Here is a 72,089-nt window from a genome sequence, read left to right as displayed (position 1 = left end):
TGATGGCGGCTGGCGGTCATCCACCTCAGTTTGCTCCTCTTGGCCTTCTTCTCCAGGAGCAGCGGGAGCCAGGGGAGAGACGGCTGCTGGTTCTGTCACCTGTGGCAGGAGAAAAGAATGAGGCACACGCCATTAGCTATCATTTAGAACAAAATTTCTTTTCAGATCTACCACCACATCTTCTAAGGAGAAATCACAACATTTCCTAGCGACATAGGGATTCCAAGTCCCACCAACCAAATTATAATGGGCCACTACAACACAACTCTAGATGGATAGAAGCTTGATATTGCTCCCTGGCTGCTATCAGCAAGCAACGCTCTCTGAAACGGAGCTGTTAGTTCTTGAAAGCTCTGAAATGAAAAACGAGGAAAGAGACAGCAAGGCCTTTGCTACTGCTGCTGCAGACGTGGAAAACTCAACCTGCATCACAATCTCATCCAGTGCTGGAAAAGGACAGGAAACATTGTGCAGAAGTCTCTTTGCTTCCTGGAAAAGGAGAAAATTTACAGGGAAAAACTCTCTTTCACAACTAACAAGCCAAAAGGCCAACAAACCACAAGTTGGAAGTGTCACCCACTTCAGTGTCTAAAGCACTTGCATGCAGTGAGGGAGACGTTTGCTAAGGAAACAGCCCTTGTGCTGAGCACTGTCATGCAGGAATTGATGAAAGTCCGCCCGAAGGTCCCTCAAGAGCCTCCCATTGTCCAGGCTAAAGCTCCCTCAGCACCTCCTCACTGGCATTCTGCATCACCCCCTTACCCAGCTCCCATGGCCTTCTCTGCACACGCTCCAGCCCCTCAATTCCTTTCTGCGTCACAGGGCCCACAGCTGCACACAGCACTCCAGCCGTGGCCGCAGCGCTGCCCAGCACAAGGCGACGCTCACTGCCCTGCTCCTGCTGCCCCTCTGCTGCTGATACAGGCCACGATGCCCTTGGCCTGCTTGGCCACCTGGTCCCATGGCAGCTCTTGTTCAGCTGATCCTCTACGGCACCCCTGGCTCATTTTGACCCAAGCAGCTCCCCAGCCACACATTTGCCCCTTTGACTTCAAATACACCTTCCACCATTTCTAGATGGCCTTCCTCTTCTGAATAGCAACAGTCAAGGACTTGCAGCTTCACCCCACTCCAGGCTCCAAGGCACTTGCCAAAGCTGCAGACTTCAGCACAAAAAGCATCCACAGAAACTTGCCCCTTCTGCTGTTTGCCTTACAAGGAGGCTTCAGAGCTACTCACTTGGTTTCTTTGGCCGCGCCGGACAACAATGGCCCCTCACAGCTTCATGGACAACACAACCATCTCCTGGCAGCTTATCAAAAGCCAAAGACCCCTGGCCCAAAAAAGACTTTGTAGAACTGAAGAATTACTCAAGAAAACTACAGGCCACTTTCACAAGCCAAACACACCTTTCCAAAAAGGGACAACAAACAAACAAAGCCCTGTGACCGCCAGCACCACCATCTGTGCCCTTGGCCATCGCACTGCAGAAGCCAAGAGACAGAGTGTCCCTCAGCCCAGCAGCCAAGTGCTCAACTGCAGGCACCAGCCCTTAGGAGCTTATGCATGATAGCATAAAGGCCAAGTCCTGCCCTTGCTGCCTGGAGGAAATCCCACCGTCCTGGCAGGACTCCAGCACTCAGCATCCTCAGCCACTAACAGGAAGCGCTGCCTGCTCCCAGAATTGCAGCTCTGCCTTGAACCAAAGACAGCACCACACACAACGGGCACTTACAGGCTCAGGATATCCAGGCTCTGGGCTGACCACTGATGGCGGCTGGCGGTCATCCACCTCAGTTTGCTCCTCTTGGCCTTCTTCTCCAGGAGCAGCGGGAGCCAGGGGAGAGACGGCTGCTGGTTCTGTCATCTGTGGCAGGAGAAAAGAATGAGGCACACGCCATTAGCTATCATTTAGAACAAAATTTCTTTTCAGATCTACCACCACATCTTCTAAGGAGAAATCACAACATTTCCTAGCGACATAGGGATTCCAAGTCCCACCAACCAAATTATAATGGGCCACTACAACACAACTCTAGATGGATAGAAGCTTGATATTGCTCCCTGGCTGCTATCAGCAAGCAACGCTCTCTGAAACGGAGCTGTTAGTTCTTGAAAGCTCTGAAATGAAAAACGAGGAAAGAGACAGCAAGGCCTTTGCTACTGCTGCTGCAGACGTGGAAAACTCAACCTGCACCACAATCTCATCCAGTGCTGGAAAAGGACAGGAAACATTGTGCAGAAGTCTCTTTGCTTCCTGGAAAAGGAGAAAATTTACAGGGAAAAACTCTCTTTCACAACTAACAAGCCAAAAGGCCAACAAACCACAAGTTGGAAGTGTCACCCACTTCAGTGTCTAAAGCACTTGCATGCAGTGAGGGAGACGTTTGCTAAGGAAACAGCCCTTGTGCTGAGCGCTGTCATGCAGGAATTGATGGAAGTCTGCCTGAAGGTCCCTCAAGAGCCTCCCATTGTCCAGGCTAAAGCTCCCTCAGCACCTCCTCACTGGCATTCTGCATCACCCCCTTACCCAGCTCCCGTGCCCTTCTCTGCACACGCTCCAGCCCCTCAATTCCTTTCTGCGTCAAAGGGCCCAAAGCTGCACACAGCACTCCAGCCGTGGCCGCAGCGCTGCCCAGCACAGGGCGACGCTCACTGCCCTGCTCCTGCTGCCCCTCTGCTGCTGACACAGGCCACGATGCCCTTGGCCTGCTTGGCCACCTGGTCCCATGGCAGCTCTTGTTCAGCTGATCCTCTACAGCACCCCTGGCTCATTTTGACCCAAGCAGCTCCCCAGCCACACATTTGCCCCTTTGACTTCAAATACACCTTCCACCATTTCTAGATGCCCTTCCTCTTCTGAATAACAACAGTCAAGGACTTGCAGCTTCACCCCACTCCAGGCTCCAAGGCACTTGCCAAAGCTGCAGACTTCAGCACAAAAAGCATCCACAGAAACTTGCCCCTTCTGCTGTTTGCCTTACAAGGAGGCTTCAGAACTACTCACTTGGTTTCTTTGGCCGCGCCGGACAACAATGGCCCCTCACAGCTTCATGGACAACACAACCATCTCCCTGCAGCTTATCAAAAGTCAAAGACCCCTGGCCCAAAAAAGACTTTGTAGAACTGAAGAATTACTCAAGAAAACTACAGGCCACTTTCACAAGCCAAACACACCTTTCCAAAAAGGGACAACAAACAAACCAAGCCCTGTGACCGCCAGCACCACCATCTGTGCCCTTGGCCATCGCACTGCAGAAGCCAAGAGACAGAGTTTCCCTCAGCCCAGCAGCCAAGTGCTCAACTGCAGGCACCAGCCCTTAGGAGCTTATGCATGACAGCATAAAGGCCAAGTCCTGCTCTTGCTGCCTGGAGGAAATCTCACCGTCCTGGCAGGACTCCAGCACTCAGCATCCTCAGCCACTAACAGGAAGCGCTGCCTGCTCCCAGAATTGCAGCTCTGCCTTGAACCAAAGACAGCACCACACACAACGGGCACTTACAGGCTCAGGATATCCAGGCTCGGGGCTGACCACTGATGGCGGCTGGCGGTCATCCACCTCAGTTTGCTCCTCTTGGCCTTCTTCTCCAGGAGCAGCGGGAGCCAGGGGAGAGACGGCTGCTGGTTCTGTCATCTGTGGCAGGAGAAAAGAATGAGGCACACGCCATTAGCTATCATTTAGAACAAAATTTCTTTTCAGATCTACCACCACATCTTCTAAGGAGAAATCACAACATTTCCTAGCGACATAGGGATTCCAAGTCCCACCAACCAAATTATAATGGGCCACTACAACACAACTCTAGATGGATAGAAGCTTGATATTGCTCCCTGGCTGCTATCAGCAAGCAACGCTCTCTGAAACGGAGCTGTTAGTTCTTGAAAGCTCTGAAATGAAAAACGAGGAAAGAGACAGCAAGGCCTTTGCTACTGCTGCTGCAGACGTGGAAAACTCAACCTGCATCACAATCTCATCCAGTGCTGGAAAAGGACAGGAAACATTGTGCAGAAGTCTCTTTGCTTCCTGGAAAAGGAGAAAATTAACAGGGAAAAACTCTCTTTCACAACTAACAAGCCAAAAGGCCAACAAACCACAAGTTGGAAGTGTCACCCACTTCAGTGTCTAAAGCACTTGCATGCAGTGAGGGAGACGTCTGCTAAGGAAACAGCCCTTGTGCTATACGCTGTCATGCAGGAATTGATGGAAGTCTGCCTGAAGGTCCCTCAAGAGCCTCCCATTGTTCAGGCTAAAGCTCCCTCAGCACCTCCTCACTGGCATTCTGCATCACCCCCTTACCCAGCTCCCGTGCCCTTCTCTGCACACGCTCCAGCCCCTCAATTCCTTTCTGCGTCAAAGGGCCCAAAGCTGCACACAGCACTCCAGCCGTGGCCGCAGCGTTGCCCAGCACAAGGCGACGCTCACTGCCCTGCTCCTGCTGCCCCTCTGCTGCTGATACAGGCCACGATGCCCTTGGCCTGCTTGGCCACCTGGTCCCATGGCAGCTCTTGTTCAGCTGATCCTCTACAGCACCCCTGGCTCATTTTGACCCAAGCAGCTCCCCAGCCACACATTTGCCCCTTTGACTTCAAATACACCTTCCACCATTTCTAGATGCCCTTCCTCTTCTGAATAACAACAGTCAAGGACTTGCAGCTTCACCCCACTCCAGGCTCCAAGGCACTTGCCAAAGCTGCAGACTTCAGCACAAAAAGCATCCACAGAAACTTGCCCCTTCTGCTGTTTGCCTTACAAGGAGGCTTCAGAACTACTCACTTGGTTTCTTTGGCCGCGCCGGACAACAATGGCCCCTCACAGCTTCATGGACAACACAACCAACTCCCTGCAGCTTATCAAAAGCCAAAGACCCCTGGCCCAAAAAAGACTTTGTAGAACTGAAGAATTACTCAAGAAAACTACAGGCCACTTTCACAAGCCAAACACACCTTTCCAAAAAGGGACAACAAACAAACCAAGCCCTGTGACCGCCAGCACCACCACCTGTGCCCTTGGCCATCGCACTGCAGAAGCCAAGAGACAGAGTTTCCCTCAGCCCAGCAGCCAGGTGCTCAACTGCAGGCACCAGCCCTTAGGAGCTTATGCATGACAGCATAAAGGCCAAGTCCTGCCCTTGCTGCCTGGAGGAAATCCCACCGTCCTGGCAGGACTCCAGCACTCAGCATCCTCAGCCACTAACAGGAAGCGCTGCCTGCTCCCAGAATTGCAGCTCTGCCTTGAACCAAAGACAGCACCACACACAACGGGCACTTACAGGCTCAGGATATCCAGGCTCTGGGCTGACCACTGATGGGGGCTGGCAGTCATCCACCTCAGTTTGCTCCTCTTGGCCTTCTTCTCCAGGAGCAGCGGGAGCCAGGGGAGAGACGGCTGCTGGTTCTGTCATCTGTGGCAGGAGAAAAGAATGAGGCACACGCCATTAGCTATCATTTAGAACAAAATTTCTTTTCAGATCTACCACCACATCTTCTAAGGAGAAATCAGAACATTTCCTAGCGACATAGAGATTCCAAGTCCCACCAACCAAATTATAATGGGCCACTACAACATAATTCTAGATGGATAGTCGCTTGATATTGCTCCCTGGCTGCTTTCAGCAAGCAACGCTCTCTGAAACAGAGCTGTTAGTTCTTGAAAGCTCTGAAATGAAAAACGAGGAAAGAGACAGCAAGGCCTTTGCTACTGCTGCTGCAGACGTGGAAAACTCAACCTGCATCACAATCTCATCCAGTGCTGGAAAAGGACAGGAAACATTGTGCAGAAGTCTCTTTGCTTCCTGGAAAAGGAGAAAATTTACAGGGAAAAACTCTCTTTCACAACTAACAAGCCAAAAGGCCAACAAACCACAAGTTGGAAGTGTCACCCACTTCAGTGTCTAAAGCACTTGCATGCAGTGAGGGAGACGTTTGCTAAGGAAACAGCCCTTGTGCTGAGCACTGTCATGCAGGAATTGATGAAAGTCCGCCCGAAGGTCCCTCAAGAGCCTCCCATTGTCCAGGCTAAAGCTCCCTCAGCACCTCCTCACTGGCATTCTGCATCACCCCCTTACCCAGCTCCCGTGGCCTTCTCTGCACACGCTCCAGCCCCTCAATTCCTTTCTGCGTCACAGGGCCCACAGCTGCACACAGCACTCCAGCCGTGGCCGCAGCGCTGCCCAGCACAAGGCGACGCTCACTGCCCTGCTCCTGCTGCCCCTCTGCTGCTGATACAGGCCACGATGCCCTTGGCCTGCTTGGCCACCTGGTCCCATGGCAGCTCTTGTTCAGCTGATCCTCTACAGCACCCCTGGCTCATTTTGACCCAAGCAGCTCCCCAGCCACACATTTGCCCCTTTGACTTCAAATACACCTTCCACCATTTCTAGATGCCCTTCCTCTTCTGAATAACAACAGTCAAGGACTTGCAGCTTCACCCCACTCCAGGCTCCAAGGCACTTGCCAAAGCTGCAGACTTCAGCACAAAAAGCATCCACAGAAACTTGCCCCTTCTGCTGTTTGCCTTACAAGGAGGCTTCAGAACTACTCACTTGGTTTCTTTGGCCGCGCCGGACAACAATGGCCCCTCACAGCTTCATGGACAACACAACCAACTCCCTGCAGCTTATCAAAAGCCAAAGACCCCTGGCCCAAAAAAGACTTTGTAGAACTGAAGAATTACTCAAGAAAACTACAGGCCACTTTCACAAGCCAAACACACCTTTCCAAAAAGGGACAACAAACAAACCAAGCCCTGTGACCGCCAGCACCACCACCTGTGCCCTTGGCCATCGCACTGCAGAAGCCAAGAGACAGAGTTTCCCTCAGCCCAGCAGCCAGGTGCTCAACTGCAGGCACCAGCCCTTAGGAGCTTATGCATGACAGCATAAAGGCCAAGTCCTGCCCTTGCTGCCTGGAGGAAATCCCACCGTCCTGGCAGGACTCCAGCACTCAGCATCCTCAGCCACTAACAGGAAGCGCTGCCTGCTCCCAGAATTGCAGCTCTGCCTTGAACCAAAGACAGCACCACACACAACGGGCACTTACAGGCTCAGGATATCCAGGCTCTGGGCTGACCACTGATGGGGGCTGGCAGTCATCCACCTCAGTTTGCTCCTCTTGGCCTTCTTCTCCAGGAGCAGCGGGAGCCAGGGGAGAGACGGCTGCTGGTTCTGTCATCTGTGGCAGGAGAAAAGAATGAGGCACACGCCATTAGCTATCATTTAGAACAAAATTTCTTTTCAGATCTACCACCACATCTTCTAAGGAGAAATCAGAACATTTCCTAGCGACATAGAGATTCCAAGTCCCACCAACCAAATTATAATGGGCCACTACAACATAATTCTAGATGGATAGTCGCTTGATATTGCTCCCTGGCTGCTTTCAGCAAGCAACGCTCTCTGAAACAGAGCTGTTAGTTCTTGAAAGCTCTGAAATGAAAAACGAGGAAAGAGACAGCAAGGCCTTTGCTACTGCTGCTGCAGACGTGGAAAACTCAACCTGCATCACAATCTCATCCAGTGCTGGAAAAGGACAGGAAACATTGTGCAGAAGTCTCTTTGCTTCCTGGAAAAGGAGAAAATTTACAGGGAAAAACTCTCTTTCACAACTAACAAGCCAAAAGGCCAACAAACCACAAGTTGGAAGTGTCACCCACTTCAGTGTCTAAAGCACTTGCATGCAGTGAGGGAGACGTTTGCTAAGGAAACAGCCCTTGTGCTGAGCACTGTCATGCAGGAATTGATGAAAGTCCGCCCGAAGGTCCCTCAAGAGCCTCCCATTGTCCAGGCTAAAGCTCCCTCAGCACCTCCTCACTGGCATTCTGCATCACCCCCTTACCCAGCTCCCGTGGCCTTCTCTGCACACGCTCCAGCCCCTCAATTCCTTTCTGCGTCACAGGGCCCACAGCTGCACACAGCACTCCAGCCGTGGCCGCAGCGCTGCCCAGCACAAGGCGACGCTCACTGCCCTGCTCCTGCTGCCCCTCTGCTGCTGATACAGGCCACGATGCCCTTGGCCTGCTTGGCCACCTGGTCCCATGGCAGCTCTTGTTCAGCTGATCCTCTACAGCACCCCTGGCTCATTTTGACCCAAGCAGCTCCCCAGCCACACATTTGCCCCTTTGACTTCAAATACACCTTCCACCATTTCTAGATGCCCTTCCTCTTCTGAATAACAACAGTCAAGGACTTGCAGCTTCACCCCACTCCAGGCTCCAAGGCACTTGCCAAAGCTGCAGACTTCAGCACAAAAAGCATCCACAGAAACTTGCCCCTTCTGCTGTTTGCCTTACAAGGAGGCTTCAGAGCTACTCACTTGGTTTCTTTGGCCGCATGCCACAACAATGGCCCCTCACAGCTTCGTGGACAACACAACCATCTCCTGGCAGCTTATCAAAAGTCAAAGACCCCTGGCCCCAAAAAGACTTTGTAGAACTGAAGAATTACTCAAGAAAACTACAGGCCACTTTCACAAGCCAAACACACCTTTCCAAAAAGGGACAACAAACAAACAAAGCCCTGTGACCGCTAGCACCACCACCTGTGCCCTTGGCCATCGCACTGCAGAAGCCAAGAGACAGAGTGTCCCTCAGCCCAGCAGCCAAGTGCTCAACTGCAGGCACCAGCCCTTAGGAGCTTATGCATGACAGCATAAAGGCCAAGTCCTGCTCTTGCTGCCTGGAGGAAATCCCACCGTCCTGGCAGGACTCCAGCACTCAGCATCCTCAGCCACTAACAGGAAGCGCTGCCTGCTCCCAGAATTGCAGCTCTGCCTTGAACCAAAGACAGCACCACACACAACGGGCACTTACAGGCTCAGGATATCCAGGCTCTGGGCTGACCACTGATGGCGGCTGGCGGTCATCCACCTCAGTTTGCTCCTCTTGGCCTTCTTCTCCAGGAGCAGCGGGAGCCAGGGGAGAGACGGCTGCTGGTTCTGTCACCTGTGGCAGGAGAAAAGAATGAGGCACACGCCATTAGCTATCATTTAGAACAAAATTTCTTTTCAGATCTACCACCACATCTTCTAAGGAGAAATCACAACATTTCCTAGCGACATAGGGATTCCAAGTCCCACCAACCAAATTATAATGGGCCACTACAACACAACTCTAGATGGATAGAAGCTTGATATTGCTCCCTGGCTGCTATCAGCAAGCAACGCTCTCTGAAACGGAGCTGTTAGTTCTTGAAAGCTCTGAAATGAAAAACGAGGAAAGAGACAGCTGCTGCAGACGTGGAAAACTCAACCTGCACCACAATCTCATCCAGTGCTGGAAAAGGACAGGAAACATTGTGCAGAAGTCTCTTTGCTTCCTGGAAAAGGAGAAAATTAACAGGGAAAAACTCTCTTTCACAACTAACAAGCCAAAAGGCCAACAAACCACAAGTTGGAAGTGTCACCCACTTCAGTGTCTAAAGCACTTGCATGCAGTGAGGGAGACGTTTGCTAAGGAAACAGCCCTTGTGCTGAGCGCTGTCATGCAGGAATTGATGGAAGTCTGCCTGAAGGTCCCTCAAGAGCCTCCCATTGTCCAGGCTAAAGCTCCCTCAGCACCTCCTCACTGGCATTCTGCATCACCCCCTTACCCAGCTCCCGTGGCCTTCTCTGCACACGCTCCAGCCCCTCAATTCCTTTCTGCGTCACAGGGCCCACAGCTGCACACAGCACTCCAGCCGTGGCCGCAGCGCTGCCCAGCACAAGGCGACGCCCACTGCCCTGCTCCTGCTGCCCCTCTGCTGCTGATACAGGCCACGATGCCCTTGGCCTGCTTGGCCACCTGGTCCCATGGCAGCTCTTGTTCAGCTGATCCTCTACGGCACCCCTGGCTCATTTTGACCCAAGCAGCTCCCCAGCCACACATTTGCCCCTTTGACTTCAAATACACCTTCCACCATTTCTAGATGGCCTTCCTCTTCTGAATAGCAACAGTCAAGGACTTGCAGCTTCACCCCACTCCAGGCTCCAAGGCACTTGCCAAAGCTGCAGACTTCAGCACAAAAAGCATCCACAGAAACTTGCCCCTTCTGCTGTTTGCCTTACAAGGAGGCTTCAGAACTACTCACTTGGTTTCTTTGGCCGCGCCGGACAACAATGGCCCCTCACAGCTTCATGGACAACACAACCATCTCCTGGCAGCTTATCAAAAGCCAAAGACCCCTGGCCCAAAAAAGACTTTGTAGAACTGAAGAATTACTCAAGAAAACTACAGGCCACTTTCACAAGCCAAACACACCTTTCCAAAAAGGGACAACAAACAAACAAAGCCCTGTGACCGCCAGCACCACCATCTGTGCCCTTGGCCATCGCACTGCAGAAGCCAAGAGACAGAGTGTCCCTCAGCCCAGCAGCCAAGTGCTCAACTGCAGGCACCAGCCCTTAGGAGCTTATGCATGATAGCATAAAGGCCAAGTCCTGCCCTTGCTGCCTGGAGGAAATCCCACCGTCCTGGCAGGACTCCAGCACTCAGCATCCTCAGCCACTAACAGGAAGCGCTGCCTGCTCCCAGAATTGCAGCTCTGCCTTGAACCAAAGACAGCACCACACACAACGGGCACTTACAGGCTCAGGATATCCAGGCTCTGGGCTGACCACTGATGGCGGCTGGCGGTCATCCACCTCAGTTTGCTCCTCTTGGCCTTCTTCTCCAGGAGCAGCGGGAGCCAGGGGAGAGACGGCTGCTGGTTCTGTCATCTGTGGCAGGAGAAAAGAATGAGGCACACGCCATTAGCTATCATTTAGAACAAAATTTCTTTTCAGATCTACCACCACATCTTCTAAGGAGAAATCACAACATTTCCTAGCGACATAGGGATTCCAAGTCCCACCAACCAAATTATAATGGGCCACTACAACACAACTCTAGATGGATAGAAGCTTGATATTGCTCCCTGGCTGCTATCAGCAAGCAACGCTCTCTGAAACGGAGCTGTTAGTTCTTGAAAGCTCTGAAATGAAAAACGAGGAAAGAGACAGCTGCTGCAGACGTGGAAAACTCAACCTGCACCACAATCTCATCCAGTGCTGGAAAAGGACAGGAAACATTGTGCAGAAGTCTCTTTGCTTCCTGGAAAAGGAGAAAATTAACAGGGAAAAACTCTCTTTCACAACTAACAAGCCAAAAGGCCAACAAACCACAAGTTGGAAGTGTCACCCACTTCAGTGTCTAAAGCACTTGCATGCAGTGAGGGAGACGTTTGCTAAGGAAACAGCCCTTGTGCTGAGCGCTGTCATGCAGGAATTGATGGAAGTCTGCCTGAAGGTCCCTCAAGAGCCTCCCATTGTCCAGGCTAAAGCTCCCTCAGCACCTCCTCACTGGCATTCTGCATCACCCCCTTACCCAGCTCCCGTGGCCTTCTCTGCACACGCTCCAGCCCCTCAATTCCTTTCTGCGTCAAAGGGCCCAAAGCTGCACACAGCACTCCAGCCGTGGCCGCAGCGCTGCCCAGCACAGGGCGACGCTCACTGCCCTGCTCCTGCTGCCCCTCTGCTGCTGACACAGGCCACGATGCCCTTGGCCTGCTTGGCCACCTGGTCCCATGGCAGCTCTTGTTCAGCTGATCCTCTACAGCACCCCTGGCTCATTTTGACCCAAGCAGCTCCCCAGCCACACATTTACCCCTTTGACTTCAAATACACCTTCCACCATTTCTAGATGCCCTTCCTCTTCTGAATAACAACAGTCAAGGACTTGCAGCTTCACCCCACTCCAGGCTCCAAGGCACTTGCCAAAGCTGCAGACTTCAGCACAAAAAGCATCCACAGAAACTTGCCCCTTCTGCTGTTTGCCTTACAAGGAGGCTTCAGAACTACTCACTTGGTTTCTTTGGCCGCGCCGGACAACAATGGCCCCTCACAGCTTCATGGACAACACAACCAACTCCCTGCAGCTTATCAAAAGCCAAAGACCCCTGGCCCAAAAAAGACTTTGTAGAACTGAAGAATTACTCAAGAAAACTACAGGCCACTTTCACAAGCCAAACACACCTTTCCAAAAAGGGACAACAAACAAACCAAGCCCTGTGACCGCCAGCACCACCATCTGTGCCCTTGGCCATCGCACTGCAGAAGCCAAGAGACAGAGTTTCCCTCAGCCCAGCAGCCAAGTGCTCAACTGCAGGCACCAGCCCTTAGGAGCTTATGCATGACAGCATAAAGGCCAAGTCCTGCCCTTGCTGCCTGGAGGAAATCCCACCGTCCTGGCAGGACTCCAGCACTCAGCATCCTCAGCCACTAACAGGAAGCGCTGCCTGCTCCCAGAATTGCAGCTCTGCCTTGAACCAAAGACAGCACCACACACAACGGGCACTTACAGGCTCAGGATATCCAGGCTCTGGGCTGACCACTGATGGCGGCTGGCGGTCATCCACCTCAGTTTGCTCCTCTTGGCCTTCTTCTCCAGGAGCAGCGGGAGCCAGGGGAGAGACGGCTGCTGGTTCTGTCATCTGTGGCAGGAGAAAAGAATGAGGCACACGCCATTAGCTATCATTTAGAACAAAATTTCTTTTCAGATCTACCACCACATCTTCTAAGGAGAAATCACAACATTTCCTAGCGACATAGGGATTCCAAGTCCCACCAACCAAATTATAATGGGCCACTACAACACAACTCTAGATGGATAGAAGCTTGATATTGCTCCCTGGCTGCTATCAGCAAGCAACGCTCTCTGAAACGGAGCTGTTAGTTCTTGAAAGCTCTGAAATGAAAAACGAGGAAAGAGACAGCAAGGCCTTTGCTACTGCTGCTGCAGACGTGGAAAACTCAACCTGCACCACAATCTCATCCAGTGCTGGAAAAGGACAGGAAACATTGTGCAGAAGTCTCTTTGCTTCCTGGAAAAGGAGAAAATTTACAGGGAAAAACTCTCTTTCACAACTAACAAGCCAAAAGGCCAACAAACCACAAGTTGGAAGTGTCACCCACTTCAGTGTCTAAAGCACTTGCATGCAGTGAGGGAGACGTTTGCTAAGGAAACAGCCCTTGTGCTGAGCACTGTCATGCAGGAATTGATGGAAGTCTGCCTGAAGGTCCCTCAAGAGCCTCCCATTGTCCAGGCTAAAGCTCCCTCAGCACCTCCTCACTGGCATTCTGCATCACCCCCTTACCCAGCTCCCGTGCCCTTCTCTGCACACGCTCCAGCCCCTCAATTCCTTTCTGCGTCAAAGGGCCCAAAGCTGCACACAGCACTCCAGCCGTGGCCGCAGCGTTGCCCAGCACAAGGCGACGCTCACTGCCCTGCTCCTGCTGCCCCTCTGCTGCTGATACAGGCCACGATGCCCTTGGCCTGCTTGGCCACCTGGTCCCATGGCAGCTCTTGTTCAGCTGATCCTCTACAGCACCCCTGGCTCATTTTGACCCAAGCAGCTCCCCAGCCACACATTTGCCCCTTTGACTTCAAATACACCTTCCACCATTTCTAGATGCCCTTCCTCTTCTGAATAACAACAGTCAAGGACTTGCAGCTTCACCCCACTCCAGGCTCCAAGGCACTTGCCAAAGCTGCAGACTTCAGCACAAAAAGCATCCACAGAAACTTGCCCCTTCTGCTGTTTGCCTTACAAGGAGGCTTCAGAACTACTCACTTGGTTTCTTTGGCCGCGCCGGACAACAATGGCCCCTCACAGCTTCATGGACAACACAACCATCTCCTGGCAGCTTATCAAAAGCCAAAGACCCCTGGCCCAAAAAAGACTTTGTAGAACTGAAGAATTACTCAAGAAAACTACAGGCCACTTTCACAAGCCAAACACACCTTTCCAAAAAGGGACAACAAACAAACCAAGCCCTGTGACCGCCAGCACCACCACCTGTGCCCTTGGCCATCGCACTGCAGAAGCCAAGAGACAGAGTTTCCCTCAGCCCAGCAGCCAGGTGCTCAACTGCAGGCACCAGCCCTTAGGAGCTTATGCATGACAGCATAAAGGCCAAGTCCTGCCCTTGCTGCCTGGAGGAAATCCCACCGTCCTGGCAGGACTCCAGCACTCAGCATCCTCAGCCACTAACAGGAAGCGCTGCCTGCTCCCAGAATTGCAGCTCTGCCTTGAACCAAAGACAGCACCACACACAACGGGCACTTACAGGCTCAGGATATCCAGGCTCTGGGCTGACCACTGATGGGGGCTGGCAGTCATCCACCTCAGTTTGCTCCTCTTGGCCTTCTTCTCCAGGAGCAGCGGGAGCCAGGGGAGAGACGGCTGCTGGTTCTGTCATCTGTGGCAGGAGAAAAGAATGAGGCACACGCCATTAGCTATCATTTAGAACAAAATTTCTTTTCAGATCTACCACCACATCTTCTAAGGAGAAATCAGAACATTTCCTAGCGACATAGAGATTCCAAGTCCCACCAACCAAATTATAATGGGCCACTACAACATAATTCTAGATGGATAGTCGCTTGATATTGCTCCCTGGCTGCTTTCAGCAAGCAACGCTCTCTGAAACAGAGCTGTTAGTTCTTGAAAGCTCTGAAATGAAAAACGAGGAAAGAGACAGCAAGGCCTTTGCTACTGCTGCTGCAGACGTGGAAAACTCAACCTGCATCACAATCTCATCCAGTGCTGGAAAAGGACAGGAAACATTGTGCAGAAGTCTCTTTGCTTCCTGGAAAAGGAGAAAATTTACAGGGAAAAACTCTCTTTCACAACTAACAAGCCAAAAGGCCAACAAACCACAAGTTGGAAGTGTCACCCACTTCAGTGTCTAAAGCACTTGCATGCAGTGAGGGAGACGTTTGCTAAGGAAACAGCCCTTGTGCTGAGCACTGTCATGCAGGAATTGATGAAAGTCCGCCCGAAGGTCCCTCAAGAGCCTCCCATTGTCCAGGCTAAAGCTCCCTCAGCACCTCCTCACTGGCATTCTGCATCACCCCCTTACCCAGCTCCCGTGGCCTTCTCTGCACACGCTCCAGCCCCTCAATCCCTTTCTGCGTCAAAGGGCCCAAAGCTGCACACAGCACTCCAGCCGTGGCCGCAGCGCTGCCCAGCACAAGGCGACGCTCACTGCCCTGCTCCTGCTGCCCCTCTGCTGCTGATACAGGCCACGATGCCCTTGGCCTGCTTGGCCACCTGGTCCCATGGCAGCTCTTGTTCAGCTGATCCTCTACAGCACCCCTGGCTCATTTTGACCCAAGCAGCTCCCCAGCCACACATTTGCCCCTTTGACTTCAAATACACCTTCCACCATTTCTAGATGCCCTTCCTCTTCTGAATAACAACAGTCAAGGACTTGCAGCTTCACCCCACTCCAGGCTCCAAGGCACTTGCCAAAGCTGCAGACTTCAGCACAAAAAGCATCCACAGAAACTTGCCCCTTCTGCTGTTTGCCTTACAAGGAGGCTTCAGAGCTACTCACTTGGTTTCTTTGGCCGCATGCCACAACAATGGCCCCTCACAGCTTCGTGGACAACACAACCATCTCCTGGCAGCTTATCAAAAGTCAAAGACCCCTGGCCCAAAAAAGACTTTGTAGAACTGAAGAATTACTCAAGAAAACTACAGGCCACTTTCACAAGCCAAACACACCTTTCCAAAAAGGGACAACAAACAAACCAAGCCCTGTGACCGCCAGCACCACCACCTGTGCCCTTGGCCATCGCACTGCAGAAGCAAAGAGACAGAGTTTCCCTCAGCCCAGCAGCCAAGTGCTCAACTGCAGGCACCAGCCCTTAGGAGCTTATGCATGACAGCATAAAGGCCAAGTCCTGCTCTTGCTGCCTGGAGGAAATCCCACCGTCCTGGCAGGACTCCAGCACTCAGCATCCTCAGCCACTAACAGGAAGCGCTGCCTGCTCCCAGAATTGCAGCTCTGCCTTGAACCAAAGACAGCACCACACACAACGGGCACTTACAGGCTCAGGATATCCAGGCTCTGGGCTGACCACTGATGGCGGCTGGCGGTCATCCACCTCAGTTTGCTCCTCTTGGCCTTCTTCTCCAGGAGCAGCGGGAGCCAGGGGAGAGACGGCTGCTGGTTCTGTCATCTGTGGCAGGAGAAAAGAATGAGGCACACGCCATTAGCTATCATTTAGAACAAAATTTCTTTTCAGATCTACCACCACATCTTCTAAGGAGAAATCACAACATTTCCTAGCGACATAGGGATTCCAAGTCCCACCAACCAAATTATAATGGGCCACTACAACACAACTCTAGATGGATAGAAGCTTGATATTGCTCCCTGGCTGCTATCAGCAAGCAACGCTCTCTGAAACGGAGCTGTTAGTTCTTGAAAGCTCTGAAATGAAAAACGAGGAAAGAGACAGCAAGGCCTTTGCTACTGCTGCTGCAGACGTGGAAAACTCAACCTGCATCACAATCTCATCCAGTGCTGGAAAAGGACAGGAAACATTGTGCAGAAGTCTCTTTGCTTCCTGGAAAAGGAGAAAATTTACAGGGAAAAACTCTCTTTCACAACTAACAAGCCAAAAGGCCAACAAACCACAAGTTGGAAGTGTCACCCACTTCAGTGTCTAAAGCACTTGCATGCAGTGAGGGAGACGTTTGCTAAGGAAACAGCCCTTGTGCTGAGCGCTGTCATGCAGGAATTGATGGAAGTCTGCCTGAAGGTCCCTCAAGAGCCTCCCATTGTCCAGGCTAAAGCTCCCTCAGCACCTCCTCACTGGCATTCTGCATCACCCCCTTACCCAGCTCCCTTGCCCTTCTCTGCACACGCTCCAGCCCCTCAATTCCTTTCTGCGTCAAAGGGCCCAAAGCTGCACACAGCACTCCAGCCGTGGCCGCAGCGCTGCCCAGCACAGGGCGACGCTCACTGCCCTGCTCCTGCTGCCCCTCTGCTGCTGATACAGGCCACGATGCCCTCGGCCTGCTTGGCCACCTGGTCCCATGGCAGCTCTTGTTCAGCTGATCCTCTACAGCACCCCTGGCTCATTTTGACCCAAGCAGCTCCCCAGCCACACATTTGCCCCTTTGACTTCAAATACACCTTCCACCATTTCTAGATGGCCTTCCTCTTCTGAATAACAACAGTCAAGGACTTGCAGCTTCACCCCACTCCAGGCTCCAAGGCACTTGCCAAAGCTGCAGACTTCAGCACAAAAAGCATCCACAGAAACTTGCCCCTTCTGCTGTTTGCCTTACAAGGAGGCTTCAGAGCTACTCACTTGGTTTCTTTGGCCGCATGCCACAACAATGGCCCCTCACAGCTTCGTGGACAACACAACCATCTCCTGGCAGCTTATCAAAAGTCAAAGACCCCTGGCCCCAAAAAGACTTTGTAGAACTGAAGAATTACTCAAGAAAACTACAGGCCACTTTCACAAGCCAAACACACCTTTCCAAAAAGGGACAACAAACAAACAAAGCCCTGTGACCGCTAGCACCACCACCTGTGCCCTTGGCCATCGCACTGCAGAAGCCAAGAGACAGAGTGTCCCTCAGCCCAGCAGCCAAGTGCTCAACTGCAGGCACCAGCCCTTAGGAGCTTATGCATGACAGCATAAAGGCCAAGTCCTGCTCTTGCTGCCTGGAGGAAATCCCACCGTCCTGGCAGGACTCCAGCACTCAGCATCCTCAGCCACTAACAGGAAGCGCTGCCTGCTCCCAGAATTGCAGCTCTGCCTTGAACCAAAGACAGCACCACACACAACGGGCACTTACAGGCTCAGGATATCCAGGCTCTGGGCTGACCACTGATGGCGGCTGGCGGTCATCCACCTCAGTTTGCTCCTCTTGGCCTTCTTCTCCAGGAGCAGCGGGAGCCAGGGGAGAGACGGCTGCTGGTTCTGTCACCTGTGGCAGGAGAAAAGAATGAGGCACACGCCATTAGCTATCATTTAGAACAAAATTTCTTTTCAGATCTACCACCACATCTTCTAAGGAGAAATCACAACATTTCCTAGCGACATAGGGATTCCAAGTCCCACCAACCAAATTATAATGGGCCACTACAACACAACTCTAGATGGATAGAAGCTTGATATTGCTCCCTGGCTGCTATCAGCAAGCAACGCTCTCTGAAACGGAGCTGTTAGTTCTTGAAAGCTCTGAAATGAAAAACGAGGAAAGAGACAGCAAGGCCTTTGCTACTGCTGCTGCAGACGTGGAAAACTCAACCTGCATCACAATCTCATCCAGTGCTGGAAAAGGACAGGAAACATTGTGCAGAAGTCTCTTTGCTTCCTGGAAAAGGAGAAAATTTACAGGGAAAAACTCTCTTTCACAACTAACAAGCCAAAAGGCCAACAAACCACAAGTTGGAAGTGTCACCCACTTCAGTGTCTAAAGCACTTGCATGCAGTGAGGGAGACGTTTGCTAAGGAAACAGCCCTTGTGCTGAGCACTGTCATGCAGGAATTGATGAAAGTCCGCCCAAAGGTCCCTCAAGAGCCTCCCATTGTCCAGGCTAAAGCTCCCTCAGCACCTCCTCACTGGCATTCTGCATCACCCCCTTACCCAGCTCCCATGGCCTTCTCTGCACACGCTCCAGCCCCTCAATTCCTTTCTGCGTCACAGGGCCCACAGCTGCACACAGCACTCCAGCCGTGGCCGCAGCGCTGCCCAGCACAAGGCGACGCTCACTGCCCTGCTCCTGCTGCCCCTCTGCTGCTGATACAGGCCACGATGCCCTTGGCCTGCTTGGCCACCTGGTCCCATGGCAGCTCTTGTTCAGCTGATCCTCTACGGCACCCCTGGCTCATTTTGACCCAAGCAGCTCCCCAGCCACACATTTGCCCCTTTGACTTCAAATACACCTTCCACCATTTCTAGATGCCCTTCCTCTTCTGAATAACAACAGTCAAGGACTTGCAGCTTCACCCCACTCCAGCCTCCAAGGCACTTGCCAAAGCTGCAGACTTCAGCACAAAAAGCATCCACAGAAACTTGCCCCTTCTGCTGTTTGCCTTACAAGGAGGCTTCAGAACTACTCACTTGGTTTCTTTGGCCGCGCCGGACAACAATGGCCCCTCACAGCTTCATGGACAACACAACCATCTCCTGGCAGCTTATCAAAAGCCAAAGACCCCTGGCCCAAAAAAGACTTTGTAGAACTGAAGAATTACTCAAGAAAACTACAGGCCACTTTCACAAGCCAAACACACCTTTCCAAAAAGGGACAACAAACAAACAAAGCCCTGTGACCGCCAGCACCACCATCTGTGCCCTTGGCCATCGCACTGCAGAAGCCAAGAGACAGAGTGTCCCTCAGCCCAGCAGCCAAGTGCTCAACTGCAGGCACCAGCCCTTAGGAGCTTATGCATGATAGCATAAAGGCCAAGTCCTGCCCTTGCTGCCTGGAGGAAATCCCACCGTCCTGGCAGGACTCCAGCACTCAGCATCCTCAGCCACTAACAGGAAGCGCTGCCTGCTCCCAGAATTGCAGCTCTGCCTTGAACCAAAGACAGCACCACACACAACGGGCACTTACAGGCTCAGGATATCCAGGCTCTGGGCTGACCACTGATGGCGGCTGGCGGTCATCCACCTCAGTTTGCTCCTCTTGGCCTTCTTCTCCAGGAGCAGCGGGAGCCAGGGGAGAGACGGCTGCTGGTTCTGTCATCTGTGGCAGGAGAAAAGAATGAGGCACACGCCATTAGCTATCATTTAGAACAAAATTTCTTTTCAGATCTACCACCACATCTTCTAAGGAGAAATCACAACATTTCCTAGCGACATAGGGATTCCAAGTCCCACCAACCAAATTATAATGGGCCACTACAACACAACTCTAGATGGATAGAAGCTTGATATTGCTCCCTGGCTGCTATCAGCAAGCAACGCTCTCTGAAACGGAGCTGTTAGTTCTTGAAAGCTCTGAAATGAAAAACGAGGAAAGAGACAGCAAGGCCTTTGCTACTGCTGCTGCAGACGTGGAAAACTCAACCTGCACCACAATCTCATCCAGTGCTGGAAAAGGACAGGAAACATTGTGCAGAAGTCTCTTTGCTTCCTGGAAAAGGAGAAAATTAACAGGGAAAAACTCTCTTTCACAACTAACAAGCCAAAAGGCCAACAAACCACAAGTTGGAAGTGTCACCCACTTCAGTGTCTAAAGCACTTGCATGCAGTGAGGGAGACGTTTGCTAAGGAAACAGCCCTTGTGCTGAGCACTGTCATGCAGGAATTGATGGAAGTCTGCCTGAAGGTCCCTCAAGAGCCTCCCATTGTCCAGGCTAAAGCTCCCTCAGCACCTCCTCACTGGCATTCTGCATCACCCCCTTACCCAGCTCCCGTGCCCTTCTCTGCACACGCTCCAGCCCCTCAATTCCTTTCTGCGTCAAAGGGCCCAAAGCTGCACACAGCACTCCAGCCGTGGCCGCAGCGTTGCCCAGCACAAGGCGACGCTCACTGCCCTGCTCCTGCTGCCCCTCTGCTGCTGATACAGGCCACGATGCCCTTGGCCTGCTTGGCCACCTGGTCCCATGGCAGCTCTTGTTCAGCTGATCCTCTACAGCACCCCTGGCTCATTTTGACCCAAGCAGCTCCCCAGCCACACATTTGCCCCTTTGACTTCAAATACACATTCCACCATTTCTAGATGGCCTTCCTCTTCTGAATAACAACAGTCAAGGACTTGCAGCTTCACCCCACTCCAGGCTCCAAGGCACTTGCCAAAGCTGCAGACTTCAGCACAAAAAGCATCCACAGAAACTTGCCCCTTCTGCTGTTTGCCTTACAAGGAGGCTTCAGAACTACTCACTTGGTTTCTTTGGCCGCGCCGGACAACAATGGCCCCTCACAGCTTCATGGACAACACAACCATCTCCTGGCAGCTTATCAAAAGCCAAAGACCCCTGGCCCAAAAAAGACTTTGTAGAACTGAAGAATTACTCAAGAAAACTACAGGCCACTTTCACAAGCCAAACACACCTTTCCAAAAAGGGACAACAAACAAACCAAGCCCTGTGACCGCCAGCACCACCACCTGTGCCCTTGGCCATCGCACTGCAGAAGCCAAGAGACAGAGTTTCCCTCAGCCCAGCAGCCAAGTGCTCAACTGCAGGCACCAGCCCTTAGGAGCTTATGCATGACAGCATAAAGGCCAAGTCCTGCTCTTGCTGCCTGGAGGAAATCCCACCGTCCTGGCAGGACTCCAGCACTCAGCATCCTCAGCCACTAACAGGAAGCGCTGCCTGCTCCCAGAATTGCAGCTCTGCCTTGAACCAAAGACAGCACCACACACAACGGGCACTTACAGGCTCAGGATATCCAGGCTCTGGGCTGACCACTGATGGCGGCTGGCGGTCATCCACCTCAGTTTGCTCCTCTTGGCCTTCTTCTCCAGGAGCAGCGGGAGCCAGGGGAGAGACGGCTGCTGGTTCTGTCATCTGTGGCAGGAGAAAAGAATGAGGCACACGCCATTAGCTATCATTTAGAACAAAATTTCTTTTCAGATCTACCACCACATCTTCTAAGGAGAAATCACAACATTTCCTAGCGACATAGGGATTCCAAGTCCCACCAACCAAATTATAATGGGCCACTACAACACAACTCTAGATGGATAGAAGCTTGATATTGCTCCCTGGCTGCTATCAGCAAGCAACGCTCTCTGAAACGGAGCTGTTAGTTCTTGAAAGCTCTGAAATGAAAAACGAGGAAAGAGACAGCAAGGCCTTTGCTACTGCTGCTGCAGACGTGGAAAACTCAACCTGCACCACAATCTCATCCAGTGCTGGAAAAGGACAGGAAACATTGTGCAGAAGTCTCTTTGCTTCCTGGAAAAGGAGAAAATTAACAGGGAAAAACTCTCTTTCACAACTAACAAGCCAAAAGGCCAACAAACCACAAGTTGGAAGTGTCACCCACTTCAGTGTCTAAAGCACTTGCATGCAGTGAGGGAGACGTTTGCTAAGGAAACAGCCCTTGTGCTGAGCGCTGTCATGCAGGAATTGATGGAAGTCTGCCTGAAGGTCCCTCAAGAGCCTCCCATTGTCCAGGCTAAAGCTCCCTCAGCACCTCCTCACTGGCATTCTGCATCACCCCCTTACCCAGCTCCCGTGCCCTTCTCTGCACACGCTCCAGCCCCTCAATTCCTTTCTGCGTCAAAGGGCCCAAAGCTGCACACAGCACTCCAGCCGTGGCCGCAGCGCTGCCCAGCACAGGGCGACGCTCACTGCCCTGCTCCTGCTGCCCCTCTGCTGCTGACACAGGCCACGATGCCCTTGGCCTGCTTGGCCACCTGGTCCCATGGCAGCTCTTGTTCAGCTGATCCTCTACAGCACCCCTGGCTCATTTTGACCCAAGCAGCTCCCCAGCCACACATTTGCCCCTTTGACTTCAAATACACCTTCCACCATTTCTAGATGCCCTTCCTCTTCTGAATAACAACAGTCAAGGACTTGCAGCTTCACCCCACTCCAGGCTCCAAGGCACTTGCCAAAGCTGCAGACTTCAGCACAAAAAGCATCCACAGAAACTTGCCCCTTCTGCTGTTTGCCTTACAAGGAGGCTTCAGAACTACTCACTTGGTTTCTTTGGCCGCGCCGGACAACAATGGCCCCTCACAGCTTCATGGACAACACAACCATCTCCCTGCAGCTTATCAAAAGTCAAAGACCCCTGGCCCAAAAAAGACTTTGTAGAACTGAAGAATTACTCAAGAAAACTACAGGCCACTTTCACAAGCCAAACACACCTTTCCAAAAAGGGACAACAAACAAACCAAGCCCTGTGACCGTCAGCACCACCATCTGTGCCCTTGGCCATCGCACTGCAGAAGCCAAGAGACAGAGTTTCCCTCAGCCCAGCAGCCAAGTGCTCAACTGCAGGCACCAGCCCTTAGGAGCTTATGCATGACAGCATAAAGGCCAAGTCCTGCTCTTGCTGCCTGGAGGAAATCTCACCGTCCTGGCAGGACTCCAGCACTCAGCATCCTCAGCCACTAACAGGAAGCGCTGCCTGCTCCCAGAATTGCAGCTCTGCCTTGAACCAAAGACAGCACCACACACAACGGGCACTTACAGGCTCAGGATATCCAGGCTCGGGGCTGACCACTGATGGCGGCTGGCGGTCATCCACCTCAGTTTGCTCCTCTTGGCCTTCTTCTCCAGGAGCAGCGGGAGCCAGGGGAGAGACGGCTGCTGGTTCTGTCATCTGTGGCAGGAGAAAAGAATGAGGCACACGCCATTAGCTATCATTTAGAACAAAATTTCTTTTCAGATCTACCACCACATCTTCTAAGGAGAAATCACAACATTTCCTAGCGACATAGGGATTCCAAGTCCCACCAACCAAATTATAATGGGCCACTACAACACAACTCTAGATGGATAGAAGCTTGATATTGCTCCCTGGCTGCTATCAGCAAGCAACGCTCTCTGAAACGGAGCTGTTAGTTCTTGAAAGCTCTGAAATGAAAAACGAGGAAAGAGACAGCAAGGCCTTTGCTACTGCTGCTGCAGACGTGGAAAACTCAACCTGCATCACAATCTCATCCAGTGCTGGAAAAGGACAGGAAACATTGTGCAGAAGTCTCTTTGCTTCCTGGAAAAGGAGAAAATTAACAGGGAAAAACTCTCTTTCACAACTAACAAGCCAAAAGGCCAACAAACCACAAGTTGGAAGTGTCACCCACTTCAGTGTCTAAAGCACTTGCATGCAGTGAGGGAGACGTTTGCTAAGGAAACAGCCCTTGTGCTGAGCGCTGTCATGCAGGAATTGATGGAAGTCTGCCTGAAGGTCCCTCAAGAGCCTCCCATTGTCCAGGCTAAAGCTCCCTCAGCACCTCCTCACTGGCATTCTGCATCACCCCCTTACCCAGCTCCCGTGCCCTTCTCTGCACACGCTCCAGCCCCTCAATTCCTTTCTGCGTCAAAGGGCCCAAAGCTGCACACAGCACTCCAGCCGTGGCCGCAGCGCTGCCCAGCACAGGGCGACGCTCACTGCCCTGCTCCTGCTGCCCCTCTGCTGCTGATACAGGCCACGATGCCCTTGGCCTGCTTGGCCACCTGGTCCCATGGCAGCTCTTGTTCAGCTGATCCTCTACAGCACCCCTGGCTCATTTTGACCCAAGCAGCTCCCCAGCCACACATTTGCCCCTTTGACTTCAAATACACCTTCCACCAATTCTAGATGGCCTTCCTCTTCTGAATAACAACAGTCAAGGACTTGCAGCTTCACCCCACTCCAGGCTCCAAGGCACTTGCCAAAGCTGCAGACTTCAGCACAAAAAGCATCCACAGAAACTTGCCCCTTCTGCTGTTTGCCTTACAAGGAGGCTTCAGAACTACTCACTTGGTTTCTTTGGCCGCGCCGGACAACAATGGCCCCTCACAGCTTCATGGACAACACAACCATCTCCTGGCAGCTTATCAAAAGCCAAAGACCCCTGGCCCAAAAAAGACTTTGTAGAACTGAAGAATTACTCAAGAAAACTACAGGCCACTTTCACAAGCCAAACACACCTTTCCAAAAAGGGACAACAAACAAACAAAGCCCTGTGACCGCCAGCACCACCATCTGTGCCCTTGGCCATCGCACTGCAGAAGCCAAGAGACAGAGTTTCCCTCAGCCCAGCAGCCAAGTGCTCAACTGCAGGCACCAGCCCTTAGGAGCTTATGCATGACAGCATAAAGGCCAAGTCCTGCTCTTGCTGCCTGGAGGAAATCCCACCGTCCTGGCAGGACTCCAGCACTCAGCATCCTCAGCCACTAACAGGAAGCGCTGCCTGCTCCCAGAATTGCAGCTCTGCCTTGAACCAAAGACAGCACCACACACAACGGGCACTTACAGGCTCAGGATATCCAGGCTCTGGGCTGACCACTGATGGCGGCTGGCGGTCATCCACCTCAGTTTGCTCCTCTTGGCCTTCTTCTCCAGGAGCAGCGGGAGCCAGGGGAGAGACGGCTGCTGGTTCTGTCATCTGTGGCAGGAGAAAAGAATGAGGCACACGCCATTAGCTATCATTTAGAACAAAATTTCTTTTCAGATCTACCACCACATCTTCTAAGGAGAAATCACAACATTTCCTAGCGACATAGGGATTCCAAGTCCCACCAACCAAATTATAATGGGCCACTACAACACAACTCTAGATGGATAGAAGCTTGATATTGCTCCCTGGCTGCTATCAGCAAGCAACGCTCTCTGAAACGGAGCTGTTAGTTCTTGAAAGCTCTGAAATGAAAAACGAGGAAAGAGACAGCAAGGCCTTTGCTACTGCTGCTGCAGACGTGGAAAACTCAACCTGCATCACAATCTCATCCAGTGCTGGAAAAGGACAGGAAACATTGTGCAGAAGTCTCTTTGCTTCCTGGAAAAGGAGAAAATTAACAGGGAAAAACTCTCTTTCACAACTAACAAGCCAAAAGGCCAACAAACCACAAGTTGGAAGTGTCACCCACTTCAGTGTCTAAAGCACTTGCATGCAGTGAGGGAGACGTCTGCTAAGGAAACAGCCCTTGTGCTGAGCGCTGTCATGCAGGAATTGATGGAAGTCTGCCTGAAGGTCCCTCAAGAGCCTCCCATTGTCCAGGCTAAAGCTCCCTCAGCACCTCCTCACTGGCATTCTGCATCACCCCCTTACCCAGCTCCCGTGGCCTTCTCTGCACACGCTCCAGCCCCTCAATTCCTTTCTGCGTCAAAGGGCCCAAAGCTGCACACAGCACTCCAGCCGTGGCCGCAGCGCTGCCCAGCACAGGGCGACGCTCACTGCCCTGCTCCTGCTGCCCCTCTGCTGCTGATACAGGCCACGATGCCCTTGGCCTGCTTGGCCACCTGGTCCCATGGCAGCTCTTGTTCAGCTGATCCTCTACAGCACCCCTGGCTCATTTTGACCCAAGCAGCTCCCCAGCCACACATTTGCCCCTTTGACTTCAAATACACCTTCCACCATTTCTAGATGCCCTTCCTCTTCTGAATAACAACAGTCAAGGACTTGCAGCTTCACCCCACTCCAGGCTCCAAGGCACTTGCCAAAGCTGCAGACTTCAGCACAAAAAGCATCCACAGAAACTTGCCCCTTCTGCTGTTTGCCTTACAAGGAGGCTTCAGAACTACTCACTTGGTTTCTTTGGCCGCGCCGGACAACAATGGCCCCTCACAGCTTCATGGACAACACAACCATCTCCTGGCAGCTTATCAAAAGCCAAAGACCCCTGGCCCAAAAAAGACTTTGTAGAACTGAAGAATTACTCAAGAAAACTACAGGCCACTTTCACAAGCCAAACACACCTTTCCAAAAAGGGACAACAAACAAACCAAGCCCTGTGACCGCCAGCACCACCACCTGTGCCCTTGGCCATCGCACTGCAGAAGCCAAGAGACAGAGTTTCCCTCAGCCCAGCAGCCAAGTGCTCAACTGCAGGCACCAGCCCTTAGGAGCTTATGCATGACAGCATAAAGGCCAAGTCCTGCCCTTGCTGCCTGGAGGAAATCCCACCGTCCTGGCAGGACTCCAGCACTCAGCATCCTCAGCCACTAACAGGAAGCGCTGCCTGCTCCCAGAATTGCAGCTCTGCCTTGAACCAAAGACAGCACCACACACAACGGGCACTTACAGGCTCAGGATATCCAGGCTCGGGGCTGACCACTGATGGCGGCTGGCGGTCATCCACCTCAGTTTGCTCCTCTTGGCCTTCTTCTCCAGGAGCAGCGGGAGCCAGGGGAGAGACGGCTGCTGGTTCTGTCATCTGTGGCAGGAGAAAAGAATGAGGCACACGCCATTAGCTATCATTTAGAACAAAATTTCTTTTCAGATCTACCACCACATCTTCTAAGGAGAAATCACAACATTTCCTAGCGACATAGGGATTCCAAGTCCCACCAACCAAATTATAATGGGCCACTACAACACAACTCTAGATGGATAGAAGCTTGATATTGCTCCCTGGCTGCTATCAGCAAGCAACGCTCTCTGAAACGGAGCTGTTAGTTCTTGAAAGCTCTGAAATGAAAAACGAGGAAAGAGACAGCAAGGCCTTTGCTACTGCTGCTGCAGACGTGGAAAACTCAACCTGCATCACAATCTCATCCAGTGCTGGAAAAGGACAGGAAACATTGTGCAGAAGTCTCTTTGCTTCCTGGAAAAGGAGAAAATTAACAGGGAAAAACTCTCTTTCACAACTAACAAGCCAAAAGGCCAACAAACCACAAGTTGGAAGTGTCACCCACTTCAGTGTCTAAAGCACTTGCATGCAGTGAGGGAGACGTTTGCTAAGGAAACAGCCCTTGTGCTGAGCGCTGTCATGCAGGAATTGATAGAAGTCTGCCTGAAGGTCCCTCAAGAGCCTCCCATTGTTCAGGCTAAAGCTCCCTCAGCACCTCCTCACTGGCATTCTGCATCACCCCCTTACCCAGCTCCCGTGCCCTTCTCTGCACACGCTCCAGCCCCTCAATTCCTTTCTGTGTCACAGGGCCCACAGCTGCACACAGCACTCCAGCCGTGGCCGCAGCGCTGCCCAGCACAGGGCCACACTCACTGCCCTGCTCCTGCTGCCCCTCTGCTGCTGATACAGGCCACGATGCCCTTGGCCTGCTTGGCCACCTGGTCCCATGGCAGCTCTTGTTCAGCTGATCCTCTACAGCACCCCTGGCTCATTTTGACCCAAGCAGCTCCCCAGCCACACATTTGCCCCTTTGACTTCAAATACACCTTCCACCATTTCTAGATGGCCTTCCTCTTCTGAATAACAACAGTCAAGGACTTGCAGCTTCACCCCACTCCAGGCTCCAAGGCACTTGCCAAAGCTGCAGACTTCAGCACAAAAAGCATCCACAGAAACTTGCCCCTTCTGCTGTTTGCCTTACAAGGAGGCTTCAGAACTACTCACTTGGTTTCTCTTGCCGCGCCGGACAACAATGGCCCCTCACAGCTTCATGGACAACACAACCATCTCCTGGCAGCTTATCAAAAGCCAAAGACCCCTGGCCCAAAAAAGACTTTGTAGAACTGAAGAATTACTCAAGAAAACTACAGGCCACTTTCACAAGCCAAACACACCTTTCCAAAAAGGGACAACAAACAAACAAAGTCCTATGACCGCCAGCACCACCACCTGTGCTTTTGGCCATCGCACTGCAGAAGCCAAGAGACAGAGTTTCCCTCAGCCAAGCAGCCAGGTGCTCAACTGCAGGCACCAGCCCTTAGGTGCTTATCCATGACAGCTCAAAGACCAAGTTCTGCTCTTGTTGCCTGGAGGAAATCCCACCGTCCTGGCAGGACTCCAGCACTCAGCATCCTCAGCCACTAACAGGAAACGATGCCTGCTCCAAAATTGCAGCTCTGCCTTGCACTAAAGACAGCACCACACACAACGGGCACTTACGGGCTCAGGATATCCAGGCTCTGGGCTGACCACTGATGGGGGCTGGCGGTCATCCATCTCAATTTCCTCCTCTTGGCCTTCTTCACCAGCAGCTGTGGGAGCCAGGGGAGACACGATTTCTTGTTCTGTCATCTGTGGGAAGATTGAAGCATGCGCGCCACACCATTACCTACTTTATAGAACCTCATTTTTTTTAGATCTGACCACATATTCTTAGGAGAAATTAGTAGTTTTTATTGCAATGGGATTCTTAGTCACAGCGAGTTAATTCTAATTGGCCAATTCAAATGTACTGCAAATTGCTATAATTTACATGTTCCACCCTGTCTATTGTCATGTCGCAGTGTTCTGTTTGTTTAACAGAGGTTTTAGTTTTTTTAAGTTCTGAAATGGAAAAGGAGGAATTCAACAGTGGTTCCTTGCTTTTTGCTTCTGCTGTCATCACAATGGATCCTTTTTTGGTGTACCCAGCTGGCCCTCTACACTCTACTGCCACTGGCTAAGCCCACAGCTGCTCTACAATTCTTAAACACCAGGAACATAAAATGTTCCTTTCTCACTCACCTCAGGATCAGCACCACAGAATACACGCTTGAGGTGACCTGTAATGGGCAAGGGAAAGTTAAGCAGATGCTCTCAAAAAACTGCCTGGGCTGCTGAATACCACAGAACAAGTCAACTCAAACACAGATGATTTTCCATTTAACAGCATCTCTCCAGGAGACATGTTTCATTCACACAGCCAGCAAGAGAGCAGGACAATTTTCTTGCTTGTGCCTACACTTTGGCCTGTTTAGCCAGTAAATGAATACAGACGTGATCAAAAAAATGCAAATTGTTCTTTAACATTCAATGCTCCTGTTCTACCAAACACATAAAGCAGCTTTTTTTATCCTCTCCCTCAGATATTTTTTTTAAATCAGTTCCATGCACTAATTCTCATTAACTTGCTAAAAACATTTGCCCAGAAAAGCTTCCCCAAAATCCCCCCTGAGCCGCAGCAGTTCTCTTGTGAAACAGCACAGCAGCAGCTCGAGGGCTTAGGAGCAGACACTTACTGCTTTGGAGTTTGCACTTCCTTGCAAAGGGAATCACTATTTTAGCACTCAATAAAAGGTCAAGTTAGACAGTCAAATACCTTCACGACAAAATTTAGAAAGAAAGAAGCTTTTCCTGAATCCTGGGAACAACTGCAGAGTTTTTAGAAGGCCCTCCAAGAAGGTCTCTCACTCTACATTTTCAAAGATGTCTTGCTGTCCCAGCAAACTGAGGAAATGACAGACACTGCTGCCACAGACTCTCCCATGGACGGAAGAGAATCCCTGCAGGTTCCCTTGCAAATGCTGCCCCTGTGGCTATAGACACCTCTTTTTCAGCTGAACATCTTGACAGGAGCTTCACCAAACCAGTGGCATCCTAATGCTCTTTCTGTTTCTAAATCAGAAATTCAGTCACTAAGAAAGAGCAGCAAGACATACAAAAGTCAGTTTAGGTCACACCCAGGGAAAACCTCTACTTACGTGCCAGGCGAGTCAAATAATACCCAGAATAACAAACTGCATAAGCAGCAAAAAGTCCAGTAGTCAGTTCTTCCATTGTGTTAGCACTGCTCTGCAGTTTGCCGGCTGTGCTCTAAAAGTAGAAAAAGTAAGCCTCTTCTCAGTGCCCACTGACAAATGCCTCGATCAGGAGGATGCTCCTACTCTGAGCAAACTCTAGGGCTGCTCTGACACTCAAGCCTTCTGTGCACCAAGACAACCTTCTGATGTCACCACGACGACGTGGCAACCATGCCCTGACATCATAAAGCAAACGCTCTATGCTGCTCTGTGAATTTATGCAAAGCAATAACCAACCTTTCCTACAGCAAACACAAAACAGCCTGGGAAGTTCTCCTCTGCCACAAAGCAGCACAAATTCCCCTCATGGGCCAAACCCTGTTGTTCAGGGGATCCAAGAGTAACTCCAAGAGTGCCCCAAGCACTTACAGCCTGTACCCCAACTGAGCATTCAGATGGGACACAAGCAAAGGAAAGCAGACCAAGAAAATGGCCCAAAGCATTGCACAGAACCAGGAAAGAAGCCACTGTTGGCATAACAGCTGAAACCATTCTTAACAAATCTCCCATGTATTTGCACGTTTCTTGGACATGCCCAGGGCTCCGGTGCATGTACATCTCTGCCTTTATTCCCCCTTGGAAGCAGTCAAACTGGCAGCAGCTGCCTGCCAGCAGCAGCCGCTCCAGGCTGGGAACGCCACTGGTGGTGCCGATTTCCAGAGGCTTCTGTGTCCCGGGGGAAGCCAAGGCAGGAGCGGGTTCAACGGTGCTGACGCTGCTGCTGCTGCTCTGTGCCAGAGAGCCCCGGCTGGGCAGGGCACGGCGCCCACTGCGCTGCGGGCTCTTTCTCCTGCCAGAGCTGGGCACACAGGGGAACAAGGCAGGACAACTGGTGGGGAAACCAAGGGGTTTGTGGGGCTGCACCCAGGACACCTTGGCTCCCAAAAAGGTGAACCAGAGGGAAACAGCTGAATATGTTTCATTTTGACCTGTCTTACCTGCTCAACAGAAGTCGCCAAAATGAAAGTTACCAAGCAGGGCCCAATCCCTGCTGCCAGCTCAGCGATAGAAAGGAGGTAATACTGCATTTTAGTACTCGGTGCATAGGGAATCACTTCTCTAACACATGCACACCCAGCAATCTCCCTTACTCGTTTGTATACATGGAATGAAGACATATTCAATACTTTGCTGAAATACACAGGCTAAACTATTACCCCTATATTAAACTATTACTATTATATTTAAATCACTTCTCAGAATTTACTGACATCAGAGTAGGAGCATCCTGTAGCTCCCTGGTGGTCATTGTCACCAGTTCAGGAGGAGACCCATGCACAAAAGAACCTAAGACACAATTGGGCCTGCAAAGCAAGTAATACATACCAAGCCCTGGATTCCCAAAAATCTGCTGAGCAGGAGAAGAAGATGGAGCGTGCTGCTCAGCAGCAGGGGCAGGTAGGCAGTGTTCTTTCAGGACATCTCCTGGATCAAAATGGTGTGCATCTCATCCTTCTCACCCCTCCACCCCAGAACCAGGCACTCTATCTCCTGCTCAGGAGTGGAATTTTCCCACTTACAGCATCAGCTCACAGATGGCTGGCGTGGGAAATGAGGCCAGGATGGCTCACCATACCCACTCGCTGCCACCAAGGGCTCCATTATGCATTGTTCCCCTTTCCAAGCTTTCCTGCCCACCGATGGACCAATACATTGTTTCTCTCTCAAGGCTGTCCTGGCTTGACTATATGATGCTTGTATCCCCAGTCATCTGCTCTGATTTTGCTGAATAATTAGTGCTGCACCTTTAAGACGTGTTCCAAGACTGAAGGAGGAGAGAAGAAGCATGGAGTTTCTTTTCAGAATCTGCACTCGCTCCTCCACATTCCCGCCCCTGGACTGTGCTGTCTGTGGACAGACAGACAGCAGGACAGAGCTCTCCTTTGCTTTTAATTACTTTTAGCTAGCTGAGGCAAAGAAGTTCCCTGGACTGTGGGGTTTTTTCCCTTTTCTTTGGACCTGTTTAGACCTTCTCCAGACTGAACACCAGAAGAACACCAGCAGCTCACACCTGTGACCCACCGGGCTGGGCCTGGGCCGCGGCATTTCCAGCGCCGCAGGGACGGATGAGACTGAGTGCGCTGAGCTACAGCCCACGGAGGGGACTTTATGGGTTTGTCTCTCTTTTGGAACGGCAAGAGGTTTTATTGTTTCATATTGTTTAGGTTTTATTGCTTAATCAACAGTTTTTTCCACTTTTCTCCAAGGAGGTATTTTTCCCAAACCGGTTGAGAGAGGGACTGATTGAATCTACTTCTAGAGGAACCCCTTCGGGGCTTCTCTCCCAAATTTGCCCTCAGTCAGGACAAAGGGTCAAGTTGCCACCTGTTAAACAAGATACTTATCTTCATTGCCTTGTCAACCTGCTCAGACATGGAGCAGATATGGCAGGGCCTTGCACACAGTTGTATGAGAAATAGTCCATTCCTAAATTCTCCTTTACTAGTCAAGAGCATCCTAAAAACACTTTCTTTCCCTTGATTGCATTCCAGCTACCTTCTTAGAAGCACCATTCATTTTATTCTCAAGGTTAAGATAGCCACTTGCACACATTAAGCACTGCAATGGGGGAATACTGGATTCAGCACTGCCTGATAAATCTAAAGGAATTCACAGGATTAAGCCCCATTTGTTACACTTTAACATTTTCCCAAAGCCTCTCCTTCCTTTTCTGGGAATCAAGCACAAGCATTCCGCCAAAAAGTCCTGCAAGTGCTTTTGCTGAGTGAAGACGCACTGCGTCCTTCCTTCAGAAACGAATAAAGAAAACACAGATTGCCTACTGAAACCCTCCTGCACTCTTCCAAATCAGTTCACTCCTCAAGCAAAACCCTCAGGCACATCCCCAATTCCCTCTCTCCCAGCAGCTCACAGCTGCATTGCACAGCGCTTGCTGTGCACAGACAGCACAAAGCAGGCTGGCCTGATGGCCCTGAATATTTCTGCAAAACACTCTGCATCTCCCCCCTTTGCTGTGGCTCAGTGCACAAGTGCAGGATTACAGCCGCTTCCTCCCAGAGCTGCGTGAGGCGCTGGCTCCTGCAGGTGTGACCGGCCAAGCTGTCCCTGCCTCCCGCTGGCCTCGCTTCCCCGGGCAGAAGTGTCGTGCCTGAAGGAGGCTGCCCTGTGCTCCAGCCTGCCGAGCAGCCCGGCTCCCTGCCCCGGTGCCCAGAGTGAGCACACGCTGCTGACCTTGCCCAGGGCTTACAGGGCAGCCGGCAGAAGAGGAGCAATCCTCAGGCAGCCCAGCGGCCCTCGGCTGCCCTTGGCCTTTCTCTGCTCCCGGGCACACTCCAGACGGCCGATGCCTCCAGTGCGGGCTGTGCCCAGCACGGCTGCGCTTCCCCTCGGCAGCAGCCAGCTGCCCCCGGGCTCTGGGAGCGCAGGATTCGCCCGCTCCCAGCAAGAGGCACCCAGGGCCCGCCTGCTGCCTCTCGCGGCTACAAGGGCCTCCTTCCAGCCTGCCTCTGCCCAGGCTCGGGCTGCTCCGGCCTCTGCCGGGGCTCTGCTGCGGCTCCGCCCCGGCCAAGGCCGGGCCCGCTCTCCCCTCACAGGCGCTGACAGCTCTGCACCACAGGAGACCTTCTCGAGCACCCTCTCTGATCTTTCTGCTCTCTCACTTCAGCAAGGCTCTCCTTCCATCAAAGACATTGCACTTAGGGATACCAATCCAAGTGGCAGGAATTCAGCAAATGCTCTCCAGTCACAGCTGCAGGCCTGAATCCACACAGGCTGTCTTGGCTGCCCCACTCCTCCTTTGTTTTTTTCCTGCAAATGCCATTGTACTTTCTGCCTCAAATATGTTATACTTGCCCAATTTTCCCATTCAGGAGGAGCCAAACAAAATTTTAAGTAGCAGCAATTTTAATGGGATAGCTTAAGAAAAAAAAAATTTAATTACACTTGATACATTAACAATATAATTTAGGTAAATTATGAGGTATTTTAAAATAAGAGATAATTTGGTTCCAATAATAGTGCATAAGCAAATATATTACCGCAGGGTAGCAGCCCAAAGGTCCTGGACATTCAGCGCCTAACGTACAAGCGTGCCAATTAAAAATTCCTCCTTTTATCTTATCTGTAGAAGCCACCTCCTCCCAATTTCCATTCATCACAGTTCTATCTCCGCCCTATCACCACCTTTTAGCGCGCATGCTCCACCACTCTTTTAGGTGGTCGCAGCCCACTTTGGGGGTCATACTGGAGGAAGGCTCTCTTCTTCCTCACTGTCCTTTACGTCACCTTTGGGTCACACATGTGCACCAAGCTGGTATACTGCGAACCAAGCCAGTATAACATAAGCCAAAACTAACATAAAACCATGTTCCAAGCACCAAAGCAATAAATCTCATTAATTAACATATCCTTGAAACCTAACCAGTTTTTCCTTCCTTACTGGTAATTTTTAGTAAGCGTTATCTCCTGGTTCTTCCTGCCTTCAACATCTGCAGGAAAAAGGGGGTTGTGGAACCCTTCCTCTCTCTTTCTTTCCTGGCATTACTCCTTTAACTGTTTTATTATTTCCAAATATCAGTTACTGTTTCAATTTTATTAGCACGAATCATACCTATTTACCACAAACAGAAACACCACGCATGGGCAAAAATTAGCCAGTGAGCCATATTCCAAGGAGACCATAAATGTCACTTTGCATCTTTACTAAAAACCCGACAATTCAGAAGGAAATGTTGAGCTTTCTCACAGGGTCAGAAGGAGAGGAATCTTCTCAAGGAGTTGAGGTTTCAGAAGTCTTATTTATTTGCAGTCCTACTCTACAATCCTACTCTGAACTGGTCTTGGAGAAAATGGTCTCCTGAATGCTTTGCACTCCATCTTGTCTCCTCCTCCTTCAGCTTCTTCAGTGGCAACATCAGTGGCATCAGGCTGGATGCAGGCTTGGTTGATGTTACAAACTGATGCTGCACAAAGGGGAAAAAAAAAAACCAAAACCAATTGACCATGATGAAAGGGATGACAGGCACTGCCTTGGTATTTAAAAATATAAAGAGGGGGAGGTGGGGTGTCCTCATGAGCTAAACCCTTATATGTACTCAGTTTTTTAATTGCAATGAGACAGGAAAAAGTGTGTGTGAAAGGCAGTATTAACACACAAAGAATAAAACCTCCTGTGATGGTAAAGGACTTAGTGACTGCAGAATGGAAAGGACCACGGGACTTGCTGACAGAGAAGAGGCTATGCCTGCATCTCCACAGGCCATCATGGGAAGGGGATGCTGTCGTGGTGTGTGTGGCCTTCTGTCGCAGGGTCCTGAATCAATGTGTATATAGTTAATTCATTATAAGCCTATGTTTCAGTTTTTGAAAAGTTCTTCTAGCTATTATTGTTGTCACTGTTATTAATGTCTTAGGAGTTGTTTAGGTTTTTCCTGATAGGTTTCTGTTGCTTTAGAAAAAAAGAGGGGGGAGATGTAGGGTAGGGGGTTATAATGATTAGAGTGGCTAAGGCTGATGCCACCCAGAATTCCCATGGGAAAGGCCCAGCTGCAGGCTGGACAGGCAGAAATCGCCTGAGGGGCGAGAGGCGGTCAGGAGTGAGGAGAGAGTCAGCTGAGGGACGCCTGGAAGTGGGATTGTGATTGGCTGGAGGAGCGTGTGGACTGCGTATGAGCAGGAAGCTGATTGGATGGTAGGAGGTGTGGACAGCAGCACTGCAGCTGAGCCAGCCAATGGGAGCCTTCTTTCTGCTCAGTTCTGTTAGGCCTGGGTTTGGTTCCAGTTATGTCAGGTTGAGATTAAAGGCATAAAAAGGCTGCGATTTTTACAATAAAGGGATTTCCTTTGCATGCATGAGGGAGTCTCTGTCCCTTTGTTCCCCACTGCTGCATGCAAATCTGCCTTTTGGGAGTGCTAATGCAATAAATAGTCACTATACATAAACAAAGCATGGCTATAATTCTCAAAAAACTTAGAATTGTCTCAAGGAGTTTTGTTTTGTTTGACAGAATACCTTATGTGTGGGGTAGAGAGTTACATCTTACAGACTGCCTTAAAAGAAGAGATACTGCAACCCCACAAAACCAGATCAACCAAAGCACTCCTAATCTATTAGTAAGAATTAACAAAGTCTGAACTTATATTTTCTATCTCAAGGCTTTGTACATACATCCATCCACACAATACCACTGTGATTAACTACACTGACACACAGGTTTGCATAACTATTATTTTCTCAAATACACTGAAGTAGGGTAGAGCAAAAGAAAAAATTGATTAGAATGCCTAAAGACACTGCCTGTGGTTAAATATTCCCTCTGTGTTCACAGCTTTAAATTAAAATTTATCTTGAAAAATAAAGGTACTAATGGTACTATAAATAAAGGTACTAGAGGTTCTCATGAACTCCACAGATCTTAGAGAGGTGTTTGAAGGCTAGGTCTGTAGAAAGAGAGGTGTTTCATTAGCACGTTTCAGGTGCAGAGTTTCTTGACTGAGTATTTGCCACCTGTCACTTCCGTTTACAGTGTCTATAACATCATTTTCATGCTGAAAATCACTAACAACTACCTTCCATATTAATTTATGGTTAAGCACTCATGCCAACTCCTCTGAAGTCAAGAGCAGGTTTCTGAATAGAGCAGGAATAGGATTAAACCTAAAAGGTCTGCCAGTGCTATCACTGAAATACTAATTTGCATGCTTTCTTATTTTTGAACCAAAATACAATCATGGCTTTCAATGTTGGGTTTTTGCAGCTCGTATGCAGATGGCAATAATCACAGAACTGAGATCATTTGAGATTACAGAAAGGTTAAAAACTATGCATAGGAAGGAAATAACAGGAATTTCTGACTAACAAAAAACCAGTTTGTCTCCTGCAGCCTTGAGGTCACGTCCTGATACCCTTCCCAAAAGAAAACCTATTCATTGAAGATGCATCATTATCTCAAAAACATGTTTAAATGAATTGGAATTGTTGATTAGCCCATATCAATTAGCACCTTCCTTTTTCTTGTTGCTGACTAACTCTGACAAATCATAAATCTTTCAACGAAAAAATATTCCATGCAGAGGAAAACCCAAGGCATGGGCTTCTATACATGGTATTGCCAATCCCTGTGTGGAAGCCTCCTGCTAGCTCCCTACATCAGACACAAGGCAACTTCGCTGCCACGTAGACTTTAATATTGGTGACATTTGAAAAATCCAACGACACTGCTTGTTTTAGAAGTCCTAAAAAGAGCATTCAAAGCTCCTGAAAGCAAACATGGAGGCACTAATTTGGTTTAGGAGAGAAGGTGTTTGTGCAGCTGGATAACAGCTTGCATGTTGACATGCCTGGGGGGATTTCTATGTTTGCGCTCACCTTGTTTGAGGCAATGAGCGCAATGTCACCTGTGCATACCCGACACTGTGGTTCAAGAATCTATGCCTTGAAAGTGCAATGCTTTATTTGTAAGCAAAGGGGAAATGTATCTAAACTTATTAGGATAAACACCTTGCAAATAGACTGATCTAGAAACTTTGCCATTTTTAAGGAGTAAAATCCCAAGGTTTTAAGGAAAATGCACAGAATTCACAGAATTACTAAGGGGGAAGAGACCTTAAAGATCATCGAGTCCAACCCATGCCCTAACACCTCAACTAAACCGTGGCACTGAGTGCCACATCCAGTCTTGTTTTAAACACATCCAGAGATGGTGACTCCAGCACCTCCCTGGACAGACTAATCCAGAACTTTATCACCCTTTCTGTAAAAAACTTTTTCCTAATATCCAACCTGTATTTCCCTTGACGCAGCTTGAGACGCAAGCACATGAGCTTTTCATTGCTTTACAGAATTTCCTTGGACATGATTTGATTTTTCTGAAACTTGACTTGTACATTCTAAGGCTCTTGTTAAATTTATTTCAAAGGTATTTCAGACAGCAGGAGTAGCAGTAACATTTTGCATTTCATTTCAACAATGCTTGTTGGTTTCTTTTGTAGATTATCTCCTAGACTACTCATTTCCTTAAAATAGGATTTAATTTATAGAGAGACATGTTATTGTTTTAGTCTACAACTGTTACTCAAAATTGAGTTTTGCAAAATGAATGCTCATAGAAGTACTGATTTGACAATCTTAAGCACTGCAGCATTTAAAAGAGATAGCTATCTATTCCAATAGATGTGGAATAGGGACCACATCACCTGTGACTTCCTTTCCCAGTTGCAAAGAAAAAGAATGGAGAAATATCTGAGCTTTAGCTGTGTGTCTGGATATGAAGCCACATGAGATTTTTGAATGGCTCTACACAAGTTTTTCAAGTTTTCTCTAAGGCTCCAGGTTCCCCAGCCTCAGGACCACCGCTGGCCGGTTTTGTTGGTTTTGCATGGTTTTAATTTTTGGAGAGGAGGAAAGAAGGCAGCCACCAAAGTGGCATTTCTCTGAGGAGCTGCCAGAAGCTTTCTCTGTCCTGGCAAAACCAATCACTGACTGGCTCTGAAAATAGGCCCAGTGCTAAGCCAATTAGGAAAGCTGGTGACGCCTCTGGGACAACATATTCAAGAGAGGAAAAAAAGGTGCAGGAAGCTCTCTTTCTTTCTTTCTGCCCTCCAAGGGGGGCTGCGGGGACAGCTGAGCCCCTTCCCGGCGGGGTCGGGGGCTCTTTCCCATCAGGGCCGCCGGGCCCTGCTGCCGGGCTCATCCCAGCTGCGGCCAAAGCCAGGAGTGAATGATTTTTTTTGTGGGTGCACTGACGTTAGGCCAGCATTAACCCCCAACACCAGTGCCAGAGCCCACAAAGTGCAGTGGAGGGAGCAGCTGGCCAAACTCAGGCTGTGGAATCTGGGAGCCCGCACATTGTCCTAATGCAAATCCTCTGTGGGCATCAGACTGAAAGGCAGGACAGTTCACAAGAAATGCTTGACTAGATGCCTGGAACGACCAATTTCTCTGAAATTACAGGCAGCACTTTTCCTGCTTATTAATGTCAGCATCTCCAAAATTTAGCTTTTTAGAGGGCGACCATGTTTTCTTCTAGATCGAGGATGAGGAATCAGTTTCAAACACAAAAAACACTCTCCAAAGCCCTGCAAAACACAGTTACTCCATTCAGAAAATAAAGCTGTTTCTTCAAAAGAAAGGAATTGAAAGCTCTACCAATCCAGTTTCCCACCAAAGAGTTTCCAAGCCATTTTTATTCTCTGCTTTCTATGTCCTACTTTGTAGCAAATGTGGTTGCTCCAAGCACAGTGACATGGAGACAGAACAGTCACTCATGAAGAACAACACAGCTTGGTGCTCCAGCCTGAAAGCTGCAACTTGGAGCCCACAAAACCCTTTGAGGTGCAACTGACAGCAACCAGGGAATGCAGCCGGGGTGACTGCTGGGGTCAGAGAAGGGCCCAAGGCGTAGGACAGAACCAGGAGAAAAGGCAGTATTGGTTTCACAGCTGCAATGATTCCTAACAAATCCTCCCTCATTTTTGCATATTTATTGGACATTCCCAAGAGTCCTGCTCATGTTAGCCTGCACCTCTGCCCCTTTGGAAACAGTCAAACTGGCAGCAGCTGCCCGCCAGCAGCAGCCCGCCAGCCGCTGGGAATGCCACTGGCGGTGCCGATTTCCAGAGGCTTCTGTGTCCCGGGGGAAGCCAAGGCAGGAGCGGGTTGAACGGTGCTGGCGCTGCTGCTGCTGCTCTGTGCCAGAGAGCCCCAGCTGGGCAGGGCACTATAGTAAATCAAGGCAACACTGATGAGGGGGAGAAATGATACATCTGATTCCACTGATATCAGAAAGCTAATTAATTACTTTATTATACTATATTATTCTATAGTATATTACACTACGTCTAAACTGAATCTGCACAATCACCCAACTGCACACCATCTTGTGACTGTCTGCCAACAGTCCTGACACACACACCTGGATTCAATTGGTCACTGAATGTCAGGAGGCGAAGGGAAGACGTGCACATCTTAGGGGTGATGATCATTAGTCTCCAATTTATTGATCAGGTTACATACTTTTATAATAGTGTTAATAAGCTCATACATATTCTGTAACCTAAGCATTCTATTCATTAAGCTAAACATCAACTCTTCTTCATTTTTTCAGTCTTGCATTCTACTTTCCCATGTCTCTCTGACACCTTGTTATCACATTTAGAGATGTCCAAGGACACAGTATTTTCGCAGGTGCAAGAACTCAGATCAGAAGGCTAAACACAGTACTTTTCCAGCTTCTAATAATTAGCATTCCCACATATCCCCTGTTTTCTTTTAAATAGGCAAAGCTTCATCAGTTAATTACACTACACTCTCTAAAATATAAAAATAAGCAATTCTAATAACTATTATAAACAATATTTCTTAACTAATAAAGTTTTCTATTATAAGGAATTTTAGCTAGGGAGACAAACTGACAAAACTTATTACAATCTATAAGATATGCTACGAAATAAACACAAAAAAAATTTTATGCTGTTACAAAGCTTAAACAAAACTTAGGTGTGCTAACACAACTTATAAAAACAAGCTAAAAGAGCAACATGTGTGCAAGTTTCATCTGCATTGATTGTTTGATAAGCTTGTTTCCCATTTTTAAACAACAAATATCTTTTAAACAAAAATGGCTTTATTTACAAATGCTTCCAATTATCTTTTATAATTAAAGTTTCTCTGATGTTCGTGGTGACACCTTGCACACAAGTAGAAAATAAACATCCAACATAAATCTATTCAACATCACTTAAACTTAAAAACACTTAGACTTAAAACACTTAGACTTAAAACACTTAGAATACTTAAACTTAAAATACTTAAACTTAAAATACTTAAACTTAACAGAACTTAAACTTATCAGATTTTCAAATCAACAAAACTTATATGTGACGTCACTTAAATCTAACAGAACTTTACAGAATTCAATTGACTTTAAATTTTACATAACTTAAACTTAATATAAATTAAACATAACAAAATGTAACTTCACTTAAACTTAATAACACTTAAATTAACAAAAATGAAACTTAACAGCACTTAAACCTATCAAAACATAAATTTAAAAACACTTAACTTTAAGAGTATTTAACATTTAATAGCACTTAATAGACAATTTAACTTAAACTATTTAACAACAAATAAAATTTACTATAGAAATAAAATATAAAATATAAAAAATTTACTATAACTTACTTACTTATACTATAACTTATTTACTATAACTTACTGACTCTAAAATATTAATCTAAAACAACTCTCTTCATGTGTTTGTTTTAGCATTTTTAGACTTGCGTGCACACAAACATAAGAAATTTGTTCAAGGTATACCTGTAGAAAAGATTTCTTTGAATTCAGTGTTTGCTTGTTACATTTACCACATCTAAATAAGGCTTAAAAAATACAAAAACATACTTATTGTATCTTATTTATACAATTGCTTTAACACATCTCTAACATTTTTAAACTTTTCAAAATACAATTTCAGAGTTTGGTGTTCCACCAACTGAGCTATCCAGGCTTTTAATGTTCAGAGTCCATGCTAATCTTTCTTTTACAGTCTCTGTCAGGAAAAACAAAAGGGTTTTTAATCCAGATGAGGAATGTCCTGATAGCAATGCTCCTTGGTGTTGTTTATTTATCATCACTGGTGTTTTAACTGCAGTAGGGATCCTTTTGTGGTTCTTTGTGGAAAAGAGTCACATTTATTACGGCTATTAGGTCTAACACTGAAGCTTTCGCCGGCTGCAGGGCGGAGGAGGGGGGAAGTAGTCACGCTGGGAAGCTGTTTAGGTCCCGGGGCCGCCGCTTGACCTGCTGTGGTGTGCGATGGGTTAACTCAGCTTCTGCCGCAGCAGCACGGCACTCTGGCGGCGTGAGTTGCGGCCCCCGCGGGGGAGCCCCCCTGGCCGCGCCGCTCCCTCTTTGCTCTGTCGCTGCCGCCGCCTCAGGCACCAGCAGGGGACCCCGGGCCCCGCCGCGGGACTCGCTCGCCGCTGCGCCCCGCGCACCCAGCCCCGCCGGCGCGCACCGCACCGCGGGCACAGCGCTGCCTGCCCCGCTCGGGCTCCGTGGCTGTTTGTATTTGTTACCAGCCGCTGCTTCAGGCGAGCTGTGAGCCACGAACAGCCGAGCCGCGGCTGCCGTTTCCATGTGAGCACAGCCGCTGACTTACAACTCTATATGCATTTCAAAGGCTCGATGTAAATTCCTACCAATTAGTCTAAAACAACAACAAGTCCCAAACATGCTAGCAACTCAGTGTCCGACGCAGCAAACTCTTTAACTCTCGTCTGGACACGCTGCTGCTTGCAGTCTGTTTAAAGCACAGTCCATTGAGGATGCCAGGCTCAAACTAAGGTTTTTGCTGGTTGCTGGGTGTTAACAGCGCTCCAAAAACAACAGCGGGGACCATGTGCTCCGGAACCAAGCACGCCGGAAGTGGCTGCAGGAGCCGCGCGCACCGACAAACTGCGGAAGCCTTTTCCCCAAGTTTATAGCCTATAGTCCGCTTTTCTATGCCGCTTGTTGATAACCTCATCATTTCCTTTCCTTTCTCTATGGCTTTTCTGGCCAGCTCAGCCCAAGCTGTACGGCGTTCCCTTACGATAGCTTCTGCTAGGTTGTTTTCTGCCTCAGGGATTAGCTCATTGTGAACTACCCTCCATAATTTACTTAACTTCTTGGCAGTTTTACTGTCGTCCAAAGTGGCCTCCCATAATAAATCACCAAATTCACGCCATCCCGTTAACTCGTAAACCGTATGGGGCTTAATAAAAACTCCCTTAGCATATCCATAGGTCAAAAACCCTTGTAGATTCTCCATTCCCCTAACCTGCCATTTTTGTAAAAAGGCAGTAAATAAATAATATGCTGCTTGCCTTTCCATACCTACAATCGTCAGCGCTGTTGCAGCTCTTCAAGGTCACCGTGCAGCACGTATCAATCAAGCTCGTCTATACGACACTTGAGGCCCGGCGCGTCCAACTCGTATCACTTTGTCCCCCTTTTTCCTTTCTACGCGCTTATTGCCGTCCTGGCTGCTTTCAGGACTTGACTCGGTTCTTCACCTCTTTGTGGTGCGTCACAGTATCACGTCGGGGGTTACCATTTGTCGGGAGGCGAAGGGAAGACGTGCACATCTTAGGGGTGATGATCATTGGTCTCCAATTTATTGATCAGGTTACATACTTTTATAATAGTGTTAATAAGCTCATACATATTCTGTAACCTAAGCATTCTATTCGTTAAGCTAAACATCAACTCTTCTTCATTTTTTCAGTCTTGCATTCCACTTTCCCACGTCTCTCTGACTCCTTGTTATCACATTTAGAGATGTCCAAGGACACAGTATTTTTGCAGGTGCAAGAACTCAGATCAGAAGGCTAAACACAGTACTTTTCCAACTTCTAATTATTAGCATTCCCACAACTGAATCAAAACACTCAAACCAGAATCTAGGCAAGCAAATTCCTTCAGGTAAATAATCTTCTACAATGCATTCCACTTCTGAACAACAAGAGGAGCAGCAATTGAGATAAGAATTGTTTTTTCTTTCTCTGAGGTTCAGAGAATGTGTATCCCAGAAATGTCTTTGGGAAGTTGTGCCTTGCTTTTCTCTGTGAAGAGAAATGCAACTACAGGGCACAGTGCCCACTGAGCTGCGGGCTCTTTCTCCTGCCAGAGCTGGGCACACCTGGGAACAAGGCGTGAAAACTTGTAGGGAAACCAAGGGGTTTGTGTGGTGCTGCATTGCTCTGCACACACCCAGGACACCTGCAGCACAGAGCTTTGGTGCCTAGAAAGGATAAAGCAGAGGAAAACAACTGGAAAATGTTTCATTTTGACCTGTCTTACCTGCTCAACAGAAGTCCCCAAAATGAAAGTTACCAAGCAGGGCCTGATCCCTTCCCCTGCAGAAGGGGCCCTGCACTGGCTCCTGCCCAGGGCTGGTGCCCTTGTGCTGACATTCAGCTGACTGGGAGAAGAGCTCCTGGGGCCCCACAGGGATACACCAAGCCCAGCCCAGTTACCTGGTACCCATGCAAATCTTGGGAAAGAAAAGATTGGAGTGGAAAAATATGACTGTCATGATCACGATATTTTACTATGCTTACATGCTGAATAGGACTGCCATTTTATATATTTGTAGTATTTTCACACATTTTAGTCTCTGAAATACTGTCAGATGCAGTTTGATTCCTAATGGAAAGTCTTAAACGTTTAATTTCGCTTATAAAGTGAAGTTACTGACAGTAAATAATATGCACTTTGTAGTGTAGAGAGTTACAATAATAGTGTGAGTGATTATGATTGCTTAGGCATAATTGGCTTGGATCTGTACAGGAATGTGAATTTTTCATAAGAGAACATTTTCCCTAAGTTTTGTAAAATATTTGAGAAACACTTCTTGTTTGAAGTAATATGTTGCAAATAACTTTTTACTTAAAAGCATGAGGAAGGTTCTTACTTTTGAGAGCAGTACGATTTTACATTTTAAGAACAGAAAAATGTAGGCAGCTGATGAACTTCAGAATTATTGCAGACCAAATTTAGTCTTTCAGAAAGTATTAGTGATATATATCTGATTCAATGCATCTTTTAGTCAGGTTTATTCCATACATATCTTTTCTTTTTATTGGCTATTGAATTTATCCAGTATGCATCAGATAAATCGGGCAGGTGCTAAATCCAAAGCTGCAGCTTTGAGCAGATTTTAACAGTACAAAGACACATGGTTTCCTGTGTAATGTGAAAAGTAGCTGAAGCCTTTGACTATGATTAACTTTGATATCCAAACTTAATTGAATATGATTTTGTTCTGAGAGCTGTTAAGTAGGTAAGTGGTTAAGTGGTTATTGAGCTAGCTAGATATGGAAATAACTGACTTGATGGCATGAAAGAAGTGGGTTTTTAACGACACTGGAAATTGGAGATTGGAGGAGTGTAATCAAAGCCTTATTAGTAGAACCCAACTTGGTTTATACCTTGCTTTCCTTTTATTTGTTTTTATATCAGTTCCCTGTGGTCAACAGGCAAGAGAATCTAGATGATCTTGAAACTGGAGAAAATCCTCTCCTCCTGGGGCTGGTCCTGCTCTGCAGTGACAAACAGGCACAGAAGGGCGTTTGCTGGGAGCCCTGGTGGGGGTGGCCTCCCGTGTGCTGGCTTCTTCCTGCGTCTCTGCCACCGTACTGTGCAGGATGCTGCTCTCCACGGCCCCTGCCAGCCACTACCAGCCACAGTGTATTCCATCCTGCCTTTGTCTCAGCCAGGGCCACAGAGAGTCTGGAAGATGCCGTTTTCAGTGGATTAGTCCTGCCCAGCCCCTGGGCATGAGGCCACCCAGGAGCACTGGGCAATGGGGGCTGTTTTCAGGGCACTGACCCAGCCTGGCTGCTGGCCTCTGGTGACCCTCCCATGTCTGTCCCCATGGCAATGTCTGCCAGTAGTCCCAGACCTGTGTGCTGAGGTGTGAGGGAATGAAGGTGTGCCATGACGCCCCATTGCGATGCCACTGGATGGTGGAGGATAACATCACTGGTGGTGGATCACGATGCCACATGGGAGTGGTTTGTGACCTTGCACTCCTTTCTGTTTATATTCAGGTGCTAGATGCCCCTCTGTGGCATCCACCATTGGGTAGTGGATTGTGACATCACTGGGGGATGGATGTGAAGTCTCATCCTTCCCTACTTGAATTTTGGTGCCAGCCGAGCTTGGGTTCAGTCTGGCTTGATCCTTGACTCCTGCCAAGCATGCCTGATCCTCTTCAGTCCCCTCCTGCTGCGACAGGCAGACATGGCCACGGAGACAGAGTGGAGTTGCCCCATCTGCCGGGACACTCAGAATGACGTGGCTTCTGCTCTGCCCTGTCACCACCAGTTCTGCCTGGGCTGTATCCTGCGGTGGGCAAAAAGAAATCCAGCGTGCCCGCTCTGCAGCAGTCCACTAGAAACTGTCAGGTTTTCTGAGCGGGGTGGACAGGATTACATACAATTTGCCATCAGCTATCCTGAAGAGTCACTAGAGACCAGCAGACAGGCAGGGAGAGCTCCTGGAGAGTTGCTGGCGACCAACAGACAGGCAGGGAGAGCTCCTGGAGAGTTGCTGGAGACCAACAGGCCGGCAGGGAGAGCTCCCTTCCATCTTGCTGACAATAGCCTCCATGGCCTTTTTATGTCCCCTCCATAGCCCTCATGGCCCTTTCATGTCTCCTTCATGTTCCCCACAGGGAGCACTGTCCCGAGCTGAGCAAGAGGCTGCAGAGCCAGAGCCTGTAGGTAGCCTTCTGCCCCAGGTGTGGGCAGGACTGTTCCAACAACAAGAGCACCTCCTGGATCCTGTGCAGCCCTGGCTTTGCCAGAGGCTGGCAGAAATCTATGGGGACCAGTGGTGGAGGGCAGAGGCTGCAGAAGCCTCCATCCTGCACAGCCTTTGTGCCCACGGTCCAAATGCAGAGGCCTTGGTGGAGGTGCTGCAGCCTCTCCTCAGCGGGCACACAGCACCCCTGGTCCATGGCATCATCAGCGCCATTGTGGGCCAGTGCAGCGAGGAGGCCCAGAGGCTGCTGCGCTTCCGTCACACCAGAGAGGACAACAGGCCTGCGGCCAGCACCAGCTCCAGCAGCTCCAGCTGCACTAGCTTTCAGGAGAGAACTCCTGCCACTGGCCCCGCAAGCTTCAACACGGAGAAGGAAGCTGGAATGTCACAGGCCAGCCTCCAAGGGAGTCACAGCTGTCCCCAACCCGTGCCTGACCCTGCAGAGTGGGACCAGCCCCAGGAGGACCCAGAGCAACCAGCAGTGGCCGGTCCCTCTGCCCAGGGCAGCATCTGCAGCCCCTCTGCTCCTGGCCAGGCCAGGAACCACTCTCTCAGGCATTCCCAGCATGCCCAAAAGAGAAGAGCCTCCAAATCTCAGGATTCTCCTTAGCCCAGCAAGAGGCTGCCCTGATGGTGGCACTAGCAAGATTCCAGGAACCCTTTAGCCAAGAAAAAGTAAATAAATTCTTTTTCTCTGACAAAGTTCCTGCTTCCTCCTCCTTCTAATGTCTTTGCCTGACCCCCCAGCCCACCATCAGCTGAGAGCCTCTGGAGCCCCAGGACCATTTTGGCAACACCTCCTCACACAGGAAATCTTCTGCAGCTGTGATGGTGGAAGAGCTTCTGAGAAATTGGGTGCTGTGCACCACATGGTTATCCTGGAAGATGTGTCAGAGCTGTCTGCTGGCTTACCTGGATTTCCATAAGGCTTTTGACACAGTTACCCCCCAAAATCCTTCCCCTCAATGAGAGAGAAATGGATTAGGACAAATCAGAAATCAAACTGACTAAGTAGATCTATAAGCAGAAATCCTGATTAAAATAAGGAATCAAAATTCATTCTCAAAAGCAGGACCTGCCCCAGGAGCAGCTGTAGCCATGGAGACAGGCCTGGAAAGGTCACCAGAAGCCACCAGTTAGGCAGGGACAGCTGGCAATGCCCTGAAAACAGCTTCAGATAGCTCAGTGTCTTCAGTTTGTCTGTTAGTAGGTTCTTTGGTTGGTTGGCTGGCTATTTGGTTATTTACTGATGTCTGGATTGGCTTATTCCAGATGATTTTCATTTTCATTAGGATTTGTTAAATACTGACATTCTGCTTCAGATGTGTAAAATACACATTTTCATTAATATTTTCCTTAACAGTAATTTTTATCTTCTTTCTAATAAATGTCTAAATGTTCATTTTAAAAGATATAATCTCTCAACTATTGCTGAAGAGAGCAGGTTTTTTTTAATTGGAAAACAGTTGATGACACTTCCTGGTGAATAATTTCCAAATATTATATAAACTCACAACAAAGAAATCTATTATTATATTGCAACCAGTTCTAGCATCTGTGACTTTGCCATTTTTAAATCCTAAGGGTTTAATTCCAGTATATTTTAAATTGGCAAGTGAATGTGATTGGGGAGTAATTTTTGCCCTCTGTCCTGTCACTGTAAGATTAGCAACCTTTCTTTTTTAAGGTTTTTTTCCTTTCTCTGTGGTTTTCTTTGTCTTTGCTTGAAGGACTTTCCAAATGGGATTCCACACTGCTTTTCCACTGGAATCTCATTGCAGATCTACACTCACCATTTCAGCAGCACTGTGTCATACTTTGAACTTGGTGACCACTCTCATTACTTCTCATACATTTTTATTTTGGTTCAAAAAGCTGGTTTTTCCTGTTGTATTTTTCTACTCCCCTAATCCAAATCAATTAACATCAAATTCACTTTGTAAAGTGACCACATATTTGAAATCTGTGTTCATATTCACTACACTGTGACGGTGTTCGCACGGGTTCCAGGATGAGGGAAGAGACAAAAATCTGAACTCCATGTTTCAGAACATATTATTGTATGACATATATTATATTAAAACTATACTAAAATAATAGAAGAGAGGATTTCATCAGAAGGCTAGCTAAGAATAGAAAAGGAATGAATAACAAAGGCTTGGACTGACCAAGACAGTTGGAGACAGGTGGATTGTGATTGGCCATTAATTAAAAACAACCACATGAAACCAATCACAGATCCACCTATTGCATTCCACTGCAGCAGATAATCATTGTTTACATTTTGTTCCTGAGGCCTCTCAGCTTCTCAGGAGATAAAATCCTAAGGAAAGGATTTTTCAAAAAACATGACACTACACTGAAGGTCCACCATTCTTCCTGCTTTCTGTTTATTAGCTTATTTGTTATGTTGATTTCAGAGATAAAAAGGTTGCATTAAAAAAAAAAAAACCAGCAAGCAAAACTCTCGGTACCTGCAGAACATTTTTATCATTACTACAGGAATTCAGAAACTGAAAGGAAAAAGCCAAATTTAGTTCTCAGTGCAGTATTTGTGACCAACTGGTAACTCTAACCCCCAAGATTCAGTTAAGTAAATAAATGTGAGCTACATGTTGATGGACCAGAAAATAACTCTTTTATTGTAAAATGCTAAAAAGCTGATGTCATTTTGTTCTGGTTTGAAAGCAAAACCAGTGAAAGACTCCAACTCAAAAATACAATTTATTAGGAAAAGGAGAAAAAATACATGCAATAATACAAAAGAAAAACCACTGACAGAGTCAGAATACAACCTGACACCCTGCTAGTTATGGTGGTGGCAGTCCAGATGAAATGGTCTTGTTGAAGTGGTGATCCTGTAGAAAAGATCTGGTAGCTGTTGTGGTTCTGGAAACCAGTGGGTAAGGGCAGCTTGTTCTGTCCCAAACCCCAGATGATATCCAGGTGGGAATGCTTACCTCCTCTCCCTTGGGCAGAGCATCTCACAATGTGCTGATATCATTCTGAGCCATGTGGTGGGTCCTTGATTGCCAAGGAGCATCCTCCTGCAAGCCTGACTCCCTGCATGGAGCTCCCTTACTCTCATGGGTAGTTAAGGACTCCAAAGGGCAATCCAGGGGAATGGAACTGGCTGCTGTGAGACCAGACTTAGCAGAGTCTGCCCCTGTGCTAGGAACACTCAAACTGAAGTCGTGCACTGGAAGCACATAATGAGGTGGGAAAGGACCTCAGGAAGTCTTTATCCCAGCCTCCTCCTCAGCACTGCATCAGCCATGGCAGATTGCTCAGGGCTTTGTCCAATTTCTTTTGAAAACTCAAAGCAAAGAGAGTGCACAGCTTCTCTAGGTCTGCAAAGGAACTCCCAGAATCTGGTTAGCTGCCAAAAATGTCTGGCCTGCTGAACACTAATTTCCCATCTTAAAATAGAAAAAAACAAACTGAAACCAACAAAACCCCAGCCAACGTCAAACCAAACCAATGCTCTGACTGAACTGTGGCATTACAAAAAAATTAGACTAGTATTTTCTAGCAAGAGTTATCACAACATGATCGACCTTTCTAGCAGATGAAGAGCTGTTTGCACAGCTGGTGGGCTGATACAATGCTTATTCTTCAAAAATCACTGGCCTGTGGAGCTGCACAATGCTTTTTCTAGGACCGTGTTGAACTTTAACCAAGAAGAACAAGACAGTAAACAGCCCAGTTATGCCAACTTTTCTGCTACTTTGGAAAGAAGTACCTGATTTTTGGGTGGTCAGTTATGACTTGGGGGTCACTGACCACCAGGGACCACCAAAGTGACCCTTGGGACAGAAGATCTCATGGACAGAGTGGAGGAATCACATTAATGATTTGGGAAAAATAATTATGAGATGTATGTTTATTCCAGGAAAATCAATGATTATGTACATAAAATATAACATATTAATTGCTTTTTGCATAGAATTGGGATGAACTGAACTCAACAGAGCCACGAGTGGTGTGTCCAGCTTGTCATGAACACTCATGTAGCAAGGCACAACACAGAGCTCTCAAATCACAATACCACCGGGCCTTTCATTCTGTTTGGGCACTGAGGAACTCTTTAAAGCACCAAAGCCACAGAAAAGAGGTAGGAAAAATTGGCATCATGCTATTGCTGGTATCCTCCTGGAGGAAAATCTGTTCGGTTTCTTAAGGTCGTAGCTTTCCAAAAACTAGGGGGAAAAACCTACTGCTCAGCACCAGGAGCCCAATTGTGAATGGTTTTCTTGACTTGGCAAAGCTGGGATCTTAACAGTGGACTCTGTCCTTGGCTCAAATCACCTGCCCTCACCTGCCGACAAAAGCACCACCTGCAGCAGAAGCTACATCAGTCAGTTTTCTCAAAAAGCTGTGTTAAATTTGGGAGAGGAAAAGAAAACATATCAGACACTGTGGATTAATGACAAGACTCTGAGGAACAGTTCCAAAGCAAAGGGCAGCAGCTTCTCTCTGGGACACTCCTTGTGCTCCAAGGCAGCCGGGCTGCCCTGGCTGCCCAGGACCCTGCACTCCGCGGGCTCTGCAGAGCTGCACAGTGGGGAGGCAGCTTCGGGCACCTCAGCCCCTGGGCAGGAGTGGCTTCTTGCTCTGGAGGGCTGCCAGTGGGCAAGTGCAGGGTGCTGGCCTTCTGCTCTTGGCCACAGCCTGGCCTTGCAGGGCTAATCCTGTTCCCTGTCTCAAATGTGCTAAAGACAGACTTGTTTGTTTCCAGCTCTGCACAGCATTGATTTGCACCAAAAAATAGTGAAGGACTAAGGCCTGAACAACAGACCCTGACTGAAGCCTCAACAACAGGACCTGAGCCAAAGCTGCCCTACAGATGACCTTTCCAACCAAATGTTCTATGGATCTGCTCCATAACCAAATATTACTATCAAAAGGATCGATGCATCCATTCCCTGGTGAAACACATCTTCACCTTTCAGCATTAGGAAAATGGACAAGGCCACACCTGGCCTGGGTTCCTCCTTGATCCCTGGGCAAGCTCAGGGAGAAAACCAAGAGGAGAATGAAACCAGCTGTCCCCCAGCAGAAGCTCTGGCACATTGCTCGTCCAGCACTATCAAAGCCGGGCTACTCTCACAGCACATTGCCCCTCGAGGCCGGCAAAGGTGGAGGCACCGCAGGATTTCCCGGTTCCCGGCCGTGGCTCTGCAGGGCTTGGCTGGGACAGCTTCCCCCAGCTGATGTGCAGCTCTGGATGAAGGGGAAAGGATTGGGGTACCTGGTGATGTATCCTTCTTCATCACCAGAGGCAACCTTTTGTAATAATGCTGAGGTGCATTGCTTAGCTTATCCTTTCCTGACCCTTTCTTGCCCTTTTGCATTACAGTAAATTACACTGTTCCTTCAGCTGGTGTCTGTGCCTGCATCTCTGACTCTCCCCACCAGCAAATCAAACACACAACCAGTTTAGCACAACACCTGCCTCTCTGCCAGCCCATCTCTTGACAAACACCCCTGGGGGCCATCTCCACAAATGAAATTCCCACTTTGCAACTTCCTTTTCTGCAGGCAGATGAGAAAAGGAGCCACTCCCAGATCTGGACACCTCTGGAAACCAGCTGCTTTCAGCAGTCACAACCCTGAAATATCAACCTCCTTCCTTAACCTGCCCACAGGGAGCTCCCACCAAGAGGCCTTTTGTCCAAGGATACCCACAGAAGAGCTTGAGGAGGGAGCAGTTTGAAAACCCAACTGCTTCAGAGTTTAAACCTGCCTTTATCAAATGAGCACACACCCACCTGTCCCAAAGGGAAAGCAGGCAGGAAAGAGAAGCTCCTCTCCTGCAAGAGCAACCTCTGTGCTTCCTTCTGTTCCAGCTGGAGAGTGGAGCCATGGGCTACCCCACAGTTTGGGAAGGAGCCCTGGGAATTGGCCTGATCTGGGAGAGCAGCAAAAGGAATTCCCTAACAAGTAGGAAAAGAATCTCGGGAAGCGATAGATGATGACAATATTTCTGCAGAAAAGAAAAAAAAAAGAAAAAAAATGCTTGAAGCATTTCCAAAAGTCCCCAGACTGAAATTTGTTGGCCAATACAGCAACCCCAAAGTTTCTGTGGTGTGTCAGGAAGCTCAGCAATGAACCTGCAAGGCTTGGATAAACATCACTGGGGTCTGTCCCCCAGAGCACAAGCAGCTCCCCAACAAGACTTCAAGACTAAGGGACGAAGCTTCCTCCTTCCGCTCTCCACAGCAGCTCTAGGCAGTCTCTCTCCATTGCAAGATCTCCTTTGTCAGTCTACAGTGACAAGAGTTGGCTGCAGGAGGCATTTGCATGGAACTCTCCCTGGATGGGGGGAGGAAAAAGAAGAGGTGATTCCTGAAGAATGAAAAAGGCAACACTGTTTGGGAAGACACCAGCATGAGTTCCCTACAACTCTAGGCCAGAAATCCCTTGAATAAAGCAACATCCATCCATGGAGCAGCACTTTAGCTTTGATATCAATGCTGACTAAATTGCTGCCCCTTCCTGCTGTTGTAGCTGACTCCAAATGCAGAGAAATGTGCCAACTCTGCCAAAGACAGGCAGACATGGTGAGATAAAACCAGCTAGTCTGCTGAAAAGGAGACCAAATGAATGTTTTCTAAGGCCCCCTTTTCATCCTTTCCCCAGCCAAGACAGAGCAATGTCCTTCCTCTCTGTCACCGACAGTGACCCAGGCACGGGATGCAGCGTGGGGACAGAGCCCGTCACTGCTCCCAGTGGCCTGCCCTACCCTTCCCTGCCAGCCCTGCCCTTCCCTGTCCTGCCGTACCCTACTGTGCCATCCCGTGCCGTGCCGAGCCCGCCCAGCCCCGGGGCCGCCCCGCCCGCGCTGTGCCCGCAGCCCGGCTCCGCCGCGCTCGTCCCCGCCAAGTCCGGTCCGCGCCGGGGCCGCGCTGGGCGCGCGCGGGCCCGAGCGCAGCGCCCCCCTCAGGCCGCGTGCCGCCGGCGCAGCCGCGGCCGTTGCGCTGCGGGCGTTGCGGCGACAGTCGGCGATCGACGCCATGGCGGAGCTGCCGCTGCCCGCCGGGCTCAGCGCCAGCACCTTCCCCGCCAAGCTGTGGCGCCTGGCGAACAGCCCCCGCGTCCGCTCCGTGCGCTGGGACAGCGGGGCCCAGGGGCTGCTCATCGACCGCTCCCTCTTCGAGCGAGAGCTGCTCAGGCCGGGCGACGCCCAAGGAGGAGGGGGTGGTGAGGGGACGGAGCCGGCTCCGGACTCCTTCCAAGCCACGCACTTCGGCAGCTTCGTGCGGCAGCTCAACCTCTACGGCTTCCACAGGGTGCCGGGCTGGGTTGGCTCAGATGAGCCTGACGATGCGGGGGGCCGGCTCCACTTCAGGAACCCCAATTTTCGTCGCGACCGCCCCGACCTCCTGCTCCACATCAAGCGCCTGACCAGGGCCAACAGGCAGCGGCTGGCGGCGGGGCTGGAGGTGCGCAGCCGCCAGCCCAGCCGCTTCCAGCAGCTCCACACAGAGCGGGCAGTTCCCTCCTTCCCCGCCGGGCAGCCGTCCAGAGCCGGTGAGACACGGTGGGAGCTGCGGGCGGCGTGGGCTGTGGCCGTGGGCACTGCCCGGCGGGGCAGGAGCGGGCCCTGCCCGTGCTGGGGCTGCTCAGCGCAGCTGCCCCGGCCGGCACAGGGGCTGTCCTTGGGCAAGGCAGCTGTGCCAGCAGGGCCGGGAGCTGTGCCGGCTGTGCCGGGCTGCCGGGGCTGCGGGACGGTCCCGCCGCGGCTGAGCTCACCACAGCCTGGCCCGCTCGGCTGCAGGTGGCCCAGCCGTGCGCCCTGGCTGGCGCTGCTCCTTGCCCTGCCCTGGGATGCTTGGGGAGCTCTCGGTGAGTGCGTGAGCCGAGGGCTCGGTCTTGGTCACGCCCAGCTGGAGGGAGCCTCCCATCCCTCTGGGGCAGTGGGGAAAAGACGTGGCAGTTGAATTTCTGGCGGTTGCCTTCTGCCAAGGAACAGCAGCAGGATATTTATCCCAGCCAGTTGAACGAATAGGGGAGAGCTCAGTAGACAGGGAACTGCTAGTTGAATAGCCCCAGAACATTTTTTGTCTTTTGGGTTTTTTTGTCTTCTACTTTCTCACCCTGCTTGGGAGGATGGCAGCTTTTCTCTTCCCGTACAGAAGTACAGTTGCTGCCAAGGGAAACACACCCAAAGACCAATAGTGACCCAGCCTTCCCTTTGCTTCCTTTTTCTTTCCCTCACTGCTACACAGTGGTCTCATACCAGGACCTCAGTGCTGCCTCACCTGAGGATCTAGAGCTGCCTCCAGGCCTTTCCAGGCAAAGTGCAGGGGCTCAGGACTCTGAGGTTTTCCTAGCTTCTCCCAAGAAGGTGTTTGCCTCATCTGGACTTCTTGGAATTTCATCGGAGGAACCAGGCACAGGCAAATTACATCTCCACCGTGAGCTCATCATTCCACTGGTTCCCATGGAGCTTAAATGCCAACCTGAGCTCATCGTTCCTCTGGTTCCCGTAGACCATCACAACCTTTCCATGGCCTCTCTGGAGAGCAGCAGCTGCACATCTTCAGAGCAGCAGTTGCCAGCCTGCAGCCCATCAGGTAGGGAAAGAGTTTCCACCCTTGCTTCCAAGCAGGTCCTGGTTAATGACCCTTTCAAGAGTCTTCCTGCAGTGCTCTAGCATGGGTAGATCTCAAGTGAGAATCAGGTAGAAAGTACCAAGTCACCTAGGAAGGGGGACCTCAAAAACAGACAGATTCTCTGCCAGCTTTTCCTCTCCTTGCTGAAGATGTGCAGGGTGTTCTGGGCATTTTCCAGACAATCTCACTGTAGGGGTACAAGGGCAAGGTGAAAGATACTGCCTATCAGGTGGTCAATGTTAGATGTACTCTTTCTTTGAATGAAGCCAAACTAGGATGGTGATAGGATATTGCAGATGTTTAAGACTGTCTGCCCTGCAAATTCAAGCCATGCAATTGAAATGAACTCTGTGTGCCCCACAACAGCTGCAGCTTCAGGAAATGTCCTCACCAATAAGTTGTTTTTTTGAATAAACTCACAGTTCAAGGTTAGCATGCATGTCTGCAGATCTGGGCTCTTCCTGGGTGAATCCACTTTCTTTGGTCTTTTGTGATGAGAAACCAAATGTCTCCCAAATCCCAAAGCTGCTGGGAAAGGAAAATGCAAAAGGCTGTGATTATAAGATGTTCCTGTGTGTCTGTGTGTGTGTCTGTATCAGATTTACAATCCATGCTTTAATCTATGTACATGTCAATTAGGAGAAATATTTTTAAGAGGAAGAAGTCACTCTTCCTATCCCCTGGGAAATCTGAATACATTTCTGGAACTGAGGTTGCTGTGTGCTTGCTGTGATGTTTGATCCAAGGCACCACTAGAGCTCTGCATCCCAAAGACACATCACTAAGCCTGACCAATGTGTTTGAATTTTTGCAGCCACCCCAGACATTTCAGCCCCCAGCACTCCAGCTGGCAGTGCAGGTTTGGCAGCATGGACAGCTCCCAGCTGGCTGTGGAAAACTCCTGGGGAAGAGGAATTGCCACCGCCAGATTTGGACATGGTGCTTGAGACGCTGGAGGAGATGTTTGCTCATTCTGCTCAGGTAACTGCATTGGACAGGGGAAAAAGGGGCTGGACTGAGAGCTTGTGAATGTTGTTGCATGGCTGAGAAGGAAAAGCTTCTTGAGTTCAGCTGTGAATGGACAGGGAAGGCTTTGCTTGGTAAAGCAAGACTTCCTAAAAAAGAGGGAATGAAAATGTCTCCCTCCTGAGTAAGGATGAAAAGATGCAAGCCTGTGTTGGCCACATTTGGATGCTTGTTTTCCTGGGAAGGATCCCTGGTGCAGGGGCTTTTGTGGTGAGGAAGGGGAAGCTTTGTACGTTCTAAGAGGCTTTGTTTGATGGGAAAGAAGAGAAGAGTGTTTGCAGAACGGGCACTGAAGGCCAAGTGTCCCGTGCAGGGAGGGGCATGCCAGAGGTTCCTCTGTTCCAGCAGCAGATGTGGGCTGTGCCTCTTTTGGTGGGAAGGCCAAGGCAAAACAAGGGCTGGGCTGCAGCTGCTGCTCTGTGAGCCCTGCCGCGCATGTAGGTGCTCCCAGAGCCGTGGCTGGGGCTGGGCTGGAGCTGCAGCTTTCTTGTCCTCTCAGTGAGCTGGTGCCTGCAGTGCAGTTTCCATCTGGGAAATCCTCAGCTGGGCAAACTGGGCAGTCTTGCTGTCCATGTTGCAGAGCTCAGTCCCCTTGCTCTTGGGCATCTCTGTGGGAAGAGATGTGTGTTCCCACAGTGACCCTGCCAAGCTGCAGCCTGGATGAGATTGCTGTGCTCTAGGCTGTGGAGGGAGGAGCACATCCCTGTGCCAGGAGCTGGCAGGACTCCTTCCTTAGCAGCCATTCCATGTGTTCAGTGTCACCCCCACATTCAACACTGTCAGCTTTGACAGCTTTTGGACTGTGTTTGAGAAGTCAAGTCTTTGTGACTCTTAAAGGGGCCTTTGGAGCCCAGAGTTCTTGTTAGGAACAAGGCATTAAGAGCGTGAGCCATGGAGTTGTTGGACCAGGTGTTTTGTGTAACTGGTGAGAAGGGTTTCTTCCTTTCTCTTTCAAGGAGAATATTACTGTTGCCCCTGAGTCTTCAGGAGGGGAGCCTGTGGACGGAGCTGCAGCAGAGGGAGCTTTGCCTGGCACTGAGAGCTGCAGGAACAATTCCCAGGAGCCTGAGGAGCTTGGTAAGGACAGAGCCCCCTTTGTTTAGAGAGGTGTGAGATGGCTGCTCTGAGCCTGCCTCTGGCAGGAAGGGAGATGAGAAGGGTTGAGTTCCTGTCTGCAGGCTTGGTGTTTCCTGCTGCCTTTAGTTCAAATCCTGCACTGGCACAACCTGCCTGAGCCCTGCCCTGCACGCTTCTCCAGAGGCTCTGACACTGAGTCCTCTGCTGTGGCAAGAGAGCAGGGAATAAACCTGACCTTGTGTCACCAAGCCGGGTGTGCCAGCTTTGTGATGATGTCCATGGATAAGTTTGCTGCAGGGTGTCAGTGCTCTGGAGGCAACACTGAGTGACTCTTGAAGCAAGAGAGGAAAACCCCAGCAAATATTCAGTGTAGAAGTCTGAGCTTTTTGTCTCCAAGCATTAAATCAATGTAGTGCCAGTCTGCTGATTGGTGTAGAGAGAGACATTAAAAACACAAGCAGCAGTCACAAATCCAGCAGCTCAAGGAAAAACTGAAATTACCCCAAATTAAGGAGAGCTAAAGGAGAGAGAATCTGCATTCTTGAGCAAAGCTGGTGCAGCCTGCAGGCATCGTAGGGAGCTCTGTTCATCCCAGAGCTGGTGATCATTTTGGAGGAGCTTTTGCTTACTGCAGAGGGCAGTTGGTAGATGCCAGGTAATGGAGCTGGTTCATAACTCAGCTCCCAGCACCTTCAGCTTCAGCCATTTCAGTGAGGACTGAGGTCTCTCTGTCAGCACAGGGAAAGAGCAAGACGGGGCTTCTTTGTGCCAGCTGGGACTGTCTGTGTTTCAAGCACTCCTGAGTGCCCTTTGCAGTGTGAGTGCTGTGAGTTTACTGGGATTCTTCAAAACTTCAGAAGATTTGAAAACTTGGAAGGATGGTTGTAAGAGCCAAAATGCCGGACTCCAGGGGGCTCTTCAAAATGCAGTTTATTACACCCAATTGGTTACAGCAGTCCAGGGTCATGGGCAACAGAGCCTGTGCCTACAGCTGTCAGCTTCAGCTGCAGGCAGGCCTGGAGACCCTTTGGTTTTGTTCACAATGCATTATATACTTTTCTTTCCTGAGGATCTTAATACAGTAGAACCAATCTATACCTTAACTTACCTATAGCCTATCATACCTACTATAATTAACACATCCATGTTACTAGTCTCGAATCACTAAAAGTTAGTACACTACAATTTAAGCTAGAAGTTGTTTTTCAGTTTTCTTTGCATTGGAAAATTATGGGACCTTTTTTCTACTTGCAACATTTGCTGACTTGTTTGCCTGTGCTATCTTTCTGCTTGGTAAAAACATCTTCTTCTTTGAGGTGGGTTTATCCATTGCTCTAAGGCATAAAAACCCCTTCTAACTAACATACCCTTGCCTTCTTAGTTATCCAGTAAGACTGCCTCAGCAATTCTTTTCTTCTACATCAAAAGTTGCTTCCATCTCTATTCCTTCTTCATACTCTACATTTAAAAATCTTTCTGCTAAGCATACATATCTTTGAGACTTCCTGTCAAAATTTCATCGTTCCCAACAGATTCTGGCTCTTTGAAGAGCAGGTCTGAAATTGTCAAGTGAGAGTCTGCCTTTCCAGCCATCTTTTACAATCCCTGGTAGAAGGACAGTTACTTCCAAAGGGAATGATGCACAGAGGCCAGTATTGACCCAGTTTTCCCTTTGCTTTCCAGATATCCACCTGATCTACCTTGCCAGGAGGGCTGCTCTGCATGAGAAGAAGGAACAGAGGGAGAGCCTGTGACCATTGGGCAGGTGGAATCCCTCCATTTATACAGAGATTTATAGATTTCTCTAATTCTGTTTTTATATACACATAGTTTTATTTATAAATTTATAGATGTGGGTTAATATATGCATATATATATCTATATCGTTAAATCTATAGATATCTTTATAAATGTGATATAATTATATTTACACATATGTAGTTACACTTATAGATTTCCAAATTTACACTTACATATTTATAGAGTAATAATTACATCAATATATTTATATTTATGAATCTGCATAGAGGTCATTATGTCATTAGAGGTATATGGAATTTTAGATGGATAGATGGATGTTGGTGTAAGCTTAGGCTGCATTTTTACCTCTTTCCCCCCTCGGCTGCCTTTCTCACCTCTTGCTTTTCCCCCTGTGCTCGCTGGGTCCCCTCTCCCTGTGCTGGCTCCGAGCTGGCGGCCGGGCAGGGTGGAGCAGCACTTCCAGCCCCGGCTGTCCCTGGAGCGCTGGGAGCTGCCACTGGCCCCAGGCACTGTGCCCTGAGGAGCTGCTGGAGGACGGTGAGACTGAGGGGGCTGAGGGGGCTGAGGGGGCGGTGGCGCTCAAGGGACGGGGACCCTGAGCTGCTGCTGGGGCTGAGGGCTGTGGGGCAGCCAAGGGCCATGGTGGCACTGAGGTGACACGGAAGTGGCACAGGCTGAGGGGCTGGCGGGTCTCGGGGGAAAGGATGGGTCACAAGGGACTGAGGGGGGTGAGAGGACTGCGAGGGGCTGAAGAAGCTGAAGGGGGCTGGGGGTTCAGCCAGAGCATGGCGGGGCTGAGGGGATGGAGGGGCCAGCAGGGAGCACAGAGGGCTCCGGGACTGCAGCTCTGCCAGCCCTTGGAACCAATTCCAGAGCCTCCACTTTTGACACAGCTGCAAGGAAGACCTTGAGGACAGCTGGAGACTGATGGGAACCAGCAGGGAGAAGCTGAAGGCCAGCAGCAAGAGCAGTGAGCGGGGACCTGCTGCTGCCAGCCTGGACAGAGCCTGAGTGAGGCCACAGGCCCGGGCAGGCAGGGTGGGGCTGAGGGCGGCGTGGGCTGTGGCCGTGGGCACTGCCCGGCGGGGCAGGAGCGGGCCCTGCCCGTGCTGGGGCTGCTCAGCGCAGCTGCCCCGGCCGGCACAGGGGCTGTCCTTGGGCAAGGCAGCCGTGCCGGCAGGGCCGGGAGCTGTGCCGGCTGTGCCGGGCTGCCGGGGCTGCGCGACGGTCCCGCCGCGGCTGCGCTCACCACAGCCTGGCCCGCTCGGCTGCTTTCTCTTTCTGACCCTCCTGGGGAGGCTCTGAGATTTCCTCTTCCCTGAGGGAAGTGCAGCTGTAGCCAAAGGAAACGTCCCCATACTCACTCAGTGTTCCCTTTGCTTGCCAGATGTCCCATCTGCTGTTCCTGTCCAGGAGAGCTGCTCTGCACGGGAGGAGGAGACGGAGGGAGAGGCTTTGAAGATGGCGCCTCTGCTTGGAGTGCTGTTTATAGATGTCTGAACTTACACATAGACAGGGATAATTATATGGATGTGTACATGTGTAGGCTTCTATCTGCATAGGAATATTTCTTATACATCTTGTTATATTTAGGGATGTATTGCATATATATGTATGCGTCTGTATATATACAAATATGTTTGTAATTACATATATGTGTATATATGTATGTTGTTATATCTGTGTTTAGTTACATTTCCTAGGTTTACAGCTGTGTAGGTATCTATTTGTATTGATGCAGTTATGGGTATATGTCTATTTAAATAGGTGTATTGGAATTTGTATTGGTCGATAAGTCTCTTTTTATATTTTCTAATGTATATTGATTTGTTTCTGTCTATTTAATGATATTTACATATGTGTCTCGATGTATAGGTGTATATTTGTATTCATACAGTGGGGAGTATATTTAGGTTGGTGATATTTGTATATTTATAGATAGGTTTGTTTTATATGTCTACTGATATATATATGGTATGTAATATGTGATGTTTAATCTATATTTACATCTGTAGATTTTTACACTTGTATGTGTATATATATCTTCATATATGCATGTTTTTAATTCCATTTCAATGTCTATGGAGTGGTATAGTTGTATAATTATATATATTGAATTCTTAGTGTAGGGCTGTTTAGACACTAAGTGCTTATTTTTGTATTTCTGTATGGGCTGTATGTTTGTAGGAATAGGTAATAAATTAAGTCCTTAAACACCTAATTGATCTTTGAGTATAGTGAGTTGTTGTAGAGGTTGGCAATAAATAAATTTTTTCTTATCTGAAGTTGGTATTTGTATATTTTTACATAGACTAGTTATAATAATCTAATAAAATCCTGTTTTTTCCTTAAATTGAGATTTGTATAGTTCTGTATTGCCAGCGTGGGTGTAGCAATTTGTAATAAATGACATTTTTCAGCTGAAATTGATTCTTGTGTATTTGTGGATCAGCAGTGCAGCTGTAGCAATCTGCAAGAAATGCCATTTGTCAGCTGCGATGGGTGTTCTGTGATTTGTGCTACCCAAAGCCTTGAGCAGATGGAAATGCTGGAGGATTTTGGCCATGGAAATCTCCGGCCATGCCCAGCACATGCCCCACCTGCACTCAGGCTGGGCAAGGGAAGCGCAGATTTGGGCTGGCAGCAGAGCCACACGTTGGTTCAGAACTCGCTGCAGAGGCTGCTGAGAAAACTCCGGGACTCCACTGAGCACACAACTCCTGCTCTGTGGATACGCAGATAATTCAGTCCATGGTTGGTTCTTTTCATACAGACGCACACAGAGATACATAGGCAGCACTTAGAAACCTGTAACATACTCGGTTGTGGCAGCTGAAATGGACATTTCTCTGTTCATATGGAGGGTCAGCAGAGTGGTGCCATTCTGTGGCCATCTCGTAACAGGCAGTGGCCACTGTGTCTAAGCTGTGTAGTGCAGCAATCTGTAATGAATTTCCCTTTTAAACTGACATTGGCTTTGGGGCACATCTCACTTCCATGATGAGTGACCCCATCAATGTTTGCCCCTATTTCTTCACTGATCCTGAAGCTCTGACGAGTGTATGACAGGCTGTGGCACCCAGTTTCTCACAGGTATGTCCAGCTGTGGGTAACAGACCTGTCTTGTCTGTGAAACATCCATCTGAGGTTATTTTTCTGAGCTGTGGTCCATCTCTAGAACCTCCTCAGGCAGCACCATGGCTGGGGAGAGGAGGGGAAAATGTAAGATTCTGGCATTTATTCTCTTTTAACATGTATTTGCACTCAGCTGTAGCCTGAACTTAGTAAGGGAAAGGACAGACTTTCCTTAGTCATGCAGTGTGGGATAAAGGGTGTGGGAATAGGCACAAACCAAGCTGCAGGAGCAGCAGCTTCTTGGTCTTAACAGGACATTGTGTACAGGAAAGCACCACAATCCTAATGATTCACCTCTTAGGTAAAGCCACAATGGTTAACCGTGTAAAACTACCTGGGGATGGAAATGACAAACATCCCTGGGCTGGGGCAGAAGCCTGGGAGTCAAAGGCTTGGAAAAAGAGACCGGGCAAAGGCAGCCCAAGGCACAGGCCCACATTTGGCTCCAGGCAGGAGGGAGCTTGTCCTGCCAGCACGGGAAGGGACTCCAGGCAGAGGAGCTGGCCGGTGGCAGGGAGCAGCTCCTGCTGTCCCCGCGAGGGAAGGACTGGCAGGACGCAGGAGCAGCGGGCACAGCACGGATGGACAGCGGAGCCGCTCCTGAGCCGCCAAGGTGACTCCTCCTGGTGCTGCAGCCACAGCGCAGTCACCGGTCCTGCAGGCTCTCTCTGGCTCCTTGAGCTCCAACCGCTGCAGGAAGCCAACCTGACCATCACTTAAAGAAATTATAAGACATCAGAACTTGTTGGCCCACTGCTAATACTGGATTTTTAATTTCTTTGACTCTCTCTGCTTTAAGTACCATCTGTGTTTCCAAAGGTTGTGCTCAGCATTTAGAACCAAGCTTTCTCTCCTTCAGCAGATTTATATACATAGATAGATATGTATATATATGTGTATGTGTGTATATATATATATATATGTTTGTAATTTTATATGTTTGTAACATTCATCTGTGTGAACATAGGGTAAACTTAAGTGCACGTTTTACAGCATGGTTCCATAGAAAGTAATTTCAAATTCTTTTCTGAGGTTCCTATAGTAGAAAGACACTTTGCTAAAACTTTTAAGGATGAGAATTGCAGGGCTGAATTAAAATTTAATCCAAATTCTATTTCATTCTGTGCAATATTTCCATTAAATCTGATTAATATCCAGGAATAAAAAAGTAGATTTCTCTTTTCTTCTCTTATCCTTTTTCTAGGAAACAAGACATGTATATAATTTTGATTTTTATTTTAAAGACAGTAATCCACTGGACTAATTGATACCTTGGAACTTCTTAATCATTTGCAACTACCCATGGCTCTCAGGAACAGAAAGGTTAAAGGAAGGGAAGAGAGGAAATCTTTTAAAGCTTGAGAGTTATTTTACATCACTTTGTAATCACTCAGTTAAATACACCATTACCTAAAAATCATGTATATATGTACTTGGTATGCAGCATCAGCTGAATAAATGCTGGACATAAACAAGTTCGCATCTGTATTTTTTTGCTAGCCCCGTGTTCTGTTCTTTCTCAGAAAAATCAGGAAGAGAAACACAGCTGTTCTTTGAAAAATTAATCCATCAAAATATTGACAAACCTGAAGTTTGATTTAGGAGAGTACAAATAATAATTTTAATTGTCAGCAAAGATAAACAAAATTGACACCTCATCTGTGGTAAACAGCAGACGTTGTTACCAGTAGGGTTGCACAAACTACCTGTAGGATGCTGTCTAGCAGTGAATATGAGGATCTCATCAATGATGGGGATAAGAGACAGTGACCCTTGAGGATTCAAAGAATCATTTGATAACAGTAAAAAGAGTTTATCTTGCTCATCTTAGTTATACTTAAAATGTATTTATATGGATTAGATTTATACTGATTGAAAACTCATCACTTCTTGTATGTTGCTGAATAATTAATGTTGATTATTCTAGTCTCAGCTCACAGATTTAAAAGACAAACCCATTGCTACAGCTTGCAGTATGGAAGCAGTATCACTTGATTTGTCACTGAAGTATCAGAAAGTGCTGTAAATGCCATCGACTGCCATCATGAGGCATTCCCAGGAGCTGTTCAACATTGCAAGCAAATACAGGTCTGATTTGCAGTCTGTCAGCAAATTTGCTGAGAGCAAAACAAATGTCTAAAATTGCCATGGCTATAAAGGAGAAAACGTGCCAGTAGAAAAAAACTGATTAACAGATTCTGTAAGAAATCATAAAAATGACAGTTAAGCAACATGATGCAGAATTGTAAACACAAGTGGCCAGTATCATCATATCCTGTTCAGAAAGACAGAAAAAGTCAGTACATTCCAAAGCTGATTGTTGTACTCATTCGTCTGGGGGTTGCTGAGGCAGCAGCAATGCAGTTCAATATCAAAGATTTGTTATAGTTCAGACCACGTCATAAAATCTCTTGATTATCCATGTGCAGCATGATTTATTCTTTCAGCTATATTTGTGCTCTTGGTAATAGGGTAATGCAGCCATAGATTGTAAGAAACAGGTTAGATCACAGACTTCATGGTTTCCAAACAGGAAAAGTAATACTAGAAAAGCTTTAATATTCTTCACATTTTATTATTTTAAGTCATCTAAACCAAGAATCAATTTTACTTCGATTTTTGTCTTTGCTCTTCTGGGCTGTTCCAAGATTGTATAGAAGGCTTGTCAAATGTGTGATACCCAGGTATCTAGAATTTAGTTCTGTGGTCTCAGCACAGCCATGTAATAGTGTTTTAAACATAAAATGTCCATAAAGAGCCTACAGAGAGCTGCAGAGCACACATGTCCTTTTGGACAAATAAAAAATGGCATGTCCCCTTGAAAATGCTCTCAAACACTCTTAGGCAGCTACATAAAGTTTCTGTAGTAGGACTGCATGCTCTTTGCAGTCCCTATTTCTCCCAGTAAAAAATGAGGTGTGTTACAGTTGATATTTAATAATTTCAGGCTGTACTTCAGTTTTCCATGTACCTGTGCCTGCATGGGAGCTGGGTGTGCAAACTGCCTCTAGAGCTGGTGGAGATCTCATCCTCAGTTCAGGTGCCTTCAAGAGGGGACCTTGATCAATTTCATCGACCTGTGGGATCTGTTGTGCCGCATTTGCTGCTCCAGAAGGAAAAAGGTCTCCCATGCACACATGGACCCTACAGACACCGGGTGCAAGGCAGGGGTCTTGGATACAGGAGATGAGCTGCTGAAGGTACATTCATCTTCTTTAAATATATATCTATATATATAAATATATAGATATAGATATAGATATAGATATGTCCTGGTTCAGGGCAAATTTGGGAGAGAACCCCCAAAGGGGGTCCTCCAGAAAGCAGACTCAATTGGCCCCTCCGCCAACAAGTTCAGGAAAAAAATACCTCCTTGGAGAAAAGTGGAAAAAACTGTTGATTAAGCAATAAAACCTAAACAATATGAAACAATAAAACCTCTTGCCGTTCCAAAAGAGAGACAAACTCATAAAGTCCCCTCCGTGGGCTGTAGCTCAGCGCACTCAGTCTCATCAGTCCCTGCGGCGCTGGAAATGCCGCGGCCCAGGCCCAGCCCAGTGGGTCACAGGTGTGAGCTGCTGGTGTTCTTCTGGTGTTCAGTCTGGAGAAGGTCTAAACAGGTCCAAAAAAAAAACCCCCACAGTCCAGGGAACTTCTTTGCCTCAGCTAGCTAAAAGTAATTAAAAGCAAAGGAGAGCTCTGTCCTGCTGTCTGTCCATCCGCAGACAGCACAGTCCAGGGGCAGGAATGTGGAGGAGTGAGTGCAGATTCTGAAAAGAAACTCCATGCTTCTTCTCTCCTCCTTCAGTCTTGGAACACGTCTTAAAGGTGCAGCACTAATTATTCAGCAAAATCAGAGCAGATGACTGGGGATGCAAGCATCATATAGTCAAGCCAGGACAAGATGTTAGATAGATGAGATAGAGACAGAGACAGAGATAGAGATAGAGATAGAGATAGAGATAGAGATAGAGATAGAGATAGAGATAGAGATAGAAATAGAGATGAGATAGAGATAGAGATAGAGATAGAGATAGAGATAGAGATAGAGATAGAGATAGAGATAGACAGAGATATAGAGATGTAAATCTAGCTCAGCTCAGCAGCATGAGGGGCTGCAGGAGATGTTGGCAGCTGCTGACGTGCTCAGCTGGCACTTCTGCTCATAGCTCCCAGGATAAACCCAGCAGGCTTTGTTGAGGAGGTCTCCATTGATGGGAAGGCAGCTTCATGAAGGGCACTGATTTTAGGACTCTGACTTTTGAAACAAATTAATCCCTTTGCTGAATCGCTGTGATATTTCGCAGGTGTGAATGGTTACAGTGAAACTCACTGAAGGAGAGGGTCACACATGTATGTGACATAGCAATAAAAACCAAAAAAACCACACAAGTGGGATGCACTTTCTGACTCTTCACTGTGAGCTCTCAGCACTTCTTGTCCCTACTTGTGTAACTGCTAGAAGAATAAAAAGGAGAACAGCAAATTCAATTTTAAGACTGGTGCGAAATACAAAATAAGACTTACAGAGAGCAGAGGAATGATTGTAATTTATAAGCATGTATCTCATTTTTATTGGAGAAAACAGAGACTGATTACAAAGGATAAGCTGACCAGTTTAATGTTTTCTCTGTCATTTTTTCACAAAGCTTGCAGCTTCCCCCTGCCCATCATCAAGAATTCTTTCACTGAACTGGCCTGAACTGAAGAAACTTTTTTATCATAATAGAAGGCACTTATGCATGGATATTTATTAAAGGTGTGATAGCCAGTCTTGTCTTTTTTACATTTGTTCTGGTTTTTCTATCATTCCTTTCAGTCAGCGACTTCAGCAGCCTTCAGAGGCCTTCAGAAATTGCTTGGCACTGTTTCACACTATTTGATTCTGACTGTATTTAACATCACTCTTTGGACAGTATTACCTGTACTTTGTGCTTTTCCTTTCTTTATTTGTGCAGCCTTACTTTAAAAAAAAAGTGAAAAAAAAATACATGAAAACTTGTACAACTTGAAATAAAAGTTACAGAATCATAGCCATTCAGTGCATCAAATGGGTTAATATTTGTAATAAGTGTTTCTGTGTTTTTATTCTCAACTCTAAGCTAAGTTTTTTGTTGATCCCTATATTGCTTCATCGCCTTCTCTGAAGTGCAACCTTCTCAGCCAGGTCTAGGGAATTCCTCAATGTAAACACTCTTTTTCTCTTTGGAAAACCAACATTTTTTCTTTCCTGCAAATTCCAGATCAAGTCAGGAGAGGTTGTTTTTCCAGTATCCCTTAACTGCTTTATTAAGCAGTGCTCAGAGTATGTAAGGGTTACCATCTAACATGTGAAATGCAAGTTGGTCCCTTCAGGCTTTGCTCATTTTGCAGCTCTTGAGGCTTACAGAGGGATTATCCACCAGTTCCTGAGGAAAGCAGCTCCTGACCACACCACCTGCCAGACCAAACAGCACCGTGTAAAATCATGTTCTCCTGTGTGTTTGGTACGCCTGCTTCCCCTGGAAGACACAAAATAAAAATGGATCATTTAAGAGTTAAGCTTTAATAGAATCAAATAGTTGTTTATATTGTTTATTGCTACTTTTGCCTGTCCATTCAGGATGGTAAGAGGAACGACTTGGAGCTACTGAGAGCACTCAGCTGTTTATTGCAACTTGCAGAATGAGTCGTGAGATGAGAAAGCAAATGTGTTTATGCACACAGGCAGGTACAACAGGCCTTTGCTGCATTTTGAAACTTAATAACTGAACTTACAACTGTTTCCTGTTAAATATATATTTAGGCTGTGTTTAATGGAACCTGCATAGAAAGCATGGATTACTAATTGTGGTAACATTGCTTGTAAGATGTTTCCCTATAGAGAAAAGAGAGTTATCCTAATTTGTGAGAGGTTTGTCTCCTCAAAAACTCTAAATCAAAAATTCATTTGAGATATAGGTAAGTTGTTATACTGCAACTGTTTAAAATTCCTAATTTTAAGAACCCTGAATACCAGGGTTATAATTTTTAATTTTTTAAACCTTAAAATTGTGAAAAATGCATATTTTATGATTGGCTTTTCGCAAATATTAAAATTATTATTATATGTGTTGTGTTAAAAAGTAATGCAGTATTAATTCTCTTAAGTAGTGTGTTAAATATAGTTTTGGGTTATAACAAAATGTTAAAATAGAAACTACGCTATGTAAGATATTTTTTTAGAACTTGCAGTGAGATAGCAGCCACATGACGCCTAAATCCTTCAGAGAAAAGACCTTCAGAGAAAAGGAATTTATTGTCCTCTTATCAGGAGAAACGAACTCTTTCCCGCCTCAAGGGCGCCGTTAGGAGTGGGAGGAAGAAGTTGACGATGACCAGACGGAATCCTTTATTTGAATGGAATTTATGCATCATGTATGAAGTGTATGAATATGCAACAGGTTATTGTTTTTAAGGGTTAATCCTTTGTTGACGCGGGTCCTTTTCTCCCGGGCCTGTGCTGCCCTGAGAAAAGCACCCGGACATCCATAACTCTTTGGTTTTTGCCTCATATTGTCTTAATTCAAATTGTACAAATTATTATTAGTCTAATTGTATTATTTTCTTTATAACCATTTTATTACTATTAAACCTTTAAAATTAAAAAAAACCAAGTGATTAGCGTTTTTCACAAAATCGATGATTGATTTACTGATTGACTGCAGAAACCTTCAATATGGTTTCCAGGCTGGCTGAGAATTCCCAAGCACACTGTACTGCAATGGTGTACACCCACGGCTCCTGGGGCTGCTGTGACTGTGCTGGAGTTTTTCACAGGTGTGGGACTCCTCCTATCCGGCACAGGCGTTGGCACAGAGGAATTCGGGAACGGATGTTTTGACGCCCTGTTTGCAGCAGCCTCCAGGCTGACGAGCCCCGCTCCGCCTGACAGCTCCCTGCCATGTGCCGATGCCCGCAGGCGGCGAGGAGAGACCCGGGCCCCTTTGGCAGCGCTCCCAAAAGGCCGCGGGACGAACGGGAAGGTGGCTGGGCCCCAGGCGGCCTTTCCCGCGGGCTCTAGGTTCGGGCATTGCAGGGATCACTGGAGCACATCCCCCGCCCTTCTCCACGGCCGGCACGGAGCTTTGCGGAGAGCGGCGCTGCCCGGGGCTGAGCCGGGCCCTGCCCGGGCCGCTGCCCCCGCAGCCCCGAGGCTGCCCGGCTGCCGCAGCAGGAGCTGCTCCCCGCTGCCCGGGGCTGCTCCGGCCCCGCAGGAGCTCTCGGCAGCCCCGAGCGGAGCACACGGCGCCGAGCCCGAGCTGCTGAGCTTCCATCCCTGCTCCTGACGCTCCGGGACAGGCTCGGCTCCGCGGGCCGGAACGAGCTGGGCAGGTGAGACGCCGCTTTGATCCGCGCTTGGGGCGCTCGGGACCGCAGGAAAAGCGCCACCGGCAGCTGTCATTTGCTTGGCCATTCGGATGGTGAGAACGCATTTGTGTCTGAGTTCGGCCTTATTTGGCTGCGCCATTTCTGGGAGCACAAAAGTATTTTTCATGAAGGTAAAAAATGGTTTGAGTGTTATTTTATATGCACATGATGCTAAATGTAAACAGTCCTTATTTTACTTACCAGAGGCCTGCCTTAAAAAAACCTATGACTTTGTATATATTTTATTTCCATAATTTTGTATCTTTCAGAGGAAGCAGCACAGTTCATCTAAACTAAGTCCTTCCTTACGCTTAAGAGAAAAAACAGGTTGTGTGAGAGCTCTGCTAGCTGGGAATGCATGAAGGGAAGAATTTGAGGACATTGCTATGGAAAGTGCAGACTGTTTAAGCACGATTTAGGGAAAAGAGCTGCTATATCTGCTCATTTATGAACATAAGTACCAAAATCTGAATTTTTCCTGTTTTATTTTGAGCCCTCAATATGTTTTGTAATTGTACTTTTCTCTGTATTCTTTCATGCAGACGTCACTGGCAGTGACATGCTCTGTGCTAAGTGCTGGATTGGGTGGTTGGCTGGGGAGATGCCGTTAGTTTATGGCACACAGGGGTCTGAGGAGGGTGTGTGGGTGTCCCTGTGCTCTGGCACCAGCTGAGGTGCAGGAGCACTCCCAGGGCTGCCTCCGGGCGTGATGAGCTGGAGTTAAAGCTGTGCCTTCTGCTGAGCAGCTGATATGACCTCTGACCGTGAGCAGCTGGGCCTGATATAATAAATAGAGGTTTCTCCCTTTCTTACTAAGAGCCAGAGTCTGATCAAATGGGTTCTTCATCCTGCTGTGACCAGTGAACACTAGGGTTCATTTCCACAAATCTCCTTTATAAAAAAGCTTTATCTGCTTTATACCTGCCAGCTACATGAGCCATAATGTCCTGCTGCTCAGCTTCCTTGAGAGAAGCTGGCATTTCTTTGGAAAAGGGCTCTTCACTAACACTTGGACCCACAAGTGGCTCATTGATGTCCCTCTGATTCCCAAGTTGTTTCACATATACAGTTGCCTTTTAGGGATAGACTCTGATGCTCCTCTGATTTCTTTGGGATTCTCTTTGCTTACCACTTTCAGGAATGAGCTAGAAGAGGCAAGTGAAGGTTCAAGGGAAGGGCTTGTGTTTTCTACTTCATCCTGGGTCATTTAATTTGAAAAGTTTTAGACTTGGATTTTCAACAGTGAATTCTCATTGGCCCAGTCTTCAAAATCTCTCAGCACACTCGTGTTTTCAACGTGAAAGTTTTTACACTCCAAAATAGTATCTTTCACTGAATTTTAGTACAAAATTAAATGGGTAAAGAGCCCTCCACTTAATGTTTTTGCTTCATGAAAATTCCATATTGATCCACAATACAGCGGTTTTATTTGTATATTCCTGAAAACTCGATGCCTTCCTTCTCCTCTTCCTTTCCTCAGTGCAAGGAATACCAACATTTCTTATGTCGTGATATTTGTTGCCAATGTGCTTGTTTGAAGATCATGCATTTAGTAATGCAAGTTAGTTAAAATCATCTGATCTGGAATCCCATCCCAAATTCAAAACCCGCACAGTTCATTTTTCACTCCAGCTGCAGCAGACCTAGACATCTCTTTCACCTGCTTTCTCTGTTGTAATTGACTAGTCCTTTCTCACTTTGATCACTGATTTGGTCAAATAAGACTAAAATGCAAGGCCTCCTTGAAACATGATGATCTAGTCAGCGTATTTTGTATTTTCCCATTTATTAGGCATCAAGACTTAATTCTGACAGGTAATAAATACAGACCTTCAGCTTTAAGAGGCAGAGGACATGAATTCCATTCAAATTGGCTCATTAGTATTTATTTTATCTTTAGAGTGACTCAGGAACCATTTCAAGTTTGGATAAGCAGTTAATACATCACTGACTAACAGAGAGGGAAAAGATGATTGTGAGCAAGCAAAGAATGGCTTGCTTAGCCACACAGCAGGCTCTGCAGTTTCAAAAGATACTTTAATTACATTTTGTGAGTTTTAAAGAAGCAAATGGAGAACAAAAATCTTTAAATGTTTGGAAGTATCATATATAATTATGCAAGTGTTAATGTGAGAATCTACAGAGTAACCTGCTTAATGATACATGTCATTCTGCAGTTTTTTTATTTGTTCATGGGTATGTTTGTATAACTAACCACACGTAAAGGAATTTTTCTAACACTTTGCAGGAATATTTAAATGCGATGTATATTCATGCTGTAAGCTCTGTGTGCTGTGGCAAGAACACCAATGCCTATATAGCATGGTTTCCTTTTACACTTTTATTCCCCACTCATTTCCAATTTGTTCCCTGTTCTGCTTGGCTCAGCAGAGTGTGGGGTGATCCAGTGAAGCCAAATCTATTACCCCTAAAAAGACTATATTTATAATAACTCTCTACTGTCCATCTGTCTCTAGCAAATACATCATTGGTTAATCCCTGCTGTTCACGTGTCTAAAATAGAATGCTGATTGGATCCTCTAATTTTCCACGCGTCTTGCTGTGGTTGTCTGGCCCACCCACGACTTCTCTTTTTCTCTTTCCAAGCTCAGTGACAAACCTGCTGAGTCCTAATGACTCTTCTTCTTGTATCTTTTTCAAGGATATACCAACCCCATTTCTGAATATGTCCATTATCCATTGTTTGTGAACGTGTCCATTGTCCATTATCCCAAGCAGGCTGGATTGTGCATCGGCTGAATGTGGCCCTTGTCTTGCAAAAACTCCTCAATCTGCAAAAAATCCTCGACAGCAGAGCAGTGTCACTCTGTCTTCACCTGGAATTTGTCTGTCCCTTTCTTCTTCCTGTTCCAAAATAACCCTTAATCCGTGCCTCCCACAGCCCTGCCCACTGACAAATAAGTGCAGCACCAGTTCATGGTCTCCACACCTGGGCATTATTTGCTGCCCTTCT

Source organism: Fringilla coelebs (genome assembly GCF_963513975.1).
Source record: "Fringilla coelebs genome assembly, chromosome: Z".
Taxonomy (NCBI): domain Eukaryota; kingdom Metazoa; phylum Chordata; class Aves; order Passeriformes; family Fringillidae; genus Fringilla; species Fringilla coelebs.
This window is presented reverse-complemented; position numbering follows the sequence as displayed.